At 43.6% G+C, this 72,089-nt stretch overlaps 2 protein-coding genes and 2 long non-coding RNA genes across 4 annotated transcripts; 1 reads left to right on the top strand and 3 right to left on the bottom strand.

Moving 5' to 3' along the window:
• Positions 1-3,344: 3,344 nt before the first annotated feature.
• Positions 3,345-6,206, bottom strand: LOC106604307 (D(1) dopamine receptor-like). The gene has a single exon (XM_014198818.3). The coding sequence runs from the start codon at positions 5,931-5,933 to the stop codon at positions 4,755-4,757; it is 1,179 nt and encodes a 392-aa protein (XP_014054293.1). The 5' UTR covers positions 5,934-6,206; the 3' UTR covers positions 3,345-4,754.
• Positions 6,207-40,402: 34,196 nt separating this feature from the next.
• LOC106604291 (uncharacterized) lies at positions 40,403-43,210 on the bottom strand. The gene is made up of 4 exons (XM_082975052.1): positions 42,489-43,210; positions 41,936-41,980; positions 41,682-41,819; positions 40,403-41,317 (listed from the first exon to the last, which is right to left on the bottom strand). The coding sequence occupies exons 1-4, from the start codon at positions 42,615-42,617 to the stop codon at positions 41,201-41,203; spliced, it is 429 nt and encodes a 142-aa protein (XP_082831178.1). The 5' UTR covers positions 42,618-43,210; the 3' UTR covers positions 40,403-41,200.
• Positions 43,211-52,526: 9,316 nt separating this feature from the next.
• LOC145879495 (uncharacterized) lies at positions 52,527-67,480 on the bottom strand. The gene is made up of 4 exons (XR_014392283.1): positions 66,617-67,480; positions 66,412-66,493; positions 63,646-63,722; positions 52,527-54,768 (listed from the first exon to the last, which is right to left on the bottom strand). It is a non-coding gene; the product is annotated as an uncharacterized LOC145879495 (long non-coding RNA).
• Positions 67,481-67,524: 44 nt separating this feature from the next.
• On the top strand, positions 67,525-68,951 carry LOC145879496 (uncharacterized). Its single transcript, XR_014392284.1, has 3 exons — positions 67,525-67,857; positions 68,395-68,546; positions 68,865-68,951. It is a non-coding gene; the product is annotated as an uncharacterized LOC145879496 (long non-coding RNA).
• Positions 68,952-72,089: the final 3,138 nt, after the last annotated feature.

Genomic DNA, 72,089 nt, shown 5'->3' with positions numbered 1-72,089 from the left:
AACAGAAGGTCCTCCACACCAGGACAGTGTAAAACAGAAGGTCCTCCACACCAGGGCAGTGTAAAACAGAAGGTCCTCCACACCAGGGCAGTGTAAAACAGAAGGTCCTCCACACCAGGGCAGTGTAAAACAGAAGGTCCTCCACACCAGGACAGTGTAAAACAGAAGGTCTTCCACACCAGGGCAGTGTAAAACAGAAGGTCTTCCACACCAGGGCAGTGTAAAACAGAAGGTCCTCCACACCAGGGCAGTGTAAAACAGAAGGTCCTCCACACCAGGGCAGTGTAAAACAGAAGGTCCTCCACACCAGGGCAGTGTAAAACAGAAGGTCCTCCACACCAGGACAGTGTAAAACAGAAGGTCATCCACACCAGGGCAGTGTAACACAGAAGGTCCCTCCACACCAGGGCAGTGTAAAACAGAAGGTCTTCCACACCAGGACAGTGTAAAACAGAAGGTCCTCCACACCAGGGCAGTGTAAAACAGAAGGTCCTCCACACCAGGGCAGTGTAAAACAGAAGGTCCTCCACACCAGGACAGTGTAAAACAGAAGGTCCTCCACACCAGGGCAGTGTAAAACAGAAGGTCCTCCACACCAGGGCAGTGTAAAACAGAAGGTCCTCCACACCAGGGCAGTGTAAAACATAAGGTCCTCCACACCAGGGCAGTGTAAAACAGAAGGTCATCCACACCAGGGCAGTGTAAAACAGAAGGTCCTCCACACCAGGACAGTGTAAAACAGAAGGTCCTCCACACCAGGACAGTGTAAAACAGAAGGTCCTCCACACCAGGGCAGTGTAAAACAGAAGGTCTTCCACACCAGGGCAGTGTACAAATCACAAACTGGCGAAGTAGTGGCAGAGGAGATCTCAGACATTCTGGAAGAGTTTGAGATAGAGCCGAGCAAGACTGTAGCTGTGACTGTTGATAATGCTTGCAATATGGATGTTGCCATCAAGAGGCTACACATCTTAAAAATAGGATGATTGCACACACATTGAATCTGGCAGCACAGAAAATCTACCATATAACTTCCATTGATAAATGGGCAGCCCAAATCAGAGCAGTGGTCATGTGGTTCAAGAGATCCTCGATGTCCAGCCCCAATCAGAGTTGGTCATGTGGTTCAAGAGATCCTCGATGTCCAGCCCCAATCAGAGTTGGTCATGTGGTTCAAGAGATCCTCGATGTCCAAAACAGTCTTGAAGGAAAAGCAGCAGCTCCTTGGTGAGAAGCCAGTTCAATCTATTAAAGTATTATTTAGAAATTCCCACATTTAACAATTTAATTCAATATTCAAGTGTGCAGTAATTAAATGATGTTTTTTGTTGTTTCAGGCCTTCCTCAACACTCACTCATCCTTGATTTCAAGACCAGATGGAACTTGCTCTGACCAAGGCCAACCTGGACCGCCTGAAGGATGAGGACTTCCATAAGGCTGAGGAGTTTGTCCAGCTCATGAGAATCCTCCATACATCCACACTGTGTGTGTTATGTGAAAAGAATGCCCCTGTGGACAGATCATATCCATCCTCCACAAACTGGAAGAGCACTTCACTGTGAAGCATGAAGATACAATGTTTGTGGAAACCATCAAAGAGAAGGTGTGGGAGAACCTCTCCGAGCGCTATCAGGATGAGGACATTCAAGTCTTCCTGCACGAGGCCGCAGCAATGGACCCCAAATATAAAGGGAGGCCGTTGAGTGACGCCATCTGGGACAGGCTGAGGAAGACAACTGTTGAGGCTGATGTGACAGGAGCAACATCAGGGCTGTCAGAGGAGCCAGAGCAGACAGACACAGAGCACCAGCAACAGGAGGAGGAGTCTGAAGGAGAAGGAGAGGAAATGGAGGAGACAGTCCCTCCATTGTACAAAACAAGGAATGCCTTGGTGGAGCTGTTCTCAGAGGAGGACAGGGATTGACGATCCAACAGGACACCTCGTCCCTCACCCTCAGCGAGCGTGTTGACCTAGAGGTCGAGCTCTACAAAGGCCTGCCTCCCATCCGCATGGCTGAAGATCCTGTGATGTGGTGGTGGGAGAAGAGAGCTACTCTGCCCCTCCTCACAAACATTGCAACAAACTACCTCTGTGCTCAAGCCTCCTCCACCCCTAGCGAGAGGGTATTTTCGACTGCAGGAACACAATAAGCCAGGAGAGGTCCCGACTTCTGCCAGAGAAGGAAAATATGTTTATCTTTCTCCAGAAGAACTGCTAAGAACTGTTAGTCCTGTTGCAGCCTACCTGCAGGCGCCACCCATGTTGTTCTATACCACTGTTTTTTCTTTTGCAGGAAAATATTGGAGTCTATAATAGTGATTTGTTCAAACATTGCTGTTTCTTTTGCTGTAAATAATTGTTTATTATATTTATTTTACATTTCAGAAAATAAAGCGATGTTAATTCTGTTCTTAATTTGTTTCTGGTTTTTTTTGTAAAATATAACAAAAAGAACCGATAAGAATTACCGTTAAAGTACCGGATCGATAAGCAGTATCGGTAAGAGTAGTAATACCGTTAAAATCTTAACGATACCCATCCCTAATGATTATATACCAGGACAAATTCACTAGCAACAGCAAGCTAGCTAGCTAAATTGCCATAAATGTTTAATGTTTTTCGACCTGTCCCCAAATTAATATACTTGGTTCGGAGTTCGTTTTGATATTTCAAATAGCATGTCCTGATCGCATCTGGTGTGGGTGGACAAAATCAACATGCGTGCGATGGCTCGAGCACACGAGCGGTCTGGTCAGCATGTTAGTGTCTAAACTTAATGTTTGAACCCTATCCAAAACCTTAACCCTTACCTTAACCATTCCAAATTAGTGTTTAAACTTAACCCTTAACTTCGAAAGTTGACATTTGTAGAAATGGAATGATACAGAGCAGCAGGAAAAATACTTCGAAATTTGACACGTTTGGAGAACGTGGCTGAACGTCTCATTCTGCAGTGAGACTATGAGAGCTTGTTGGGACACCTGGCATTGCTTTGGAAAAGCCACAGACACAATGCAAGATGAGTAGCTCATTAATAAGGTAAAACACTTTGGAGAGGGATTTAAAATGGCGGTCCAAATGAAATTGTTGTTTGTTATGAAATAGCCTTAAGCTTTCTGAATTTCATTACCATCATTAGAAAAATGATTCAGTTGACCGTCATTTGGTGTTCCCCCATCAATTAAAACAATGGCAGTATCGGTAGGAACTTTAACAAAAACACAATCAAAGTTACTGTTTGCAAGAGAAGACATTGTAAAGAATAATATATTTTCTTGAAGTACTGTATTACATTTCTTCACTTTTCTAATAAAGTGACCTCTTTTTTAACATTCTGTTAAATTCACAATAAAGCACACAATATCAATCTCTACTGGACAGTCTGAAATCGTTCGAGCTGCTTCAGTAGAGCAGTTTCTAAGTCACTTCTGGATTGATTCACATGTTTATGTTCATACATAAATATGATTTGGTTTGAGTCTTAAACCCCTATGACGTTTGAGATCTGTAGTGGTCACTATGTGTGTGCGCGTGTGCGTGAGCGTGTGTGTATGTGTGTGGGTGAGCGTACGTGTTCGTGTGTGTTGCCTGCCCAGTCTGTGGATTATCCATTTCAGAGTATAGTTAGCACCACTCTCTCTCTTCCTGTACTCTGTCACACACAGTCTTAATATCAAATCCTTCACCCTTTTTAATCTCTACTGGGGCCAAGGGCACTACAGTCTGCAGTCACTGGATCACTGGGTCAGAGTCTGGGGTCCTGACTCACTATAGTCTGCAGTTCCTGGATCACTGGATCACTGGGTCAGAGTCTGGTGTCCTGACTCACTATAGGCTGCAATCACTGGATCACTGAATCACTGGGTCAGAGTCTGGGGCCCTGACTCGCTATAGTCTGCAGTCACTGGATCACTGGGTCAGAGTCTGGGGCCCTGACTCGCTCTAGGCTGCAGTCACTGGATCACTGGGTCAGAGTCTGGGGCCCTGACTCGCTCTAGGCTGCAGTCACTGGATCACTGGGTCAGAGTCGGGTCCTGACTCACTATAGTCTGCAGTCCCTGGACTCACTGGATCACTGGGTCAGAGTCTAGGGCCCTGACTCACTATAGTCTGCAGTCACTGGATCACTGAGTCAGAGTCTGGGGTCCTGACTCGCTATAGTCTGCAGTCACTGGATCACTGAGTCAGAGTCTGGGGTCCTGACTCGCTATAGGCTGCAGTCACTGGATCACTGAGTCAGAGTCTGGGGTCCTGACTCGCTATAGGCTGCAGTCACTGGATCACTGGGTCAGAGTCTAGGGCCCTGACTCGCTATAGTCTGCAGTCACTGGATCACTGAGTCAGAGTCTGGGGTCCTGACTCGCTATAGGCTGCAGTCACTGGATCACTGGGTCAGAGTCTGGGGCTCTACTCCATAGAGACAATGTGTCACTAAACGTACTGCATTCACTGCACAGTCAGGGACACTGCAAAGGGTCACTCGACTCTTATTGCAGTGCCATTTCAGTTATGCCCAGTGACACTGCACAAGTTGGCGGCACCCTCAATGACAACAACAAACCTTTTACACCAAGGTTGTACTGCTTACACTGCTTGCTTATGGCGATACAATGCACCAGACAATGGCATGCTATTGTTCTCTGACGTTCATGACAGCTGGTACTGTAGGTCCTCTTCTGAGACCAGTGTCTCAGCAGATGTTGTCCATGTATGTTTTTTATTACTACCACTGGGAATTCTAAGGCTCTGAGCTCACTTCTTACTGAGACTGAATGCGCCCATGCCGTGATCTCCGGGACAGAATCTGTGGCAGCCCAGGAGGATAGAAAATGCCTTGCGGAAGTCTGGGTTGAAGGCATATATGATGGGGTTGATGGAAGAATTGGCCCACCCGAACCACACAAACACATCAAACGTAGTGGGACTGATACAGGTGAAGGAGGCCGCGCCACCGGGGGGTGACAGCTCACAGAACGGCACCATGCAGTTCAGGATGAAGAAGGGCAGCCAGCAGCACACGAACACGCCCACGATCAGAGTCAGCGTCTTCAGGACCTTTGTCTCCCGTTTGAACGTCATCTTGAACGAGCTCTCCGATTCGGAGATGCTGGATTCTCCGCCGCCTTCTCCCATGCTGTTGTGTCGGTTCTTGGCGCTCTCTGCGGCTCGTTCTAGGGTGGCGATGCATCTGATCTGACGGTGGGCGATGCGGTAGATCTGGGTGTAGGTGACCACCATGATGATCACTGGGATATAGAAGCTGATCAGAGAGGTAGAGATGGCGTAGGTCCGGTTCAGGCTGAAGTGACAGTTGTCAAAGTCCCGGGGGGCCTGATGTGTGTTGATATCCCCAACAGGGTTAGAGGAGTCTGGGGGGGCCTGGAGGCCGTAGGGGGTAGTTGTGGAGGTAGTGATGGATGTAGAGGAAAGGGTCTGGGCTTTGTGCCAGTTGAGCTGGACGGGGATGAAGGAGATGAGGACGGAGAGCGTCCAGGCCACGCTGATCATCACAAACGCCACTTTAGGAGTCATGTTCCTCTCATAGCGGAACGGGCTGGATATTGCCCAGTAACGGTCCACGCTGATCACACACAGGTTCAAGATGGATGCCGTGGAGCACATGATGTCGAACGCCACCCAAGTATCGCAGAACGAGCCAAACGGCCAGAACCCTGCGACCTCCGTCACGGCCTTCCACGGCATCACCAGTACAGCGACCAGGAGGTCGGAGACGGCCAACGAGATCACAAAGAAGTTGGTGACTTTGGAACGCAGGTGACGGCACTTGGTGACGGCGGCACACACAAGGATGTTGCCGAGCAACGTGGAGAGGATGAGCAGTGAGAGGAAACAGCCAGTCAGGACACGGGTTGAGGAGTCATCCAATAAGTCGCTGTCTGTGATGACCGTGGTGTCATTCGTCAGATCCATCGTCGGTGGGAGGGAGAGGTGGAGGGGAGGGACAAGTTGTGTGTGTGTGGGGGGGTGGAGGCGGGGCAGAGAGGGGTCAATCAGCTCATAGTGTAGAGAAGAACCTGGTCAGAAGGAAAGCCCTCTAGGGGTTTCTCCCTTTCATCCAAACAAACATCTCTGATAACAGTTTGTTTGTTTGTGTCTCGTGATAATAAAAAACAACAAGGTAAAAGACATTCTAGGCAGCCTCTCTCTGGGGTTGGCATTGTTCCAGACTTTGTATCAGTTCTGACATCCTTCGTCCTGGAGAGGTGGATGGTTGCACATATTCCCACAGGGATAGTAGAGGTTTTAGATCTCCTACTGCAGCCTCTGTACAGGGTGAGAGGAGTCCTTCTGTCTTCTGTATCTCATGTGACCTGTGGACAGACAGACAGGTAGATGGGTCACAGGCCGACCGAGGTGACTCTCCCTACCATCAGTACTGGTCTCAGGCCGACCGAGGTGACTCTCCCTACCATCAGCACTGGACACAGGCCGACCGAGGTGACTCTCCCTACCATCAGCACTGGTCACAGGCCGACCAAGGTGACTCTCCCTACCATCAGCACTGGACACAGGCCGACCGAGGTGACTCTCCCTACCATCAGCACTGGTCACAGGCCAACCGAGGTGACTCTCCCTACCATCAGCACTGGTCACAGGCCGACCGAGGTGACTCTCCCTACCATCAGCACTGGTCACAGGCCAACTGAGGTGACTCTCCCTACCATCAGCACTGGTCACAGGCCGACCAAGGTGACTCTCCCTACCATCAGCACTGGTCTCAGACAGACCAAGGTCTCTCTCCTTACCATCAGCACTGGTCACAGGCCGACCGAGGTGACTCTCCCTACCATCAGCACTGGTCTCAGACAGACCGAGGTGACTCTCCCTACCATCAGCACTGGTCTCAGACAGACCAAGGTCTCTCTCCTTACCATCAGCACTGGTCTCAGACAGACCAAGGTTTCTCTCCTTACCATCAGCACTGGTCTCAAGCTGACCGAGGTGACTCTCCCTACCATCAGCACTGGTCTCAAGCTGACCGAAGTGACTCTCCCTACCATCAGCACTGGTCTCAGACAGACCAAGGTCTCTCTCCTTACCATCAGCACTGGTCTCAAGCTGACCGAGGTGACTCTCCCTACCATCAGCACTGGTCTCAGACAGACCGAGGTGACTCTCCCTACCATCAGCACTGGTCTCAAGCTGACAGACAGACGGTGACTCTCCCTACAATCAGCACTGGTCTCAAGCTGACCGAGGTGACTCTCCCTACCATCAGCACTGGTCTCAAGCTGACAGACAGATGGTGACTCTCCCTACCATCAGCACTGGTCTCAAGCCGACCGAGGCGACTCTCCCTACCATCAGCACTGGTCACAGGCCGACCGAGGCGACTCTCCCTACCATCTGCACTGGTGTCAGGCCGACCGAGGCGACTCTCCCTACCATCTGCACTGGTGTCAGGCCGACCGAGGCGACTCTCCCTACCATCTGCACTGGTGTCAGGCCGACCGAGGCGACTTTCCCTACCATCTGCACTGGTGTCAGGCCGACCGAGGCGACTCTCCCTACCTTCTGCACTGTTGTCAGGCCGACCGAGGCGACTCTCCCTACCATCAGCACTGGTCACAGGCCGACCGAGGCGACTCTCCCTACCATCTGCACTGGTGTCAGGCCGACCGAGGCGACTCTCCCTACCATCTGCACTGGTCTCAAGCTGACCGAGGTGACTCTCCCTACCATCAGCACTGGTCTCAAGCTGACCGAAGTGACTCTCCCTACCATCAGCACTGGTCTCAGACAGACCAAGGTCTCTCTCCTTACCATCAGCACTGGTCTCAAGCTGACCGAGGTGACTCTCCCTACCATCAGCACTGGTCTCAGACAGACCGAGGTGACTCTCCCTACCATCAGCACTGGTCTCAAGCTGACAGACAGACGGTGACTCTCCCTACAATCAGCACTGGTCTCAAGCTGACCGAGGTGACTCTCCCTACCATCAGCACTGGTCTCAAGCTGACAGACAGATGGTGACTCTCCCTACCATCAGCACTGGTCTCAAGCCGACCGAGGCGACTCTCCCTACCATCAGCACTGGTCACAGGCCGACCGAGGCGACTCTCCCTACCATCTGCACTGGTGTCAGGCCGACCGAGGCGACTCTCCCTACCATCTGCACTGGTGTCAGGCCGACCGAGGCGACTCTCCCTACCATCTGCACTGGTGTCAGGCCGACCGAGGCGACTCTCCCTACCATCTGCACTGGTGTCAGGCCGACCGAGGCGACTCTCCCTACCTTCTGCACTGTTGTCAGGCCGACCGAGGCGACTCTCCCTACCATCTGCACTGGTGTCAGGCCAACCGAGGCGACTCTCCCTACCATCAGCACTGGTGTCAGGCCGACCGAGGCGACTCTCCCTACCATCTGCACTGGTGTCAGGCCGACCGAGGCGACTCTCCCTACCATCTGCACTGGAGAGGAAAAGAGGAGACAATGTAGCCTCATCAGCGTCAAATCATGAACAGTGTGAGCATACACATAGTGGTTCTCAAAATGGAACCAGATTGTCTATTTTTCCTTAATAGTTAGTCTGTTTAATAGTTACAGTATTTTAAATAATAATCATGTTGTGTTACTTGTGTTACTCTGCCTCTTTTAAATGCAGGGTTCCCTGATAGAGGTTAAATTGCTTCTCATGGTGTTTTTACATGCATTTCCAGGGTTCCTTGATAGAGGTTAAATTGCTTCTCATGGTGTTTTCACATGCATTTCCAGGGTTCCTTGATAGAGGTTAAATTGCTTCTCATGGTGTTTTCACATGCATTTCCAGGGTTCCCTGATAGAGGTTAAATTGCTTCTCATGGTGTTTTCACATGCATTTCCAGGGTTCCTTGATAGAGGTTAAATTGCTTCTCATGGTGTTTTCACATGCATTTCCAGGGTTCCTTGATAGAGGGAATTAGCATCTGTGGTGTTTTCACATGCTTTAACACCATAGAATGTACAGGCATGTGCTGTGGCATCAGATTTCTCTGACTAGACAATGAAGTCATATTCTCTTCTATTAAATTCTATTGTATTCTAGTCTATAGAATCATTTTCAATTTGATTCAATTCTATTCTAGTTTCCCAGTGTATGTTTTTACATACCTAGCTAGGATGCTTTGTGAAAATGAATGTGGGTTACAACTAGATCAATTATCTAACATCCAGCCAGCTCCAAATAAGCAGTTACTCACCAATTTACTCAGGACAAGGCAACCTCGAGATTTCCAAGAGCAGCATCACTTCTCCAAAAGTACATTCCTTTGGGAAAATGTATAATGAATCAATTTTAATGAGAACTTGTTTGTGTGGGATTGAGTTATGTTCACTCTCTGTAAAGCTGGGGGAAGTAACCTATGCTACAGCGCGATCCATGTCAAAGGAAGAAGAAAACAAAAAAGGGTAATTATAGACGACCTCCGACCTAGGTCTTGACTTCAGACCATCAGATAAATAACGACGGTTGAAGGGGCATAATGATCATTTGATTTGACAGTTGATTAGGCCTAACCTCCGTGACCCATTTGTGATGTTGTGCCCAAAAATCACTTCCGTTTGCGCAGCGCTGCCCTCAACGGAGTCCGGTCTATCCGCTCTCCCTCAGAGTCCCGTCTACTCTCTCTCCCCGTCTCCGCAACACTAAAGGCACCAAGAGGTTTCTCACCAGTGCTGTGACGTCACAATGACCATTACAAGATGACGCCACATGAGACGATTGTCATTTGGTTAATCCCCCCTGCATGCGCATTTAATTCTGTTATTGGAATCCGGTCCGGTCTGGAAAATGTGAGCAAATCCGGTAATCTCTACTCAATCTTCACCTGTTTTTATTTATATAAAAATGTGAATTAGGCACTCTTCCAGAAAATGTTACAAACCTCATTGATGAGTATCCTCCTACTTCTGTTTCTTCTTCAATAAGTGTTACTGAATAATTAAGATGTATTCAACCTTTTAGAAAATTAGTATTCAGTGTTATTTAGGGAGATAACTCAGATTATTTCCAGATGCACTAGGACAGATGCAGATCACTGAGGCAACCTAATGGAGAGAGAGCAAAATACTGAGGGATGGATGAAGGGATGTCTATAAATCCATCTATCTGTGAAGGATTTGACCTGTGGGTAGATGAGGACAGTCAGTCAATCAGAATAATTAGTGAATGATGACCTGTGAAAGATAATTTAATAATGTCTAGTCAGCACATTAGCCTACTGTCATGATTCCCACCGACGGTGGCGCCCCCTCCTGCTTGGGTGGCACTCGGCGGTCGTCGTCACCGGCCTATTAGCTGCCACTGATTCCCTTTTTGTTTTTCCCCTGTTTGTGATTGTGTGCACCTGTTCTGAGTGGGGGTGATTAGCGGGGCTATTTATATTAGCTGGTCCGCCTTTTCTTTGTGCGGGATTGCGTTTATCTGTTGTATGCTTGTGTACACCCTGGTTGTGTTTTTGCGCTAGTGCGTTGGTTTTGCGCCGACTGTGTTTTTCCCCCTGTGTTTGGGGCACTTTGTTTTGTGTGCGCTCTCATCACTGTTTGGGGTGGCTTGTGTTTTTGCCATTTGGCCTATTAAAAGCCACTACCCTGTATTCGCTGCTTCCTGCGTTTGATTCCTCACCCACGACGCCCGAGCATTACAGAATCCCGCACCTCGACTATGGAGTCAGCAGGAGCAGCGGCCAACCCCCTTCCCAGTGGTCTCCTCTCTCCACCTCAGGCTCCTCCGACACAGCCACCTCCGCCTCCCACTGCGTCTGGCTCTGGCGCGCTTCGTCTGGCGCTCCCGAGGGAGTATGATGGAGCGGCGGCTGGGTGCCAGGGATTTCTGCTCCAGCTCGAGCTGTACCTGGCCACCGTTAGACCTGCTCCCTCGGGAGAGGAGAGCGTGAGTGCCCTCGTTTCCTGCCTGACGGGCCGAGCTCTGGAGTGGGCAAATGCTGTCTGGAATGGTCCAGACTCGGCGAGGGACCACTACCCAGAGTTCACCCGCCGCTTTCGGGCCGTGTTCGACCACCCTCCGGAAGGAAGAGCGGCGGGTGAGCGGCTGTTCCACCTCAGGCAGGAGACGAGGAGCGCGCAGGACTTCGTGCTGGAGTTCAGGACCTTGGCTGCTGGGGCGGGGTGGAACGACAGGGCCCTTATAGACCATTACCGGTGCAGTCTCCGGGCGGACGTCCGCAGGGAGCTAGCCTGTCGAGACACCGCTCTGTCCCTGGATGAGCTTATCGATATGTCCATCCGTCTGGACAATCTGCTGGCTGCCCGCGGGCGTTCGGAAAGGGTCCTGTCCGTTCCACCCCCGTGCACCCCCGCCCCTACTCCGATGGAGGTGGGGGGGGCTGTGCCAAGGGGCACCGGAGGAGGTGGCTCCTCCTGCACCAGCTGTGGTCGGAGAGGACACATGGCCGACCGGTGCTGGAAGAGCCAGTCTGGGAGTCGAGAGGGCAGGCAGAACACTTCTCGGTCACCCCAGGTGAGTCAGCACCAGATTCACCCAGATCCCCCTGTTGGTCACGTGTTCTTACCTATTTAGTTTTCTGATTTTTTTCCCTCTTCCCAGCATAGGGCGCTAGTCGATTCAGGCGCAGCTGGGAACTTTATGGATCGCGGACTTGCCATTAAGCTGGGCAATCCGCGAGTGCCGATAGATTCTCCCTTCCCTGTGCACTCCCTAGATAGCCGACCATTAGGGTCAGGGCTAGTCAGGGAGTCTACGGTTCCACTGGACATGGTGACGCAGGGGAATCATAAGGAACGGATTTGTTTTTTCCTTATTGATTTGCCTGCGTTTCCGGTGGTGCTGGGGGTCCCCTGGCTGGCTGATCACAATCCCCAGATTTCGTGGAAACAGGGGGTTCTCCAGGGGTGGTCAGAGGAGTGTTCAGGGAAGTGTCTAGGAGTTTCCATAGGTGCCACGTCGGTGGAGAGTCCAGACCAGGTGTCCACCGTGCGCATTCCCCCTGAATACGCCGATTTGGCGATTGCTTTCTGTAAAAAGAGGGCGACCAAATTACCACCTCATCGACAGGGGGATTGTGCGATAGATCTCCAGGTTAACGCTGCGCTTCCCAAGAGTCACGTGTACCCCTTGTCACAGGAGGAGACGGTGGCTATGGAGACATATGTCACGGAATCTCTGGGACAGGGGTACATTCGGCCCTCCATCTCACCCGCCTCCTCGAGTTTCTTTTTTGTGAAGAAAAAGGAGGGAGGTCTGCGTCCGTGCATTGATTACAGAGGTCTAAATGCGATCACGGTGGGGTTTAGTTACCCGCTACCTCTCATCGCTATGGCGGTGGAATCATTTCACGGAGCAAAGTTCTTCACAGAACTGGATCTCAGGAGCGCGTATAACCTGGTGCGTATCAAGGAGGGAGACGAGTGGAAAACCGCATTTAGTACCACATCGGGCCATTATGAGTACCTCGTCATGCTGTATGGGTTGAAGAGTGCTCCAGCCGTCTTTCACTCCTTTGTAGACGAGATTCTCAGGGACCTGCACGGGCAGGGCGTGATTGTCTATATCGATGATATTCTGATATATTCCTCCACCCACTCCGCGCATGTGTCCCTGGTGCGCAAGGTGCTTGGTAGACTGCTGGAGCATGACCTATACATTAAGGCTGAGAAATGTGTGCTTTCCAAACGAGCCGTTTCCTTCCTGGGTTATCGCATTTCCACCATGGGGGTGGTGATGGAATGCGACCGCGTTAAGGCCGTACGTAATTGGCCGACTCCAACCACGGTGAAGGAAGTGCAGCGGTTCTTAGGCTTTGCCCATTACTACCGGAGGTTTATCCGGGGTCTTGGCCAGGTAGCGGCTCCCATTACCTCATTGCTGAAGGGGGGGCCGGTGCGTTTGCAGTGGTCGACGGAGGCGGACGGAGCCTTCAAGAAGTTGAAGGCGCTGTTCACCGAAGCACCCGTGTTGGCGCATCCGGACCCGTCTCTAGCATTCATAGTAGAGGTGGACGCATCCGAGGCTGGGGTGGGTGCCGTGCTATCACAGCGCTCGGGTGCGCCATTGAAACTCCACCCCTGTGCTTTCTTTTCGAAGAAGCTCAGTTCGGCGGAGCGTAACTATGATGTGGGGGACAGGGAGTTGCTAGCGGTGGTAAAAGCCTTGAGGGTGTGGCGACACTGGCTTGAGGGGGCTAAGCACCCCTTTCTCATCTGGACCGACCATCGAAATCTGGAGTACATCTGGGCAGCTAGGAGACTGAATCCGCGTCAGGCAAGGTGGGCCATGTTCTTCGCCCGGTTTAGGTTTACGATCTCCTATAGACCAGGCTCCCTGGACACGAGGGCCGACGCGCTGTCCCGTCTTTATGACACGGAGGACTGGCCCATCGATCCAACTCCCATCATTCCAGCGTCTAGGCTGGTGGCACCTGTGGTATGGGAGGTGGACGCGGACATCGAGCGGGCATTAGTATTGGAACCTGTGCCTGCACGGTGTCCCGTGGGTCGCAAGTACGTGCCGCTCGGTGTTCGTGATCTTTTGATTCGGTGGGCGCACACGCTACCCACTTCGGGCCATCCAGGTGTGGCGAGGACAGTGCGGAGTCTCCGGGGGAAGTACTGGTGGCCCACCTTAGCTAAGGATGTGAGGTTCTATGTCTCTTCCTGTTCGGTGTGTGCCCAGAGTAAGGCTCCTAGGCATCTCCCTAGAGGGAAGTTACAGCCCCTCCCCGTTCCACAACGGCCATGGTCGCACCTGTCAGTAGACTTCCTGACAGATCTCCCCCCGGCTCAGGGGAGCACTACGATCCTGGTGGTTGTGGATCGGTTTTCAAAGTCCTGCCGTCTCCTCCCGTTGCCCGGTCTCCCTACGGCCCTGCAGACTGCCCTATTTACCCACGTCTTCCGGCACTACGGGGTGCCGGAGGACATTGTCTCTGATCGAGGTTCCCAGTTCACATCCAGGGTCTGGAAAGCGTTTATGGAGCGGCTGGGGGTCTCGGTCAGTTTGACCTCCGGTTATCACCCCGAGAGTAATGGGCAGGCGGAGAGGGTAAACCAGGAGGTGGGCAGGTTTCTGAGGTCGTATTGCCAGGACCGGCCAGGGGAGTGGGCGAGGTACATTCCTTGGGCGGAGTTAGCCCAGAACTCACTTCGTCACTCCTCTACTAACTTATCACCCTTTCAGTGTGTTTTGGGTTACCAGCCGGTCCTGGCACCATGGCACCAGAGCCAGACCGAGGCTCCTGCGGTGGAGGACTGGATACAGTGCTCCAAAGAGACCTGGAGAGCCGTCCAGGAATCCCTGAAGGAGGCCAGTGGACGGCAGAAGAGGAGTGCTGACCGCAACCGCAGTGAGGCACCCGTGTTCGTACCGGGGGACAGGGTCTGGCTCTCGTTCCGGAACCTGCCCCTCAGCGTGCCCTACCGGAAGCTGGGGCCGCAGTGTGTGGGGCCCTTTAAAGTCCTGAGGAGGATAAACGAGGTGTGTTATCGGTTACAACTCCCTTCCTATTACCGTATTAACCCCTCGTTTCATGTGTCTCTCCTCAGGCCGGTGGTAGCTGGTCCCCTGCAGGAGGGTGAGGTGCCGGAGGTCCCTCCGCCCCCTCTGGACATCGGGGTTCCCCGGCGTACAGCATACGGGCCATTCTGGACTCGAGACGCTGGGTGAGGGGCCTGCAGTACCTCGTTGACTGGGAGGGGTACGGTCCGGAGGAGAGGTGCTGGGTGCCGGCGGAGGACGTCTTGGACCCATCCATGTTGAGGGATTTCCATCGCCTCCGTCCGGATCGCCCTGCGCCTCGCCCTCCGGGTCGTCCTCGAGGCCGGTGTCGACGCGCGGCTCCTGAGGGGGGTATTGTCACGATTCCCACCGACGATGGCACCCCCTCCTGCTCGGGTGGCGCTCGGCGGTCGTCGTCACCGGCCTATTAGCTGCCACTGATTCCCTTTTTGTTTTTCCCCTGTTTGTGATTGTGTGCACCTGTTCTGAGTGGGGGTGATTTGCGGGGCTATTTATATTAGCTGGTCCGCCTTTTCTTTGTGCGGGATTGCGTTTATCTGTTGTATGCTTGTGTACACCCTGGTTGTGTTTTTGCGCTAGTGCGTTGGTTTTGCGCCGACTGTGTTTTTCCCCCTGTGTTTGGGGCACTTTGTTTTATGTGCGCTCTCATCACTGTTTGGGGTGGCTTGTGTTTTTGCCATTTGGCCCATTAAAAGCCACTACCCTGTATTCGCTGCTTCCTGCGTTTGATTCCTCACCCACGACGCCCGAGCATTACACCTACACATCAAGCTCGCGAGTACGTCCCGCACTATGGAGGGAATAGGGTGCCATTTGGGATACATGCCCAGTTTCTCTCGATCAGAATAAAGTGCTTTTCTTGTGCAACCCAAAGGCACCTCGGTTTTAGCCCCTGCTACTGCGGTTCATCAACTAATCAATTGCCTGCTTCTCAAAAAATTCAATAATTTGACAATATCTGTCATAGGCCCAGTTGTGTCTGTCTGTCAACTAGAACAGGCAGCTAAAACAGGCTGCTAAAACAGGCACATACTGCTCTTTGATGAAAAGTCTGTGGTAGATTTTCACAATTCTTTGTACAACACTCAAAACAGATCATTAAAAAGGCAAAGTACATTTTCAATTGGCTAAGAACAACACACAAAATCATACAGTCACTTTTTCACCAAACTTAATCAGTGTTTAATCTAGAAATACGTTTCACATTGAAATACATGTTCATATAAAGTAATTGCCTTTCACAATGCAACGCTCACATTACTTTTTATATTATCTTCTTCTTTGTAATTTTTTTAAAAATTGCTCTTATTAATTGATGATCATGTAAATGTTTGGTTAACCTATAGATTTGACATGTAAACTGGTTTGTCTACTACATTTGAGTACTGCATAAAGAAAATGTATGTCTGTAAAGGAGAAACAAAAATTATGATATAAACTTGAATGTACTACTGTGATGACTGTTATGATTTTACATTACAGTAAGTAAAAAAAAAAAATCTGATATTGCCAAGATATGTAGGTATTTTATTAGGATCCCCATTAGCTGTTGGGAAGCAGCAGCGACTCTTCCTGGGGTCCACATGAAACATGACATAATACAGAACATTAATAGACAAGGACAGAACTACATCAATTATTTTATTTTTACAAAAGGCACACGTAGCCTACAAATCAAAACATACACAAAAACTATCTAGGTCAAATAGTGGAGAGGCGTTGTGCTGTGAGGTGTTGCTTTATCTATTTTTTTTTAAATCAGGTTTGCTGTTCACTTGAGCAATAAGAGATGGAACGGAGTTCCATGCAATAATGGCTCTATATAATACTGTACGCTTTCTTGAATTTGTTCTGCACCTGGAGACTGTGAAAAGACCCCTGGTGTCATGTCTGGTGGGGTAAGTGTGTGTTTGTCAGAGCTGTGTGTATGTTGACTATGTTTCTTATGAAAATAAGAAGTGATGCAGTCAGTCTCTCTTCAACTCTTAACCAAGACAGACTTGCATGCATAGCATTTACATCAACCCTCTGATTACAATGAAGAGCAAGACGTGCTGCTCTGTTCTGGTCCAGCTGCAGCTTAAGGATCCGCCCCCTTTTTTCAATATTTGCCTAAAATCAAACTGCCTGTAGCTCAGGACCTGAAGCAAGGAGCTTGATGAAAACCAGTCAATATTCAAGTCCTCAAGTAGACATCTCTGTTTACATCACATACACTATCAAGCATTTCACACATGCTATTCAGATAATGCCTGTTGGCACTTGGTGGCCTATAGCAACACCCCAAAAGAAAAGGCTTTAGATGTGCCAAGTGAGCCTGCAATCACAACACTTCAATAACACTTGACATAAGATCTTCTCTAAGCATTACAGGGATATGGCTCTGAATATATACAGCAACACCTCCCCAATAAGCATTCCTGTCTCTTCTAAAGATGTTATATCCTTGTATTGCTGTTATATCCTTGTATTGGTCTCAGTAATGGTTAATATATGACTGTTATCTAATGTTATTTTTATTTTTTTACCTTTATTTAACTAGGCAAGTCAGTTAAGAACAAATTCTTATTTTCAATGACGGCCTAGGAACAGTGGGTTAACTGCCTTGTTCAGGGGCAGAACGACAGATGTTTGCAAGTTATTGATTTCATTAAACTTATTTCTAAGGCTACATATATTAATATGGGCTATTTTCAGCCCTTTCCTGGGTAGCTTATCAGAGATAGACATAATATGGAAAAGACATAATGTGGAAGAGCAAACAAAGCAAGAGAAAAAAATATACATTCAGCAGTCCATTAATCAATTGGGTGTGTGTGTGTGTGTGTGTGTGTGTGTGTGTGTGTGTGTGTGTGTGTGTGTGTGTGTGTGTGTGTGTGTGTGTGTGTGTGTGTGTGTGTGTGTGTGTGTGTGTGTGTGTGTGTGTGTGTGTGTGTATGTGTGTGTGTGTGTGTGCTGCAGGCTTCTGCGAGGGAGGGTGGACAATGAGCCTGTCATAGTGGATGTAAGCAATGTCCCCACGAGCTCTGGTAGCTTTCATGGCTGGGATAAGTTCTTTCCGCTTCTGGCGCACAGCTTCAGGATAGTCCTTGTTGAGGAAGATATACGTTCCTCTCAAGTTCCTGGCTCTTTCCAGAACAGCTACCTTGCTCTTGAACCTCAGGAACTTGACCGCTATCGGCCTGGACCTGTCACCTGGACCAGTGGTGGATTTTCCAGTCCTGTTGGCGCACTCCATCTCAATCTTCCGGTTGTCCATCTTCTATTTCTCAGAGCTCATTTCCCTCACTTTGTCCTCAGACTCCGTCCAGGTCTCATGTGGATATACTGCAATTCCGTCCACGACCATGTTATTCCGCCTTGATTGTCCCATGATTTATCTGCCATTGTTATCATGGATTCACACACAGAACTGATGTCTTCTATCAATGACTTACAGATTGCTGTCATCTTGCCTTTCTCCTCTTTCAAGTCATCAAGCTGACCCTGGGAGAACTGCAAGCTGTTCTTCAGGTCCTGGACCTCTCTGGTCAGGTCGTCCATTCTTTTATTAGTTGACTCCACCAGTATTTGGACAAAACAGTTGAAGTTATTTTCTTGTTGTCGTAACAACTGCTTGTAGAAGTCTTTTTGTTCGGTTAAAAGATCCTTCAACTGTGATGGAGAGACACCACTGTCCTCAACGGTACTCCCGCCGGCTTTGGTCTTTGTCATGGTAGCTAGCAACGTAGGTTAGGCTGTTACTCCTCGCAGTTCCAGACAGGGCAGGTCACGGGGAAGATTGAAAACAACAAAGAGCAGGGATATAGACAGCCACAAACGCGGGACAATCCACGGTCCCAGCCACATGTTACAAATCAAATCAAACATTATTGGTTATGTACACAGATTAGCAGATGTTACAGCAGGTGCAGCTCCTACAGTGCAGTAATACAATATCAATACAATACCAATACGCAAATACTCCAAAAAGTCCAAAACATGAAAGAAATAGAGTAAATGTGCCCACAATTAAGTTGCTGGAGTCTTTTTGATAGAAATAAGGCATGGTGAATAAAATGGAGGATATATATGCATATTCTAAATACCATTTGAAAGGAAACACTTTGAAGTTTGTGGAAATGTGAAATGAATGTAGGAGAATATAACACATTAGATCTGGTAAAAGATAATACAAAGAAAAAAACATGCATTTTGTTTGTACCATCATCTTTGAAATGCAAGAGAAAGGCCATAATGTATTATTCCAGACCAGGTGCAATTTAGATGTTGGCCAAAGCAGTGTATGTGCTAAGTTTTAGACTGATCCAATAAACAATTGCATTTGCACTGTTCAAAATGTTGTATCAAGACTCCCCAAATGTGCACTCTCCTCAAACAATAGCATGGTATTATTTCACTGTAATAGCTACTGTAAATTGGACAGTGCAGTTAGATTAACAGGAATTTAAGCATTCTGACAATATCAGATATGTCTATGTCCTGGGAAATGTTCTTGTAACTTACAACGTCATGCTAATCACATTAGCGCACATTAGTTCAACCGTCCCGAGGGTGGGACACCGATTTGTAGAGATCCTTATTATTAACTAGGTCTTTCCTTGCAACACTTGACCACACGACTGGACAATAATCAAGATAAGACAAAACTAGAGCCTGCAGGACTTGCTTTTTGGAGTGTGATGTCAAAAGAGCAGAGCATCTTCTGATTATGGACAGACCTGTCCCCATATTTACATCCATTGAAACTATATGTTTTGACCATGACAGTTCTCATTCTAAGGTAACGGAAAGTAATTTAGTCTCCTCAACTTGTTCAACACCCATACCATTCATTACCAGATTCAGCTGAGGTCTAGAACTTAGGGAATGATTTGTACCAAATACAATGCTCTTAGTTTTAGAGATGTTCAGGACCAGTTTATACTGGCCACCCATTCCAAAACAGACTGCAACTTTTTGTTAAGGGTTTCAGTGACGTCATTAGCTGTGGTTGCTGATGTGTATATGGTTGAATCATCAGCATGCATGGACAGAAATGCTTTGTTTAATGCCAGTGGCAGGTCATTCTTAAAAATAGAAAAGAGTAGAGTGGCTAGAGACGTGCCCTGTGGTACGCCACATTTTACATGTTTGACATTAGAGAAGCTTCTATTAAAGAAAACCCAATGAGTTCTATTAGACAGATAGCTCTGAATCCACAATATGGCAGAGGTTGAAAAGCCATAACACATACATTTTTTCAACAACAGGTTATGGTCAATAATTTCAAAGGCTGCACTGAAATCTAACAGTACAGCTCCCACAATCTTCTTATTATCAATTTCTTTCAACCAATCATCAGTCATTTGTGTCAGTGCAGTATATGTTGAGTGCCCTTCTATATAAGCATGCTGAAAGTCTGTTGTTCATTTGTTTACAGAGAAATAGCATTGAATTTGGTTAAACACCATTTTTTCCAACAGTTTGCTTAGAGCTGGCAGCAAGCTGATAGGTCTGCTGTTAGAACCAGTAAAGGCTGCTTTATCACTCTTGGGTAGCGAATTACTTTCCTCCAGGCTTGAGGACAAAAACTTTCCTCTAGGCTCAGATTAAAGATATGACAGATAGGAGTGGCTATAGAGTCAGATACCATACTCAGTAGATTTCCACCAATAACAATAATTTTTCCACCTCTCCCACGCTAACTTTAGAAAATTCTAACTTGCAACACTTTTCTTTCATTATTTGTGAATGAATACGATGGCTCAGTGTTCGTTGTTGGCATTTCTTGCCTAAGTTTGCCCACTTTGCCAATGAAGTAATCATTAAAATAATTGGCAACATCAAATGGTTTTGTGATGAAAAAGCCATCTGATTCGATGAAAGATAGAGTTGGATTAGTCTTCTGCCCCTAATTTGATTTAAAGTACTCCAAAATTGTTTTCCATCATTCTTTATGTCATTGATCTTGGCTTCATAGTAGATTTTGTTCTTCTTTTTGTTGAGTTTAGTCACATCGTTTCTCAATTTGCAGTAAGTCAGCCAGTCAGATGTGCAGCCAGACTTATTAGCCACTCCTTTTGCCCCATCTCTTTCAACCATACAGTTTTTACATTCCTCATCAATCCATGAAGCCTTAACAATTCTAACAGTCAGTTTAACAGGTGCATGTTTATCAATAATTGGAAGAAGCAAATTCATAAATTCATCAAGTGCAGTGTCTGAATGCTCCTTATTAATCACATCAGACCAACAAATATTTTTAACATCATCCACATAAGAGTCCCAGCAAAATCTTTTGTATGATCTCTTATACACTATTTTAGGCCCAGCTGTTGGAACTTTGGTTTTCCTGGATATAGCCACTATACTGTGATCACTGCATCTAATGGGTATGGATACAGCTATAGAACAAAGTTCTACAGTATTAGTAAAAATGTGATCGATACGTATGGATGATCTTGTTCCTGTAGTGTTTGTAAACACCCTGGTAGGTTGATTAATAACCTGAACCAGATTACAGGCACTGGTTACAGTAAGAAGCTTCCTCTTGAGTGGACAGCTTGATGAAAACCAGTCAATATTCAAGTCCTCAAGAAAGTAGACATCTCTGTTTACATCACATACACTATCAAGCATTTCACACATGCTATTCAGATAATGCCTGTTGGCACTTGGTGGCCTATAGCAACACCCCAAAAGAAAAGGCTTTAGATGTGCCAAGTGAGCCTGCAATCACAACACTTCAATAACACTTGACATAAGATCTTCTCTAAGCATTACAGGGATATGGCTCTGAATATATACAGCAACACCTCCCCAATAAGCATTCCTGTCTCTTCTAAAGATGTTATATCCTTGTATTGCTGTTATATCCTTGTATTGGTCTCAGTAATGGTTAATATATGACTGTTATCTAATGTTATTTTATTTTTTTACCTTTATTTAACTAGGCAAGTCAGTTAAGAACAAATTCTTATTTTTAATGACGGCCTAGGAACAGTGGGTTAACTGCCTTGTTCAGGGGCAGAACGACAGATATTTGGTAGTTATTGATTTCATTAACCTTATTTCTAAGGCTACATATATTAATATGGGCTATTTTCAGCCCTTTCCTGGGTAGCTTATCAGAGATAGACATAATATGGAAAAGACATAATGTGGAAGAGCAAACAAAGCAAGAGAAAAAAATATACATTCAGCAGTCCATTAATCAATTGGTGTGTGTGTGTGTGTGTGTGTGTGTGTGTGTGTGTGTGTGTGTGTGTGTGTGTGTGTGTGTGTGTGTGTGTGTGTGTGTGTGTGTGTGTGTGTGTGTGTGTGTGTGTGTGTGTGTATGTGTGTGTGTGTGTGTGTGTGCTGCAGGCTTCTGCGAGGGAGGGTGGACAATGAGCCTGTCATAGTGGATGTAAGCAATGTCCCCACGAGCTCTGGTAGCTTTCATGGCTGGGATAAGTTCTTTCCGCTTCTGGCGCACAGCTTCAGGATAGTCCTCGTTGAGGAAGATATACATTCCTCTCAAGTTCTTGGCTCGTTCCAGAACAGCTACCTTGTTCTTGAACCTCAGGAATTTGACCGCTATCGGCCTGGACCTGTCACCTGGACCAGTGGTGGATTTTCCAGTCCTGTTGGCGCGCTCCATCTCAATCTTCCGGTTGTCCATCTTCTATTTCTCAGAGCTCATTTCCCTCACTTTGTCCTCAGACTCCGTCCAGGTCTCATGTGGATATACTGCAATTCCGTCCACGACCATGTTATTCCGCCTTGATTGTCCCATGATTTATCTGTCATTGTTATCATGGATTCACACACAGAACTGATGTCTTCTATCAATGACTTACAGATTGCTGTCATCTCGCCTTTCAAGTCATCAAGCTGACCCTGGGAGAACTGCAAGCTGTTCTTCAGGTCCTGGACCTCTCTGGTCAGGTCGTCCATTCTTTTATTAGTTGACTCCACCAGTATTTGGACAAAACAGTTGAAGCTATTTTCTTGTTGTCCTAACAACTGCTTGTAGAACTCTTTTTGTTCGGTTAAAAGATCCTTCATCTGTGATGGAGAGACACCACTGTCCTCAACGGTACTCCCGCCGGCTTTGGTCTTTGTCATGGTAGCTAGCAACGTAGGTTAGGCTGTTACTCCTCGCAGTTCCAGACAGGGCAGGTCACGGGGAAGATTGAAAACAACAAAGAGCAGGGATATAGACAGCCACAAACGCGGGACAATCCACGGTCCCAGCCACATGTTACAAATCAAATCAAACATTATTGGTTATGTACACAGATTAGCAGATGTTACAGCAGGTGCAGCTCCTACAGTGCAGTAATACAATATCAATACAATACCAATACGCAAATACTCCAGAAAGTCCAAAACATGAAAGAAATAGAGTAAATGTGCCCACAATGAAGTTGCTGGAGTCTTTTTGATAGAAATAAGGCAAGGTGAATAAAATGGAGGAACACACCTGATATGAATGTATAGGCCTCAATCCACACCAAAGCAAAGCTCTATAATGGAAGGTCACAATGTTAGAGATGATGACTGAGTAATAACCCAAAGTTACTTAGGAGTAAACCAACTTTATTCTCTGCATGTCTGAAATATTGTGAAAAAAATCATAACTGTTATACAGTCCTCATTGACTACATCTTATATATATCAGACCTCAGGATACAACCCAGATGCAGACAGTTCGAAATAACAAAAGTTTATTTACAAAACAGGGGTCAGGCAAACGACAGGTCAAGGGCAGGCAGAGGACAGTAATCCAGATCAGAGTCCGTAAGGTACAGAACGGCAGGCTGTCACGTCCTGACCAGTATTTAGGTATTATTTGTATTATATTTGGTCATGGCGTGGCAGAGGTATGTTTGTTTTGTATGGTGGGTTTTTTTTGTTTGTGGTTTAGAGGGGTGTGTTATTTATGTGTTCCTGGGTTTTGGGTGTATGTTTCTGAATTAGTATGTTCTAGGTTAGTTTTTCTATGTGTAGGTTTGGGTGCTGGACTCTCAATTGGAGGCAGGTGTTTCTAGTTGCCTCTGATTGGGAGTCCTATAAGTAGGTGTGTGTTTGGTTTGTCATTTGTGGGTAGTTACATTTTGCACTGCTAAGTATTGTTGCTTTAGCCTGTGAAACTGTCCTTTCTCTTTCTTGGTTTTTTAAGTATGCTTCATTATATCTAATTAAAAGATGAGCATCCACATTCCTGCTGCGTATTGGTCCTCCCTTCAACACGGCAATACTTGTGACACAGGCAGGCTCAGTGCCAGGGCAGGCAGAATGTTCAAAAACCAGGAGAACTAGAAAAACAGGAACTAACGAGAAACAGGAGTATGGAAAAAACGCTGGTTCGCTTGACGAGACAAGGCAAACTGGCAACAGTCTGCTGCTCCTGAGTAGTGCAGCGGTCTAAGGCACTGCATCTCAGTGCAAGAGGCATCCCTACAGTCCCTGGTTTGAATCCAGGCTGTATCACATCCAGCTGTGATTGGGAGTCCCATAGGATGGTGCACAATTGACCCAGCATTGTCCAGGTTTGGCCGGGGTAGGCCGTCATTTTAAATAAGAATTTGTTATTAACTGACTTGACTAGTTAAATAAAGGTTTAAAAAAAACAACAGACAAACAGAAAACACAGGTATAAATGCACAGGAGATAATGGGGAAAATGGGTGACACATGGAGGGGGGTGGAGACAAGCACAAGACAGGTGAAACAGATCAGGGTGTGACAATACATATATTGTACACAGTGTGACACTGATGTGGGGATTTAGAATTTTGTGCAGTAGTATTTACTGATTGCTGGAAACAGTGAACACAATAGCACACGTTTCTTATTTTGCTGCTATTGTAGCAAGTTAGTGAGGAATGTATCAGCCATGCATATCATTGTCTTATTGCACATTATCACTCACTCACAACCAACAGAAAACATCAGCATGTCAACCATTTACACGGACATGTTAGTCATTTAGCAGACACTCTTATCCAGAGTGATTTACAGGAGCAATTAGGGGTTAAGCATAGAGATCCCTTCTGGGATGGGGTGAAAATGGTAACCATAGTAGTCAGGGAGACATATTGTCATATAAATATAGTTTAGACTGGTTTTATACCAATTTTCTGTATAAATAGCCTATAAAATATATACAGACCATAAATGTCAACATTTTGTTTTCTTAGAAAGCTGTGAGTGCTATCACACGATACAATATCAGTACCTGTTACATTACAACTTGTCTAAGTCCTGTCATCAACTGATTTCAGCCAGTGTATGGCTGTGGATTGACTGCATTGTTTGCATATTAGCAGTTAATTTGAAAAAATGCATGGTTTCATTCCTCTTAAACTGCCTGGCTAGCTATGTAACAAACATACAGTGCAAATACATTCTTCAAATTCATTATTTTCAAATCAAAATCAAATAAAAATATATTTGTCACATGCACCGAATACAACAGGTGTAGACCTTACAGTGATGCAGTTTTAAGAAAATACCTTAAAAAAAGTAAGAGATAAGAAAAACAAATAATTAAGGAGCAGCAGTAAATAACAATAGTGGGACTATATACAGGGGGTACCGGTTCAGAGTCAATGTCGAGGTAATTGAGATAATTATGTAAATGCAGGTAGAGTTATTAAAGTGGCTATGCATAGATAATAACAGAGAGTAGCAGCGGTGTGGGGGGGGGTTCTGGGATAATGGTGTTGATGTGAGCCATGACCAACATTTCATGGCTACAGACGTGAGTGCTACGAGTCGCTAGTCATTTAGGCAGGTTTCCTTAATGTTCTTGGGCACAGGGACTATGGTGGTCTGCTTGAAACATGTAGATGTTACAGGCTGGGTCAGGGAGCAGTTGAAAGTGTCATTGAAGACAATTGCCAGTTGGTCAGCGCATGCTTGGAGTAAAGTCGTGGCCAAAAGGTTTGAGAATGACACAAATATTAATTTCCACAAAGTTTGCTGCTTCAGCGTCTTTACATATTTTTGTCAGATGTTACTATGGAATACTGAAGTATAATTACAAGCATTTCATAAGTGTCAAAGGCTTTTATTGACAATTACATGAAGTTGATGCAAAGAGTCAATATTTGCAGTGTTGACCTTTCTTTTTCAAGACCTCTGCAATCCGCCCTGCCATGCTGTCAATTAACTTCTGGGCCACATCCTGACTGATGGCAGCCCATTCTTGCATAATCAATGCTTGGAGTTTGTCAGAATTTGTGTGTTTTGTTTTTCCAACCGCCTCTTGAGGATTGACCACAAGCTCTCAATGGGATTAAGGTCTGGGGAGTTTCCTGGCCATGGACCCAAAATATCTATGTTTTGTTCCCAGAACCACTTAGTTATCACTTTTGCCTTATGGGAAGGTGCTCCATCATGCTGGAAAAGGCCTTGTTCGTCACCAAACTGTTCCTGGATGGTTGGGAGAAGTTGCTCTTGGAGGATGTGTTGGTACCATTCTTTATTCATGGCTGTGTTCGGCAAAATTGTGAGTGAGCCCACTCCCTTGGCTGAGAAGCAACCCCACACATGAATGGTCTCAGGATGCTTTACTGTTGGCATGACACAGGACTGATGGTAGCACACACCTTGTCTTCTCCGGACAAGCTTTTTTCCGGATGCCCCAAACAATCGGAAAGGGGATTCATCAGAGAAAATGACTTTACCCCAGTCCTCAGCAGTCCAATCCCTGTAACTTTTACAGAATATCAGTCTGTCCCTGATGTTTTTCCTGGAGAGAAGTGGCTTCTTTGCTGCCCTTCTTGACACCAGGCCATCCTCCAAAAGTCTTTGCCTCACTGTGTGTGCAGATGCACTCACACCTGCCTGCTGCCATTCCTGAGCAAGCTCTGTACTGGTGGTGCCCCGATCCCGCAACTGAATCAACTTTAGGAGACGGTCCTGGCGCTTGCTGGACTTTCTTGGGAGCTCTGAAGCCTTCTTCACAACAATTGAACTGCTCTCCTTGAAGTTCTTGATGATCCGATAAATGTTTGATTTAGGTGCAATCTTACTGGCAGCAATATCCTTGCCTGTGAAGCCCGTTTTGTGCAAAGCAATGATGACAGCACATGTTTCCTTGCAGGTAACCATGGTTGACAGAGGAAGAACAATGATTCCAAGCACCACCCTCCTTTTGAAGCTTCCAGTCTGTTATTCAAACTCAATCAGCATGACAGAGTGATCTCCAGCCTTGTCCTCGTCAACACTCACACCTGTGTTAACGAGAGAATCACTGACATGATGTCAGCTGGTCCTTTTGTGGCAGGGCTGAAATGCAGTGGAAATTGTTTTTTGGGATTCAGTTCATTTGCATGGCAAAGAGGGACTTTGCAATTAATTGCAATTCATCTGATCACTCTTCATAACATTCTGGAGTATATGCAAATCGCCATCCTACAACCTGAGGCAGCAGACTTTGTGAAAATTAATATTTGTGTCATTCTCAAAACTTTTGGCCACGACTGTATACGTCCTGGTAATCCGTCTGGCCCAGCGGCCTTGTGAATGTTGACCTGTTAAAAGGTCTTACTCACATTGGCTGCGAAGAGCGTGATCACACAGTCATCCGGACCAGCTGATGCTTGCATGCATGTTTCAGTGTTACTTGCCTCGAAGCGAGCATAGAAGTTATTTAGCTTGTCTGGTAGGCTTGTGTCACTGGGCAGCTCTTTGTTGTGCTTCCCTTTGTAGTCTATAATAGTTTGCAAGCCCTGCCACATCTGACGAGCGTCGGAGCCGGTGTAGTACAATTCAATCTTAGTCCTGTATTGACGCTTTGCCTGTTTGATGGTTCGTCGGAGGGCATAGCGGGATTTCTTATAAGCTTCCGGGTTAGAGTCCCGCTCCTTGAAAGCGGCAGCTCTACCCTTTAGCTTGGTGCGAATGCTGGCAGTAATCCATGGCTTCTGGTTGGGGTATATACGGTACAGTCACTGTGGGGACGACGTCCTCAATGCACTTATTGACAAAGCCAGTGACTGAAGTGGTGTACTCCTCAATGCCATCGGAAGATTCCCGGAACATATTCCAGTCTGTGCTAGCAAAACAATCCTGTAGTTTAGAATCTGCTTCATCTGACCACTTTTTTTATAGACCGAGTCACTAGTGCTTCCTGTTTTAATTTTTTCTTGTAAGCAGGAATCAGGAGGATAGAGTTATGGTCAGATTTGCCAAATGGAGGGCAAGGGAGAGCTTTGTACTCTTCTCTGTGTGTGGAGTAAAGGTGGTCTATCATTTTTTCCCCCTCTGGTTGCACATTTAACATGCTGATAGAAATTCGGTAAAACTGATTTAAGTTTCCCTACATTAACCTGTTGGGTCTAGGGGGCAGCATTTGCACGTCTGGATAAAAAAAATGTACCCGATTTAATCTGGTTACTAATCCTACCCAGTAACTAGAATATGCATATACTTATTATATATGGATAGAAAACACTCTAAAGTTTCCAAAACTGTTTGAATGGTGTCTGTGAGTATAACAGAACTCATTTGGCAGGCAAAACCCTGAGACATTTTCTGACAGGAAGTGGATACCTGATGTGTTGTATTGACTTTAAACCTATCCCATTGAAAAACACAGGGGTTTAGGAATATTTTGGCACTTCCTATTGCTTCCACTAGATGTCACCAGCCTTTACAAAGTGTTTTGAGTCTTCTGGAGGGAGATCTGACCGAACAAGAGCCATGGAACGTTGATGTCCCATTAGACACCTGGCGCGCTAGTTCATGTTGGGTACCCTCGTTCCAATACGTTATAAAAGAGTATGCATTCGTCCACCTTGAAAATTATTCATGTTCTGGTTAAAAAAGGCCCTAATGATTTATGCTATACAACGTTTGACATGTTTGAACGAACGGAAATATATTTTTTCCCCTCGTTCATGACGAGAAGTCCGGCTGGCTTACATCATGTGCTAACGAGACGGAGATTTTTGGACATAAATGATGAGCTTTTTTGAACAAAACTACATTCGTTATGGACCTGTGATACCTGGAAGTGACATCTGATGAAGAGAATCAAAGGTAATGGATTATTTACATAGTATTTTCGATTTTAGATCTCCCCAACATGACGTCTAGTCTGTATCGCAACGCGTATTTTTCTGGGCGCAGTGCTCAGATTATTGCAAAGTGTGATTTCCCAGTAAGGTTATTTTTAAATCTGGCAAGTTGATTGCGTTCAAGAGATGTAAATCTATAATTCTTTAAATGACAATATAATATTTTACCAATGTTTTCTAATTTTAATTATTTAATTTCTGACGCTGACTTGACTGCCGGTTATTGGAGGGAAACGATTTCCTCAACATCAATGCCATAGTAAAACGCTGTTTTTGTATATAAATATGAACTTGATAGAACTAAAAATGCATGCATTGTCTAACATAATGTCCTAGGAGTGTCATCTGATGGAGATTGTAAAAGGTTAGTGCATCATTTTAGCTGGTTTTATGGTTTTGGTGACCCTGTCTTTGAATTGACAAAACATTACACACAACTCTTGTAAATGTACTGTCCTAACATACTCTAAATTTATGCTTTCGCCGTAAAACCTTTTTGAAATCGTAAAACGTGGTTAGATTAAGGAGATGTTTATCTTTCAAATGGTGTAACATAGTTGTATTTTTGAAAAATTTGAATTTTGACATTTATTTGGATTCAAATTTGCCGCTCTTGAAATGCACCTGCTGTTGATGGAGTGCACCACGGGTGGCACGCTAGCGTCCCACCTAGCCCCAAGAGGTTAAAGTCACTGGCCACTAGGAGCGCCGCCTCTGGGTGAGCGTTTTCCTGTTTGCTTATGGAGGAATACAGCTCATTGAGTGCGGTTTTAGTGCAAACTTTGCTCTGTGGTGGTATGTAGACAGCTATGAAAAATACAGATGAAAACTCTCTAGGTAGATAGTGTTGTCTACAGCTTATCATGAGATAATCTACCTCAGGCGAGCAAAACTTTGAGACTTCCTTAGATATCGTGCACCAGCTGTTGTTTACATACATGCATAGGCCCCCACCCCATGTCTTATCAGAGGCTGCTGTTCTGTCTTGCCGATAGAGTGGGTAACCCGACAGCTGTATGTTCTTAATGTCGTCGTTCAGCCACGACTCGGTGAAACATAAGATATTACAGTTTTTAATGTCCCTTTGGTAGGATATACGTGCTTTCAGTTCGTTTCATTTATTTTCCAGCGATTGAACGTTAGCTAGCAGAATGGAAGGCAAGGGCAGATTAGTCACTCGTCGCCTGATCCTCGGAAGGCATCCGGATCTTTTGCCTCAAAATCTCTGTTTCCTTCTCCAGCGAATCATGGGGCCTGGTCGGGAGTCTGCAGTATGTCACTCGCGTCCGACTCATTGAAGAAGATCTCCTCGTCCAATTTGAGGTGAGTAATCCCATTTCCGATGTCCAGAAGCTCTTTTCGGTCATAAGAGACGGTAGCAGCAACATTATTACGAACAATGCGAAAAAACAAACAAAATAGCATGATTGGTTGAGAGCCGATAAGACGGCAGCCCTACCCTCCGGCGCCATCGTCAGCTCAGGCTGACTTAATAATTAAGCAATTCATTTTACTCAATATCTTATCACAGCACTGGCAAACCATGGTTGACAAACTCCCTGACCACAATGGCTGACCTTAATCCCATAATAACAAGATTCGTGTACATTCTAGTATTATAATTCCTAATTCTATGAGGTTACATGCCTTTCTCAAGGGCACATTGACAGATTTTTCACATAGTTGGCTCAGGGATTCAACCCAGCAACCTTTCGCTGAAAATGAAGTGAAAATGAAGGACTGACTCCCTTTGTTGTCTTGAAAGAACGAGGCTCTATGGAAATGAATCTCTTAGAGGACGTCTTAGCTGTCTTTGATTCATATTCCATGTGAAATTGTTCACGATTTCTTATTGAACACCAAGGCTCAGGCTGACTTAATGATTAAGCGATTGTCTTTCATCAGCATTGATCCTTCATTTCTAAGCTTTACTAGCAATCAATATCAATACTATTACACTATTACTACCTTACCTCAAAATATGAGTGAATAAATACACTACATGATCAAAAGCTGCATCAGAGTCCAATGGCAGAGCGCATTACACCACTCCAACTGATGCTTACCATTGGGCATGGTGATCTTAGGCTTGTGTGAAGCTGCTCGGCCATGGAAACCCATTTCATGAAGCTCCAGACGAACAGTTATTGTCGACGTTGCTTCCAGAGGCAGTGTTGCAACCGACGACAGATGATTTTTACTCATTACATGCTTCAGCACTCGGTGGTCCCGTTCTGAGAGCTTGTGTAGCCTACCACTTTGCTGCTGAGCCGATGTTGCGCCTAGATGTTTCCACTTAACAATAACAGCACTTACAGTTGACCGGGGCAGCTCTAGCAGGGCAGAAGTTTGACGAAATTACTTGTTGGAAAGGTGGCATCCTATGACGGTGCCACGTTGAAAGTCTCTGAGCTCTTGAGTATAGGCCAATCTAAGGTCAATGTTTGTCTATGGAGATTGCATGGCTGTGTGCTCGATTTTATACACCTGTCAGCAAAGGGTGTGGCTGAAATAGACAAATCAACTAACTTGGGTGTCCACATACTATTGTAGAAATAATGTACATTGACATCCAAATGTTCCACTCCAGTAATTGCTGTGGCAGGTGGGGAGGAATTAAAACGTTCTATGGTTCCATTTTCAATGACACACCACTTCTATCTAGAGGATAGTAGACCTGGCTGAGTGCTGCTATATATACTTTATTTTAAGAATGTGAAATGTCAGAATAATAGTAGAGAGAATGATTTATTTCAGCTTTTATTTCTTTCATCACATTCCCAGTGGGTCAGAAGTTTACATACACTCAATTAGTATTTGGTAGCATTGCCTTTAAATTGTTTAACTTGGGTCAAACGTTTCGGGTAGCCTTCCACAAGCTTCCCACAATAAGTTGGGTGAATTTTGGCCCATTCCTCCTGACAGAGCTGGTGTAACTGAGTCAGGTTTGTAGGCCTCCTTGCTCGCACACGCCTTTTCAGTTCTGCCGACAAATTTTGTATAGGATTGAGGTCAGGGCTTTGTGATGGCCACTCCAATACCTTGACTTTGTTGTCCTTAACCTGTTGAGGACAGACGTTCCGCTAGCGGAACCCCTAGCCAACAGCCAATGGCATCGCACGGCGCAAAATACAAAACCAACTAAAATACCACAATTCAATTTTCTCAAACAATCAACTATTTTACACCATTTTAAAGATAAGACTCTCGTTAATCTAAACACATTGTCCGATTTCAAAAAGGCTTTACAGCGAAAGCAAAACATTAGATTATGTTAGGAGAGTACATAGACACAAATAATCAGACAGCCATTTTCCAAGAAAGCATATATGTCACATAAACCCAAACCACAGCTAAATGCAGCACTAACCTTTGATGATCTTCATCAGATGACACTCCTAGGACATTATGTTATACAATACATGCATGTTTTGTTCAATCAAGTTCATATTTATATCAAAAATGTGCTTTTTACATTAGCATGTGATGTTCAGAACTAGCATACCCACCGAACACTTCCGGTGAATTTACTAAATTACTCATGATAAATGTTCACAAAATACATAACAATTATTTTAAGAATTATAGACACAGAACTCCTTTATGCAATCGCTATGTCCGATTTTAAAATAGCTTTTCGGCGAAAGCACATTTTGCAATATTCTGAGTACATAGCTCGGCCATCACAGGCTAGCTAATTTGACACCCACCAAGTTTGGGGCTCACTAAACTCAGAATTACTATTAGAAAAATTGGATTACCTTTGCTGTTCTTCGTTAGAATGCACTCCAAGGACTTCTACTTCAACAACAAATGTTGTTTTGGTTCCAAATAATCCATAGTTATATCCAAATACCTCCGAGGCTGGTGACGCGCGTGACGCGCGAACGCATTTCGTGACAAATAATTTCAAAATATTCCATTACCGAACTTAGAAGCATGTCAAATGCTGTTTAAAATACATTTTTATGCTATTTTTCTCGTAAAATAGTGATAATATTCCAACCGGGCAACGTTGTATTCATTCAAAGGCTGAAAGAAAAAAATGGAGAAGTCTCGTGACCGCGCATCTCCAGTCTCACTGTCCCCAGGCTGACCACTCACAAACAGAGCTGCTGTACTTTGCCCAGAGACAGCAGACTCCCCATTCCACTTTCTGGCGGCTTTAGAGAGCCAATGGAAGCCTTAGAAAGTGTCACGTTACAGCACAGATGCTGTAATTTCAATAGAGATGCAACAGAAGGACAACAAATTGTCAGACAGGGCACTTCCTGTATGGAATCTTCTCAGGTTTTGGCCTGCCATATGAGTTCTGTTATACTCACAGACACCATTCAAACAGTTTTAGGAACTTTGGAGTGTTTTCTATCCAAATCTACTAATTATATGCATATTCTAGTTTCTGAGCAGGAGTAGTAACCAGATTAAATCGGGTACATTTTTTATCCGGCCATGAAAATACTGCCCCCATCCCAAAGAAGTTAAGCCATTTTCCCACTTTTTCAGTTCTGCCCGCAAATGTTCTATAGGATTGAGGTCAGGGGTTAGTGATGGCCACTCCAATACCTTGACTTTGTTGTCCTTAGAACATTTTGCCACAACTTTGGAAGTATGCTTGGGGTCATTGTCCATTTGGAAGACCCATTTGCGACCAAGCTTTAACTTCCTAAGTGATGTCTTGAGATGCTGCCTCAATATATCCACATAACTTTCTTCCTCATGATGCCATCTATTTTGTGAAGTGCACCAGTCCCTCCTGCAGCAAAGCACCCCCACAACATGATGCTGCCACCCCTGTGCTTCACGGTTGGGATGGTGTTCTTCAGCTTGCAAGCATCCCCCTTTTTTCCTCCAAACAGAACGATGGTCATTATGACCAAACAGTTCTATTTTTGTTTCATCAGACCAGAGGACATTTCTCCAAAAGTACAATCTTTGTCCCCATGTGCAGTTGCAAACCGTAGTCTGGCTTTTTTATGGCGGTTTTGGAGCAGTGGCTTCTTCCTTGCTGAGCGGCCTTTCAGGTTATGTCGATATAGGACTCGTTTTACTGTGGATATAGATACTTTTGTACCCGTTTCCTCCACCATCTTCACAGGGTCCTTTGCTTTTGTTCTGGGATTGATTTGCACCAAAATACGTTCCTCTCTAGGAGACAGAACGCGTCTCCTTCCTGAGCGGTATGACGGCTGCGTGGTCCCATGGTGTTTATACTTGCATACTATTGTTTGTACAGATGAACGTGGTACCTTCAGGCGTTTGGAAATTGCTCCCAAGGATGAACCAGACTTGTGTAGGTCTATAATTTTCATTCTGAGGTCTTGGCTTATTTCTTTTGATTTTCCCATGATGTCAAGCAAAGAGGCACTGAGTTTGAAGGTAGGCCTTGAAATACATCCACAGGTACACCTCCAATTGACTCAAATTATTTCAATTAATCATTCAGAAGCTTCTAAAGCCATGACATCATTTTCCGGAATTTTCTAAACTGTTTAATTGCACAGTCAACTTAGTGTATGTAAACTTCTGACCCACTGGAATTGTGAAAAAGTGAATTATACGTGAAATAATCTGTCTCTAAACAATTGTTGGAAAAATGACTTGTGTCATGCAGAAAGTAGATGTCCTAACCGACTTTCCAAAACCATAGTTTGTTAACAAGAAATTTGTGGAGTGGTTGAAAAACGAGTTTTAATGACTCCAACCTAAGTGTATGTAAACTTCCGACTTCAACAGTATATAGAGGATAGTAGAATTGGCTGAGTGCTTCTATATAGAGGATAGCAGATCTGGCTGAGTGCTGAAAGCTTCTATAGAGAGGATAGTAGACCTGGCTGAGTGCTGAATGCTGCAATATAGAGGATAGTAGACCTGGCTGAGTGCTGAATGCTTCTATAGAGAGGATAGTAGACCTGGCTGAGTGCTTCTATAGAGGATAGCAGACCTGGCTGAGTGCTGCTATAGTGAGGATAGTAGACCTGGCTGAGTGCTGAATGCTGCTATAGAGAGGATAGTAGACCTGGCTGAATGCTGATATAGAGAGGATAGTAGATCTGGCTGAGTGCTTCTATAGAGAGGATAGTAGACCTGGCCGAGTGCTTATATAGAGAGGATAGTAGACCTGGCGGAGTGCTTCAATAGAGAGGATAGTAGACCTGGCTGAGTGCTTCTATAGAGAGGATAGTAGACCTGGCTGAGTGCATCTATAGAGAGGATAGTAGACCAGGCTGAGTGCTTCTATAGAGATGATAGTAGACCTGGCTGAGTGCTGCTATAGAGAGGATAGTAGACCTGGCTGAGTGCTTCTATAGAGAGGATAGTAGACCTGGCTGAGTGCTTCTATAGAGAGGATAGTAGACCTGGCTGAGTACTGAGTACTTTAACCTGTTGGGGATAGGGGGCAGTATTTGCACGGCCAGATAAAAAACGTACCCGATTTATTCTGGTTACTACTCCTGCCCAGTAACTAGAATATGCATCAGGCCAAAACCTGAGAAGATTCCAAACAGGAAGCGCTCTCTCTGACTATTTCTTGGCCTTCTTGATCATCTCTATCCAAAACAGGGGATCTCTGGCATAACGTGACATTTTCTAACGCTCCCATAGGCTCTCAGAAGGCGCCAGAACGTTGAATGGTGACTTTGCAGGCCATAGCTGAAAAACAGTAGCGCATTTGGATAGTGGTCGATCTGAGAAGAATGAGACTGGGGCGCGTGCACGAGCCGACACCATGTTTTAATTTTTTCGTCTTTGAACGAAAACAGGGTTTCCCGGTCGGAATATTATCGCTTCTTTACGAGAAAAATCGCATAAAAATTGATTTTAAACAGCGTTTGACATGCTTCGAAGTTCGGTAATGGAATATTTTGAATTTTTTTGTCACGAAATGCGCCGGGCGCGTCACCCTTCTTTACCCTTCGGATAGTGTCTTGAACGCACGAACAAAACGCCGCTATTTGGATATAACTATGGATTATTTGGAACCAAACCAACATTTGTTATTGAAGTAGAAGTCCTGGGAGTGCATTCTGACGAAGAACAGCAAAGGTAATCCAATTTTTCTAATAGTAAATCTGAGTTTGGTGAGTACCACACTTGGTGGGTGTCAAAATAGCTAGCCCGTGATGGCCGGGCTATCTACTCAGAATATTGCAAAATGTGCTTTCACCGAAAAGCTATTTTAAAATCGGACACCGCAATTGCATAAAGGAGTTCTGTATCTATAATTCTTAAAATAATTGTTATGTTTTTTGTGAACGTTTATCGTGAGTAATTTAGTAAATTCCCCCGGAAGTGTTCGGTGGGAATGCTAGTCACATGCTAGTCACATGCTAATGTAAAAAGCTGGTTTTTGATATAAATATGAACTTGATTGAACAAAACATGCATGTATTGTATAACATAATGTCCTAGGAGTGTCATCTGATGAAGATCATTTAGCTGTGCATTTAGCTGTGGTTTGGGTTTATGTGACATTATATGTTAGCTTGAAAAATGTGCGTCTGATTATTTCTGGCTGGGTACTCTGCTGACGTAATCTAATGTTTTGCTTTCGTTGTAAAGCCTTTTTGAAATCGGACAGTGTGGTTAGATTAACGAGAGTCTTGTCTTTAAAATGGTGTAAAATAGTCATATGTTTGAGAAATTGAAGTAATAGCATTTCTAAGGTATTTGAATATCGCGCCACGGGATTCCACTGGCTGTTGAGTAGGTGGGACGCAAGCGTCCCACTGGCCCAGAGAGGTTAAAGAGCATCAAAACAGCGGTCTGACTCAGTGGCGAAAGGTCATTGTGAGGTTATAGATGAGGTGGTGGAGATTTTTAGTTGTTGATGTGATTGGCCTGACTGAAACATGGCTTAAGCCTGATGAATTTACTGTGTTAAATGAGGCCTCACCTCCTGGTTACAATAGTGACCATATCACCCGCGCATCCTGCAAAGGCGGAGGTGTTGCTAACATGTACGATAGCAAATTTCAATTGACAAAAAACCCAGATGTTTTCGTCTTTTGAGCTTCTAGTCATGAAATCTATGCAGCCTACTCAATCACTTTTTATAGCTACTGTTTACAGGCCTCCTGGGCCATATACAGCGTTCCTCACTGAGTTCCTATCAGACCTTGTAGTCATAGCAGATAATATTCCAATTTTTGGTGACTTTAATATTCACATGGAAAAGTCCACAGACCTACTCCAAAAGGCTTTCGGAGCCATCATCGACTCAGTGGGTTTTGTCCAACATGTCTCTGGACCTACTCACTGCCACAGTCATACTCTGGACCTAGTTTTGTCCCATGGAATAAATGTTGTGGATCTTAATGTTTTTCCTCATAATCCTGGACTATCGGACCACCATTTTATTATGTTTGCAATCGCAACAAATAATCTGCTCAGACCCCAACCAAGGATCATCAAAAGTCATGCTATAAATTCTCAGACAACCCAAAGATTCCTTGATGCCCTTCCAGACTCCCTCTGCCTACCCAAAGATGTCAGAAGACAAAAATCAGTTAACCACCTAACTGAGGAACTCAATTTAACCTTGCGCAATACCCTAGATGCAGTCGCACCCCTAAAAACATTTGTCATAAGAAACTACCTCCCTGGTATACAGAAAATACTCAAGCTCTGAAGCAAGCTTCCAGAAAATTGGAACGTAAATGGCGCCGCACCAAACTGGAAGTCATCCGACTAGCTTGGAAAAACAGTACCGTGCAGTATCGAAGAGCCCTCACTGGTGCTCGATCATTCTATTTTTTCAACTTATTTGAGGAAAATAAGAACAAGCCAAAATGTATTTTTGATACTGTCGCAAAGCTAACTAAAAAGCAGCATTCCCCAAGAGAGGATGGCTTTCACTTCAGCAGTAATAAATTCATGAACTTCTTTGAGGAAAAGATCATGATCATTAGAAAGCAAATTACGGACTCCTCTTTAAATCTGAGTATTCCTCCAAAGCTCAGTTGTCCTGAGTCTGCACAACTCTGCTAGGACCTAGGATCAAGGGAGACACTCAAGTGTTTTAGTACTATATCTCTTGACACAATGATGAAAATAATTATGGCCTCTAAACCTTCAAGCTGCATACTGGACCCTATTCCAACTAAACTACTGAAAGAGCTGCTTCCTATGCTTGGCCCTCCTATGTTGAACATAATAAACGGCTCTCTATCCACCGGATGTGTACTAAACTCACTAAAAGGGGCAGTAATAAAGCCTCTCTTGAAAAAGCCTTGACCCAGAAAATATAAAAAACTATCGGTCTATATCGAATCTCCCATTCCTCTCAAAATGTGTAGAAAAAGCTTTGGGCAGCAACTCACTGCCTTCCTGAAGACAAACAATGTATACAGAATGCTTCAGTCTGGTTTTAGACCCCATCATAGCACTGAAACTTCACTTGTGAAGGTGGTAAATTACCTTTTAATGGTGTCAGACCGAGGCTCTGCATCTGTCCTCATGCTCCTAGACCTTAGTGCTGCTTTTGATACCATCGATCACCACATTCTTTTGGAGATGCTTGTTCTAGGTCCCAAGAAACAAAGAGATCTTCTGTTGAATCTGACAATTAATCTCGATGGTTGTACAGTCGTCTCAAATAAAACTGTGAAGGACCTCGGCGTTACTCTGGACCCTGATCTCTCTTTTGACGAACATATCAAGACTGTTTCAAGGACAGCTTTTTTCCATTTACGTAACATTGCAAAAATCTGACATTTTCTGTCCAAAAAGTATGCAGAAAAATTAATCAATGCTTTTGTCACTTCTAGGTTAGACTACTGCAATGCTCTACTTTCCGGCTACCCGGATAAAGCACTAAATAAACTTCCGTTAGTGCTAAATACGGCTGCTAGAATCCTGACTAGTTTGATCATATTACTCCAGTGCTAGCCTCCCTACACTGGCTTCCTGTTAAGGCAAGGGCTGATTTCAAAGTTTTACTGCTAACCTACAAAGCATTACATGGGCTTGCTCCTACCTATCTTTCCGATTTGGTCCTGCCGTACATACCTACACGTACGCTAGGGTAACAGGACGCAGGCCTCCTAATTGTCCCTAGAATCTCTAAGCAAACAGCTGGAGGCAGGGCTTTCTCCTATAGAGCTCCATTTTTATGGAATGGTCTGCCTACCCATGTGAGAGACGTAGACTCGGTCTCAACCTTTAAGTCTTTATTGAAGACTCATCTCTTCAGTAGGTCCTATGATTGAGTGAAGTCTGGCCCAGGAGTGTGAAGACGAACGGAACGGCACTGGATCAACGAACCGCCCTTGCTGTCTCTGCCTGGCCGGTTCCCCTCTCTCCACTGGGATTCTCTGCCTCTAACCCTATTACAGGGGCTGAGTTACTGGCCTACTGGTGCTCTTCCATGCCGTCGCTAGGAGGGGTTTGGTCTTCCTGTCTGGGTTGGCGCCCCCCCTTGGGTTGTGCCGTGGCGGAGATCTTTGTGGGCTATACTCAGCCTTTGGTGGTTGAAGATATCCCTCAAGTGGTGTAGGGGCTGTGCTTTGGCAAAGTGGGTGGGGTTATATCCTGCCTGTTTGGCCCTGTCCGGGGTATCATCGGATGGGGCCACAGTGTCTCCTGACCCCTTCTGTCTCTGCCTCCAGTATTTATGTTGCAGTAGTTTATGTGTTGGGGGGCTAGGGTTAGTCTGTTATATCTGGAGTATTTCTCCTGTCTTGTCCAGTGTCCTGCGGGAATTTAAGTATGCTCTCTCTAATTCTCTCTTTCTTTCTCTCTTTCGGAGGACCTGAGCCCTAGGACCATGCCTCAGGACTACCTGGCATAATGACTCCTTGCTGTCCCCAGTCCACCTGGCCGTGCTGACCTGTTGCACCCTCGACAACCACTGTGATTACTATTATCTGACCATGCTGGTCGTCTATGAACATTTGAACATCTTGGCCATGTTCTGTTATAATCTCCACCCGGCACAGCCAGAAGAGGACTGGCCACCCCTGCCTGGTTCCTCTCTAGGTTTCTTCCTAGGTTCTGGCCTTTCTAGGGAGTTTTTCCTAGCCGCCGTGCTGCATTGCTTGCTGTTTGAGGTTTTAGGCTGGGTTTCTGTACAGCACTTTAAGACATCAGCTGATGTAAGAAGGGCTATATAAATACATTTAAACACTGGAGTGATACAGTACAGAAATAAGTAAATCAGAGTGAGACACACAACAGAAGTTTAAAGACTGTCAAACCAACTCAGCTGCAGCTACAGACTGATCTGACAGAGGAATGTTGTAAAAGCAGACATGATAAACCTGCTCTGAACTCATACCACATACGCATTCCAAATGGTACCATATTCTCTATGGGCCCTTGTCAAAAGTAGTCCACTAAATAGGAAAAATGTTCTATTTGAGACGCAACCCACGTTGGTCTTCCTGTACTCCTCTGCAGACTTAAAATATTCAAGATCTTTGGTGGACTTATTCAAAGCATGACAACACGGTTGACAAACAAGTTATGTTTGGGATATCTTATCGCATATGTGTGCGTGCGTTTGTGCGAACTGTGAATCCTCGTCCTCTTCAGATAGTGAGACTAAACATAGGAGATAAGATCTCTCCAACCTCTGGATGTGGGTAGATGTCTATAAGGCCAGGCGCCACAGGCTGAAATGACATGCTACCTGTTCCTGTAGACTGGCAAACTGCACGCAGAAAAATACAAATTGTATGTATGTATCTGATATCTCTCCAGATAGGGACTTGACAAATGAACCCTGGACACCTGGGTCGTGTTTGTAGGAACAAACTCCTGTCCTCCGTACAGATATCTTTAGTTTGCTATTACTCATGAGGCAAAGTTTTGAAAAATATATATTTATTTTCTATAAGAAAAAAACAGTTGTTCGCACATCACTGATGTAAGTTCTTTACAGTATAAAATGTAGGATTCATTTACATTCAACCAGTATAGAATAAATACATAATCAATACGTATAAAATTTGTACATTCATGTGAAACATTCTGTATTTCAATATAAAATGATCTTATTTGAGAACAATTATGCTTTTCATGATGGAAGTACATAGTACCGTATATCAAGCAAACGTTTTTAGTCTGACTACAAACATCCATGGGAAGAACATTGACTGTTATCTTTAAGACATAATTCAAAAGTAATAATTTAACAAATAAATGTTTGTTTAAATACATTTAAAAAATAACTCAAATTTGAATATATTTCAATAAAAACAGAGTGATCCAATCAATAAGTATAGTACATCAAAAAATACATGAACAACCTAAACCTGAGAATGGTCTATAAATAAATCATTACTTCTGTCACAGAAGAGAGATGCAGCATATTTATGTGCCATATTACACAAAGAGAGATGCAGCATATTTATGGGCCATATTACCCGAAGAGAGATGCAGCATATTTATGGGCCATATTACCCAAAGAGAGATGCAGCATATTTATGGGCCATATTACACAAAGAGAGATGCAGCATATTTATGGGCCATATTACTCGAAGAGAGATGCAGCATATTTATGGGCCATATTACACAAAGAGAGATGCAGCATATTTATGGGCCATATTACCCGAAGAGAGATGCAGCATATTTATGGGCCATATTACCCGAAGAGATCATTCTATAAAATATAGAGATAATCGAATTATCTCTACGGTAGTATCTCACTTACATTCCTTTTCGTTCAGGTTCTGGAGGAAATGTCTGTAAGCTATTAGAACAATAGTCTTCGGTGGACGGGTTAGCAGCAGCTTATCCTTCATGGGGCAGATACTGGCCTCCTTTAAAATATAAATAATTGAGCCATTAGTACGCAGCATTCGGTGCCCTGAACTAACTTCTACCTGCACAAGTAGAGTGAGCAGAACTGTGCCGGAGCTGGACCTGAACTGAATGCTACCGTCTGCCAAACAGTGACAGAGTCCCAAATGGCACCTTATTCCAATTGGCCCTGGTCAAAAGTAGTGCACTATATAGGGAATAGAGTGCCATTTAGGATGCATCCAGAGAGTGTGTATTATACAGAGGCAAATGGCACCCTATTCCCTATATAGTGCACTACTTTTGACCAGGGCCCATAGGGACTGACCTGTCCAAAACACTTCACTAAACTGTGTATAAAACAGCCAGTGTTCAGAAACTCACCTCAGGGGTAGAGATCTGAGGCAGAGCCTGGATGTTCTTTTGTAGTCTGTTCAGAAGTGGTTTGTGTTCCTCGGTCCGGGCCTTCACCTTGTTGACCACATGCTTCAGCTCAGTGGCAAACATCCCCTGGCACTCACACTGCAAGTAACACGAGGAGACTTGATCAGACAACAGGTGTAAGTTATGCATTCACCACTAACGTGTGTGCGTGTGCATGTGTGTGTGTGCAGATTGATGAAGGATAGATGACTTACTGCTTTCTCCTGCATTTTTAATGTTGGTACTCGGTATCGCTTTGGCTGTATGATGGAAGAAAAACAGTATAAGATAGACATAGACTACAATCAGAATGGCAGTATATTACAATTCCACCAATTATCTCATGGTCTCTGTGTATTTATTGACTTTGGATAAAATCTCTCGTTGAACCAATGCCCTGCGGTTTGTGACTAGCCACGATGATGCACATAGTATGGAACTCACTACCCAACTCTTTACATGGACAACTACTGTCAGTGAGCTTAACTTTGAGCTCAACTCCAAATGTCTGTCCCAAATGGGACCCTTTTACCCAATTGGTTCATTCATCCCCCTCCTCTCCCCTGTAACTATTCCCCAGGTCGTTGCTGTAAATGAGAATGTGTTCTCAGTCAACTTACCTGGTAAAATAACGGTAAAATAAAACAAATAAAAAATAAAATATAGTCCACTTCTTTTGTCAAAAGTATATAGACACTAGGGTACTATTTGTGGCACAACTAACTACCAGTGATAAGAACATTACTAAGCTTATTACAGCATACTTACGTAAGTGAAGTTCTCCGGAGTGAGGTTGCTCAAGTCTTTCAGGATCTCTGTGCGTAAGTTGTTGCTCAGACAGCGATGCAGCATGTTGAGAAACACAATGACAACAACAGCTAACTTCATTATTTTCATACTGTGATCTCTGTCAATTACTCTCTTTCTCTCTGTTTTTCTCGGTCTGTCGGTCCCTTTAGAATGTGTGAAGTGAGAATGGCAGAGATCAGCAACATTAATGCTTTTTATGGCAATCAAACAGGAAGTTGTTGTGAGAGGACGTACAGAAACCGTGATGTCACTGAAACAGCCCAGACACCAGGCTCTGGTTCGGAGAGATCAAGGAAAACACAGTGTCATCATCACCATCACCACCACCACAGGTCAGGGATGATATTCGTTCATATATTTATTTATTTTACCTTTATTTAACTAGGCAAGTCAGTTAACCTCTCTAGGGTCGGCGGGACGAAATCGTCCCACCTACGTAACAGCCAGTGGAATCCTGTGGCGCGTTATTCAAATACCTTAGAAATGCTATTACTTCAATTTCTCAAACATATGACTATTTTACACCATTTTAAAGACAAGACTCTCGTTAATCTAACCACACTGTCCGATTTCAAAAAGGCTTTACAACGAAAGCAAAACATTAGATTATGTCAGCAGAGTACCCAGCCAGAAATAATCAGACACCCATTTTTCAAGCTAGCATATAATGTCACAAAAACCCAGAAGACAGCTAAATGCAGCACTAACCTTTGATGATCTTCATCAGATAACACACCTAGGACATTATGTTATACAATACATGCATGTTTTGTTCAATCAAGTTCATATTTATATCAAAAACTAGCTTTTTACATTAGCATGTGACGTTCAGAACTAGCATACCCCCCGCAAACTTCCGGTGAATTTACAAAAAATGTACTAAATTACTCACGATAAACGTTCACAAAAAGCATAACAATTATTTTAAGAATTATAGATACAGAACTCCTCTCTGCACTCGATATGTCCGATTTTAAAATAGCTTTTCGGTGAAAGCACATTTTGCAATATTCTAAGTAGATAGCACGGTATCACAGGGCTAGCTATTTAGACACCCAGCAAGTTTAGCACTCACCAAAGTCAAATTTACTATAAGAAAAATGTTATTACCTTTGGTGTTCTTCGTCAGAATGCACTCCCAGGACTTCTACTTCAATAACAAATGTTGGTTTGGTCCCAAATAATCCATAGTTATATCCAAACAGCGGCGTTTTGTTCGTGCGTTCAAGACACTATCCGAAAGGGTTGTGACGAGCACAACGCATTTCGTGACAAAAGATTTCTAAATATTCCATTACCGTACTTCGAAGCATGTCAACCGCTGTTTAAAATCAATTTTTATGCCATTTTTCTCGTAAAAAAGCAATAATATTCCGACCGGGAATCTGCGTTTAGGTAAAAAGACGAAAGAAAATAAAGCATGGGGTCGACTCGTGTACGCGCCTAAGCCCATTGTCCTCTGATCGGCCACTTGCCAAAGGCGATAATGTGTTTCAGCCAGAGGCTGCCTCGATATCATTCAGCTTTTTCCCGGGCTCTGAGAGCCTATGGGAGCCGTAGGAAGTGTCACGTTACAGCAAAGATCCTCAGTCTTCAATAAACAGAGACAAGAAGAACAAGATCTTGTCAGAGAGGGCACTTCCTGTAAGGAATCTTCTCAGTTCTGTTATACTCACAGACACCATTCAAACAGTTTTAGAAACTTTAGGGTGTTTTCTATCCAAAGCCAATAATTATATGCATATTGTAATTACTGGGCAGGAGTAGTAACCAGATTAAATCGGGTACGTTTTTTATCCGGCCGTGTCAATACTGCCCCCTACCCCCAACAGGTTAAGAAATTCTTATTTTCAATGATGGCCTAGTGACTTGTTCAGGGGCAGAATGACAGATTTGTACCTTGTCAGCTCGGGGATTCGATCTTGCAACCTTTCGGTTACTAGTCCAACGCTCTAACCTCTAGGCTACCTGCCGCCCCGTATATATGAATCTGATAAAGATGTTTGATGATTATGATGGATAGTTTCATGTTGTTGTGTCCAGGACCATGTATGTTAACAACATTTTGTCTTGTTAAAATAAAACCTATTAAAGATGTTAAAACCGCTCTTGGGTAGGGGGTAGTATTTTGACGTCCGGATGAAAAGCGTGCCCAAACTAAACTGCATGCTACTCAGGCCCAGAAGCTAGGATATGCATATAATTGGTAGATGTGGATAGAGAACACTCTAAAGTTTCCAGAACTGTTAAAATAATGTCTGTGAGTATAACAGAACTGATATGGAAGGCGCAAACCTGAGTAAAATCCATCCAGGAAGTGGGATATTTTTGATGTGGGTACTTTTCTCTTGCCTGCCTATACAGTATGTCAATGGTTAGGACCTAGATTGCAGTTCCTATGGCTTCCACTAGATGTCAACAGTCTTTAGACAGGGTTTCAGGCTTTTATTTTGAAAAATTAGGAAAAAAGACCCCCTGATTTGAGTGGACAGTGAGATGTACCAGAGCTTATTTGCGCATGCGACCGGGAGTGCGCCCTCCATTATTTTTCCTTTCTATTGAATACGCTATTGTCCGGTTGAAATATTACCGATTATTTTGACAAAAGACAACCTGAGGATTAATTATAAACATCGTTTGACATGTTTCGACGAACTTTACCGGTACTATTTGGATATATTCGTCTGAATGTTGTGACCGCCATTGAGACAGTGGATTACTGAACAAAATGCGCCAACAAAACAAGTTTTTGGGACATAAAGAGGAACTTTATCGAACAAAACAAACATTTATTGTGTAACAGGGACTCTTGTGACAACAACCAGATGAAGCTCATCAAAGGTAAGTGATTAATTACATCGCTATTTCTGACTTTCATGACTCCTCTACTTGGCTTGAAAATGTGTGTATGATTTTGTAAGCGGGGCGCTGTCCTCAGATTATCGCATGGTATGCTTTCACCGTAAAGCCTTTTTGAAATCCGACACAGCGACTGGATTAACAAGAAGTTCATCTTTAAGCCGATGTATAACACTTGTATATTTTAGGAATGTTTATTATGAGTATTTCTGTATTTTGTATTTGGCGCTCTGCAATTTCACCGGATGTTGGCCAGGTGGGACGCTACCGTCCCACCTACCCCAGAGAGGTTTTAAGAACTGCTGCGCTCTCGTTCCAGACCAGCAGATGTCTTTTTAGAGTGCCGGTGCACATGGTGATCCCGATCTTGCACTGGCAAAGCTATGGACTGTGCTTTCATCAAATATAGGCTCTAATAGGTTGTTTAAAAAATATATATATTTCACCTTTATTTAACCAATTAGAGAGAGAGGATAGTAGACCTGGATGAGTGCTTCTATAGAGAGGATAGTAGACCTGGCTGAGTACTGAGTACTTTAAAGAGCATCAAAACAGCGGTCTGACTCAGTGGTGAAAGGTCATTGTGAGGTTATAGATGAGGTGGTGGAGATTTTTTATTTTTTTATTTCACCTTTATTTAACCAGGTTGGCCTTTTGAGAACAAGTTATCATTTACAACTGCGACCTGGCCAAGATAAAGCAAAGCAGTGCGACACAAACAACAACACAGAGTTACACATAAACAAAAGTACAGTCAATAACACAATAGAAAAAGTCTATATACAGTGTGTGCAAATGGCGTGAGGAGGTAAGGCAATAAATAGGCCATAGTAGCGAAGTAATTACAATTTAGCAAATGAACACTGGAGTGATAGATGTGCAGATGATGATGTGGAAGTAGAAATACTTTTGTGCAAAAGAGCAAAAAGTAAATATAGGTTGTACAATGTTTTGTGGAGGAGTTTTCAAGATGTGGACCTCTAGCCTCTTGTGCGAGATGACCCAGAGATGCACCTTGAGTTGTAGGCTACAAAAGGAAGTAGTGGTCCTCAATGAGATTTTTTTTTTTTTAATGTATTGAACCTTTATTTAACTAGGCAAGTCAGTTAAGAACAAATTATGTTTTACAATGACAGCCTAGGAACAGTGGGTTAACTGCCTTGTTCAGGGGCAGGACAGATTTGTACCTTGTCAGCTCGGGGATTTGATCCAGCAACCTTTCGGTTACTGGCCCAACGCTCTAAACACTAGGTTACCTGCCTCCCCAAGATAAGATGATACTATATTTATCTGGTTGCACAGACAGACTTTTGCTGTGCCTCTCAAGCCTGCTTGAAGCACTCTGACCATGCTTGAAACCATATTGCACATCTGTCAAATAGACAAATCTACCATGAAATGACTCTAGGCATCATCCAACCACCATCAGCACTTCACAGATCAGGCAAGTTGCACACTGGGACTGTGTCTGAAATAGCACCCTATGGTCCCTGGTCAAAAGTAGTGCACAATATAGGGAATAGGGTGCCGTTTCGGACGCACCCAAGCTGTCAGTCTTGCAGGTGTAAAATTCACCTTCCAGTGAAGAACTGCGGGGTTTCTCAGTCTTCTCTAGTGTGCGAGGAGAAGCGTACTAATACCCTATGTGAAGTAGAGTTTCTGAGGTCTCTCTCCATGACACCTTATCAGAGACTACCATCTCAGCCACACTTCTGATGCTATGTGGACATGGTGACAGCTCTCGTGGGTTAGATTTACTTTCTTCGTTGAATTCTCTGTTGGGCCTAGATTTGAAAAACTAACCACAACCTTAAACTAATTCCAATTGCATAATTTGAATGATAAAGGAATCTGAGCAGCTGCCGCCTATATAATCTTTGATTATTGCATGGTTCATGAACCTGGTCAGGACACATGGCAGTGTTCCAAATGGTACCCTATTCCTTTTACGGGGCACTACTTCTACCAGGGCCCGTATAGGGAATAGGGTGCCATTTGGGAAGCAACTATGAGATGGTTATCTCTGCTGTTTAAATCCGATTTCCTGTCAGAACCTAAGAGATGTTTTCATTTGCACTAGACCCACTCACACATCTCCTCTATGAGTCTGACTGTATCTCATATGAAGAGTACACACTCAAATTGATACTACATCTACATTTCCTGTACTTTAATCATATGCATGTACTGTATGTGTCCATTAGTATGCTCTAATAAATGACATGTTTTATTCATTATTTTTTCCATTACAAATTCTGATGATTAAATTCTCCCCTCTCCCAGCCTTCCGTCCCTAGCTGATACCAGCCAGTCGTTCTGTGTTCATGTGTTTCTGTTGTGATGTGTTTACGTGTTTGTGCCAATTTCATTTGCCCTCAGAGTTGCTATATAATTGCTTATTACTCATGCATGCCCAGGCCCATAACCAAGTCTAGAATGATTACATTAATTCACTAATATGTCCGTGTAGCGGTAGTGGGTTCAAATATTATTCTAAAGAACTAAAATAGTTTGAGCGTTTTCCCCGGCCTGCCTGGAATGCCAGATGGGCGGGGTTTAGGGAAGTGTTGCATTATTGGGGCTACTCTATCAGTCCATTGAGCCAGGCAAGATCAATCAAGCACAGATAAAATATATTAAATGATACTAATACTATTTAAACCCAGGTCTGCCTTCTATGGAGGCATGAAGTAGGCCTACAGTAACTATATAGCCTGGCTCTAACCCAGAGATATGGGGCTACGTCCCAAATGGGCCTTGGTCAAATGTAGTGCACTATATAGGGAATAGGGTGCAATTTGTGACGCATCACTGTGCCACCTTGTTCATTCTCACAGCACAGCAGAAGTAGCACAGCCGCTCTTCTCGTCGGTATTGCCAATCCACAGAGATCATCATCAGTGATGTAGGAGATAACACAGCAGGGTCGAAAGGCCCATAGAGCTGTCAGTCACTGTGGTTAGGCTAGCTGTGGTGACTATCTTTTCTCTGGGTGAAATAATGAGATCCTCTGACTGCAGATAAGAGACCAGGGTGGAGAGGCCCAGACAGGTCTGAGTCACTGTGGTTACCAGCGAAGGTCTACATAGATTTACATGGTCATCTTGAGAGGAAAGTAACGGTCCTATGGGTAAACCACAGCGCTGGAAAGATATTGAAGGTCATACAGATAATATGGGTATGACATCGGGGGTAAGAGGGCTTCCCCATCCTTGGTAGTGGTTTATTTTATAGATTTTTTTATTGAATTGAAGCCGGTCAACATTTACATGACATTTTAGTCATTCATCAGATGCTGTCATCAGGTCAAGGGAACATCAACAGATCCTTCACCCTGTTGACTCGGGGACCCGAAGCAGCGATCTCTCAGGCCACTGGCCCAACGCTCAACCATCCAAGACCCCCCCCCCCCCCCCCCCCCCCCCCACAGTTCACCCCCAAAAAAACTCCCCAACCCCAAAGCACCCCTATCTCCACCCCCTCTGAGCCACCGTCCAACCCAACCAAACAACTACCCAGCCCATGTTCCAACGACCAATAAAAATAAAGAAAAAAAGAGGGGCAAAAAATAAGAAAAGGAAAACTACAATGTAGAACAAAAGACAAGGACAACAATTAAAGCAGCAAGGTCAACTGTGCGTGGAATTAGTACATCAAATACATCTTCCCAACTATTTTGCAATCTGTATGGCACTTTCATATTTACACGTGTGTGTGTTTTTTAGCGTCATTTTACCCCTCACTCAGCAACTTCACTCCCTCTCATCTCCAGTTCCACATCCCAACCCTCAGCTTCCCTCAGCCAATCCCATCTATCTCTGCTGGCCATCCTCTTCGGATTTCTATGAACCTGATATCTTTAAACTGTGCTGTGATGTTTAACATACAATATGAATCTAATCGAAGAGAATCCACCAATTGCGAGGTGAAGACAAATAAGGTCTCTCCAAGTCTCCCAACAATGGGTAAATGATTTATTCATGTTATGCTTTTTCAGCCATTCTTGAACCTGAGACGAGAAGCAGGCTCCCTGAGCGCAATACCAAAACAAATGGTGTTTTGATTCTGTATCATCGCAGCAAAATCTGCAGAGCTGCAATGGTTGTGTGCCTCAAATATTAAACATTTTTGTTGGTGGCAATAATTCTGTACAATAATTTTTTATGAAAGGGCGAAGTGTTGAATGTTGCTTCGTTTTATATATCATATCATACACCCTATGCCATGGAATTGGTACATCAAAAATATCTTCCCAGCTATTTTGCAATCTGTATGGCACTTTCATACTTATCCTATTTTTATTCCTCCGGCATTTTTGATCGTTTATATTGGGCAGAAAGAGCAGTTTTCTACCTCCTCCCACTGTCACTTGCCTCCAAAAATATTCTAGTGTAGTGCTGTAATCAATTGGTTGTAATCTTGGATTGAGCAGACATTCCCACACATTTCCGATAACTCCATGAAAGACATAACTCTACCGTTCCAATGTACAATATTTAAAAACAAAATACCTTTTCTTTTCCATAAATACAGGTCTTATATCAACTAGTAAATTTGAGTTCAACCATCATATTTGTTGTAATATTTGCTCTATCTTTTCCGGGGGATGAAATTGAAATTGTAACCAGCTCTGTATTGCCTGTTTGAAAAAGAGAGATACTTTGAACAAGGTTTCATTTTTAATTGAGAAGCGACTATTTTTAATCAAGGGATGAGCTTTTCTTAATTTGTATTTAACCTTTATTTAACTAGGCAAATCAGTTAAAAACCTATTGTTATTTACAATGAGGGCCTACCAGGGAACAGTGGGTTAACTGCCTTGTTCAGGGGCAGCACAACAGATTTTTACCTTGTAAGCTCGGGGATTTAATCCAACAACCTTTCAGTTACTGGCCCAACACTCTAACCACACTCTGAATAGACAGGTATTTACCTCTCCATGGCTGCAGGATCTTGTCTATTTTTACACATTTTCTATTGAAATTCATGGAGGAGAGCTCATTTATATATTTTGTGATATGAATACCAAGTATATCTACATCACCATCAGCTGATGTTATAGGTAAACTGCAGGGTAATGTAAAAGTTGTCTTTTAAAGATCCAATACATAATATGGTACACTTATCATAATTGAGTTTTAGTCCAGACAGGCCAGAAAAGTTATCTAGATCTTCAATGAGACATTGCAGGGATCTAGCTTGTGGACTTAATATAAAACTTGAGTCATCGGCATACATGGGCACCTTTGTTTTTAAGCCTTGGATTTGTAATCGCCTAAAGTTCTTATTTGTTCTGATTGTAATAGCTTGGCCATAACGAATAGATATGGTAACAACAGACACTCTCGTTTAATTCTTCTTGACAGTTCAAAACTCTCTGAGAAGTAGCCATTATTTACCATTTTACACCTGGGGTTGCTACAGTGAGGGAAAAAAGTATTTGATCCCCTGCTGATTTTGTATGTTTGCCCACTGATAAATAAAGGATCAGTCTATAATTTTAATGGTAGGTTTATCTGAACAGTGAGAGACAGAATAACAACAGAAATATCCAGAAAAACGCATGTCAAAAATGTTATAAATTGATTTGCATTTTAATGAGGGAAATAAGTATTTGACCCCCTCTCAATCAGAAAAATGTCTGGCTCCCAGGTGTCTTTTATACAGGTAACGAGCTAAGATTAGGAGCACACTCTTAACCTGTTATGGATAGGGGGCAATATTTTCACGGCCGGATAAAAAAACGTACCCAATTTAATCTGTTTATTACTCCTGCCCAGAAACTAGAATATGCATATAATTGTTTGATTTGGATAGAAAACACCCTAAAGTTTCTAAAACTGTTTGAATGGTGTCTGTGAATATAACAGAACTCATATGGCAGGCCAAAACCTGAGAAGATTCCAAACAGGAAGTGCCCTCTCTGACCATTTCTTGGCCTTCTACACTCTCTTTATTGAAAACTGAGGATCTCTGCTGTAACGTGACACTTCCTACGGCTCCCATAGGCTCTCAGAAGGCGGCAGAACGTTGAATGATGACTCTGCAGTCCCTAGCTGAAAAACAGTAGCGCATTTGGTAAGTGGTCAATCTGAGAACAATGAGACGGGTGGGCGCGTGCACGTGAGGAGTCCATTTTACATTTTCAGTCTTTGAGCGAAAACGACGTCTCCCGGTCGGAATATTATCGCTATTTTATGAGAAAAAAATCGCATAAAAATTGATTTTAAACAGCGTTTGACATGCTTCGAAGTACGGTAATGGAATATTTTGAATTTTTTTGTCACGATACGCGCCGGCGCGTCACCCTTCGGATAGTGTCTTGAACGCACGAACAAAACGCCGCTATTTGGATATAACTATGGATTATTTGGAACCAAACCAACATTTGTTGCTGAAGTAGAAGTCCTGGGAGTGCATTCTGACGAAGAACAGCAAAGGTAACCCAATTTTTCTTATAGTAAATCTGAGTTTGGTGAGTACCAAACTTGGTGGGTGTCAAAATAGCTAGCCTGTGATGGCCGGGCTATCTACTCAGAATATTGCAAAATGTGCTTTCACCGAAAAGCTATTTTAAAATCGGACACCGCGATTGCATAAAGGAGTTCTGTATCTATAATTCTTAAAATAATTGTTATGTTTTTTGTGAACGTTTATCGTGAGTAATTTAGTAAAATCACCGGAAATGTTCGGTGGGAATGCTAGTTCTGAACGTCACATGCTAATGTAAAAAGCTGGTTTTTGATATAAATATGAACTTTTGAACAAAACATGCATGTATTGTATAACATAATGTCCTAGGAGTGTCATCTGATGAAGATCATCAAAGGTTAGTGCTGCATTTAGCTGTGGTTTTGGATTTTGTGACATTATATGCTAGCTTGAAAAATGGGTGTCTGATTATTTCTGGCTGGGTATTCTCCTGACATAATCTAATGTTTTGCTTTCGTTGTAAAGCCTTTTTGAAATCGGACAATGTGGTTAGATAAAGGAGAGTCTTTAAAATGGTGTAAAATAGTCATATGTTTGAAAAATGGAAGTTTTGGGATTTTTGAGGAGTTTGTAATTCGCGCCACGCTCTACCATTGGATATTGACGAGGCGTTCCGCTAGCGGAACATCTAGATGTAAGAGGTTTTTAACCTCTTACATCTAGATGTTCCGCTAGCGGTGTGAACATTATTCCTATTACGTCTGATGACTTGGTAATAAAAGTCGTTGGAATCGGAAAGGTGCCATAAGTTCCAGTCAACAGTCAGTTACCTATGTCTCCACACCATCAGTGTGTGGGCAGAGAGATGAGTGGGGAGGTACAGAATATGGAGGATGCAGGGGGGGGATTCTGATGTCAGATAGTGTGATGATTGGAAGCCATCCCTAGTTTTCTCATGACTCAGACAGGAGAGTTGTGAGTATGTCTCATCCTGTCCATCTCGTCTCTACTATAGAACTTTTCCACCAAACTTCTTTGCTTGCATGCTACTGTGTGTACCTACGCGCGTGTGTGTGTGTGTGTGTGTGTGTGTGTGTGTGTGTGTGTGTGTGTGTGTGTGTGTGTGTGTGTAAGAAACGTGAAAGATGTCAGATTGTGTGATGATATGAGTCCTGCAACGGATTTCCGCTTACAACCCATGCATTTCTTGAACCCATCACGTAATTATGTCTATCACACAGACCTCACCATGAGATATATCCACTGATAGAGAAGATAGAGCCATGAGACGTGGATGGATAATACCACATCCCAGTGTGTGAAATTCCCAACCAATAGAAGGTGTTCACTTTGTTCACTTCTTAGATCAATCCATCGTTAGATATCTAAAGATATATCATTATTCCAAATACGTGGGAGATCAAAATGTTACCTGGAAACGCCGTCCCCTCCCCCATATACCCACCTGCTTTCCCCCTTGCCATGATGAGCAAGCAGAGACAGAGGATACCTCCCAAATGACACCCTATTCCATAACAGTGCATTAGTTTAGACCATAAAGCTATGGCTCCTGGTCAGAAGTAGTGTACTATATAGGGAATAGGGTGCCATTAGAGATGTTTCAGACTTTACTGGTGACCTCTCACCTATATGTGCGTAGAAGGAATGAGTGATGCTAAATGTTTAGCAACTCCAGTGGTGTGGTCACAGCTGAGCTAAATAAAACCTATGAGGTGTGAAGGACATTTTAGGGGATTATCAAACCAAAATGGTCACAGACTGAGTTTTAACCAAAATGTAGTGCAATTCATTGATTGCGTACACTTCCTATGATGCATAACCTCCAATAGCTGAACAGCTCATTTCCTCTCTGGCCAGTAGAGGGCAGGACAGAACGTTGTTCCCTCCACCTCTGTATCAAATGTTGATCATTATTATTATGTGCAATATGTTTGTGTCTGTTTGTCCTCACTGAGATGTGCAAAGGGAAGGGATCACTGCTGTTGCCTCGCTTTCCAACCAAGGTGCATGAATTGAGGAGCAAACTGAAGTGGAGATTCAGCAACACTTGGAAGTCAATGGAATTAAATAAAAAAGCTTCTTTATTACTAAAAGTAGAACCAGCACGTTTTGGCTTAAAAAAAACATGATAAAGGCCAAATGCCGAAATGTGCTGGTTCTACTTTTAGCAATAAATACGCTTTTTATGTAATTCCATTGTCCTCCACGTGTTGCTGAAAGTCCTCTCCTCATCATGGGGATGTGTGAATGGATCTCGATGAGAATATGATGCAAAGGAAAACAGTTTACGACAGGAAATCATAAGGCAGCAGAGATAACCATCTCATACTCTAACATCCATGCATCCCAAATGGAACCCTATTCCCTATATAGTGCACTACTTTTGAGCACTACTTTTAACCAGGGCCAATAGGTAGAGCACTATATAGGGAATAGGGTGCCATTTGGGATATGCAGCCATACTCTGAAACAACTCCTGCATCCCTGAGACCCATGCCATGGAACAGGAATAGATTAGGGGTGTCTTGCTTATCTTACTAACTAACCAACTAACTGACCAACTAACTAACCAACCAACTAACCAGTGTCAGAAGACCCCCTGTATATAGCCTCATTATTGTTCATTTTTCTTTTTTTACTTTATTTAGTCAATCTTTTTTAACTCTTTTCTTAAAACTGCATTGTTGGTTAAGGGCTTGTAAGTAAGCGTTTGACAGTGAGGTCTACTACACCTGTTGTATTCAGTGCGTGTGACAAATAACATTAGATTTGAAAACAGTAGACAAGATATAGCACCTTGAAGTGTGAACATCTGTGGGTAAGATAGGGGAACACCCTCCTTCAAAATACCTTGAAGTGAAGTAAGCAGAAATCTGAAGGGGTTTTGGTTGGTTCCCTCGTGGAAGCAGTGGAACTGTGGACGGTGCTTGAAAAGTAAAGAAAGAACAAGAGTTAAATCGATGCACTTGGTTGGTTGGTTAGTAGTTTAGCTGGTGAGTTAACTATATCTTCTCTACTCTTCTGACACCACCTGGTATAGAGGTCCTGGATGGCAGGAAGTCCAGAGAGGGACCAGAGAGGTGATGCTGTCTGAGTAGGTCTGGGGAACAGGGCTGTACTCTCCTCTGATGATCTTATAGAGCAGAACGGCGGTCTGACAGAACAGATCTCACACAACAAGCATCCCAGTGCCCAGACATCAGACTTAGAACTGTATGGAATAGAGATACTAAGGGCAGGCATTTATTTCAAGTACAGAGGAAAGTCGGGGAGGGGAGGACGGCAGGAAGGGACAGAAGAGAGGAGGCTATTTTACAAGATTAAGGGTGGGACACATCCGGTTGAATAAGACCTTAAATGTGATAGGAAAGCATCCAACAGGAAAGTGTGATTGTTGCCAGGAAAGAGAGACAGTGGAGCATGTATTGCTACAGTGTGGGCAGTATCAGAGATCTGGTATGAGGGAGAAGGGGAAACAAGACATTTGTTTAAAGAGTGTGTATATATATATATATATATATTTTTTTATAAATATGACAGTTTTTTCCAATTGTTTACACACTGAAACTGGCTCATGAGGCACAATGACCCAACCCTGTAACTCTGCAATACTACTGGCACATGTTTTGCTTTACACACAGATAGCAATTCTATAACAAACATTTAGCAAAACACAACACACAATTCTCTACCTTCGGCACAACCTTCACAACTAAAATGCATTGTGTGCAAATGAAAAGCAACACTGTTCAACAAGCTAAGCTCAATTACCAATTGATCCCTTTCTCTCTTCATATGTGCAAACACTAACTGCTTAAATGTACCCTTTGCAATCAGACCTTTTGTATGGATAAAAAGGCCACAGGTGAGTACTCCTGTGTTTGGAGAACAATGGAAGCAAACTTAGTAGAGGAAGACCAAAAACAAGGAGAGTAATCTCTGATGAAATTCAGCCGACTATGGTGGACCATGTGGTCAACCCTGGTTTGACCTTGAGAGGGGCTGGTCAACCATGGTTCTTCATCTATTCCGTACAATTCATCTAACATACATTACAGTAGTACAAATAGGCCTATTTTTCTTCCTTTGCACATGCAAAATATATTTACTGTATGTTTGCATTTTTACTGTATGTGTGCTTACAGTATGCTGTTTGAGTCCTGCAACAAGACCATGGTGCTTGCCTACGGAGCTGTGAGTGGAACGGCACCTCCGTACCTTCAGGCTCTGATCAGTCCCTACACCCAAAGAAGGGCAAAGAAGGGCACTGCGTTCATCCACCTCTGGCCTGCTAGCCTCCCTACCTCTGCGGAAGCACAGTTCCCGCTCAGCCCAGTCAAAACTGTTCGCTGCTCTGGCACCCCAATGGTGGAACAAGCTCCCTCACGACGCCAGGACAGCGGAGTCAATCACCACCTTCCGGAGACACCTGAAACCCCACCTCATTAAGGAATACCTGGGTTAGGATAAAGTAATCCTTCTAACCCCCCCCCCCCCCCCCCCCCAAAAAAAGATATAGATGTACTATTGTAAAGTGGTTGTTCCACTGGATATCATAAGGTGAATGCACCAATTTGTAAGTCGCTCTGGATAAGAGCGTCTGCTAAATGACGTAAATGTAAAATGTAAATTTAAAACTTCTTTTTGCATTTGCGTTCCTTTCTTGTTTGAATACACACAAACAATATACAGTATAACAAAATATAAGTCTTTACACTGAAATTGGTTCTGATAGCAATGTTTTGAATATGTCACAGTGTGATCTCAGTTGTCACTAAGTTACACTCATTTGATGTGTGTGTGTCTCATTTGCTTAATTTGAGCAGGGAGTACATGATTTTGATTGCTGTGTTTCATTTTGCAAGATGTCTGTGGGGTTTGGGGAAATTGGCTAACTGTTTTGTGTTTAGAGTTTTGAGTACCTGAGATGTAGTTTCAGCAAATGTGTGTTAACAATTGGGAAAAACTGTAAAACTTGCAGTGAAGCCACTCAACATCTACAGTGATGGAAAAAGTATTTGATCCCCTGCTGATTTTGTACGTTTGCCCACTGACAAAGAAATTATCAGTCTATAATTTTAATGGTAGGTTTATTTGAACAGTGAGAGACAGAATAACAACAAAAAAATCCAGAAAAACACATGTCAAAAATGTTATACAATTATTTGCATTTTAATGAGGGAAATAAGTATTTGACCTCTCTGCAAAACATGACTTAATACTTGGTGGCAAAACCCTTGTTGGCAATCACAGAGGTCAGACGTTTGTTGTAGTTGGTCACCAGGTTTGCACACATCTCAGGAGGGATTTTGCAGATCCTCTTTGCAGATCTTCTCCAAGTCATTATGGTTTCGAGGCTGACGTTTGGCAACTCGAACCTTCAGCTATCTCCACAGATTTTCTATGGGATTAAGGTCTGGAGACTGGTGAGGCCACTCCAGGACCTTAATGTGCTTCTTCTTGAGCCACTCCTTTGTTGCCTTGGCCGTGTGTTTTGGGTCATTGTCATGCCGGAATACCCATCCACAACCCATTTTCAATGCCCTGGCTGAGGGAAGGAGGTTCTCACCCAAGATTTGACAGTACATGGCCCCGTCCATCGTCCCTTTGATGCGGTGAAGTTGTCCTGTCCCCTTAGCAGAAAAACACCCCCAAAGCATAATGTTTCCACCTCCATGTTTGACAGTGGGGATGGTGTTCTTGAGGTCATAAGCAGCATTCCTCCTCCTCCAAACACGGCAAGTTGAGTTGATGCCAAAGAGCTCCATATTGGTCTCATCTGACCACAACACTTGTCACCCAGTTGTCCTCTGAATCATTCAGATGTTCATTGGCAAACTTCAGACGGGCATGTATATGTGCTTTCTTGAGCAGGGGGACCTTGCGGGCGCTGCAGGATTTCAGTCCTTCACGGCGTAGTGTGTTACCAATTGTTTTCTTGGTGACTATGGTCCCAGCTGCCTTGAGATCATTGACAAGATCCTCCCGTGTAGTTCTGAGCTGATTCCTCACCGTTCTCATGATCATTGCAACTCCACAAAATTAGATCTTGCATGGAGCCCCAGGCCGAGGGAGATTGACAGTTTTTTTTCTCCATTTGCAAATAATCGCACCAACTGTTGTCACCTTCTCACCAAGTTGCTTGGCTATGGTCTTGTAGCCCATTCCAGCCTTGTGTAGGTCTACAATCTTGTCCCTGACATCCTTGGAGAGCTCTTTGGTCTTGGCCATGGTGGAGAGTTTGGAATCTGATTGATTGATTGCTTCTGTGGACAGGTGTCTTTTATACAGGTAACAAGCTGAGATTAGGAGCACTCCCTTTAAGAGTGTGCTCCTAATCTCAGCTCGTTACCTGCATAAAAGACACCTGAAATCTTTCTGATTGAGAGGGGGTCAAATACTTATTTCCCTCATTAAAATGCAAATCAATTTATAATATTTTTGACATGCGATTTTCTGGATTTTTTTGTTGTTATTCTGTCTCTCACTGTTCAAATAAACCTACCATTAAAATTATAGACTGATCATTTCTTTGTCAGTGGGCAAACGTACAAAATCAGCAGGGGATCAAATACTTTTTTCCCCTCACTGTACATCACAGTCATCTAACAGACTCCCATCCAGAGAAACCCACTGAAGTAACCAGGGTCAAAGCCCTGCTCAAGAGCACGTCGACAGATCTCCCACAAGGTCAAAAACAAGGACTCGAACCAGCGACCTATCAGCCACTGGCCAAAACTCCCAACCGCCAGCCCTCCAAGATCCCCCCCACAGTTCCCTGAGAGCTGCCCTCAACCATCCAAGATCCCCCCCACAGTTCCCTGAGAGCTGCCCTCAACCATCCAAGATCCCCCCCACAGTTCCCTGAGAGCTGCCCTCAACCATCCAAGATCCCCCCCACAGTTCCCTGAGAGCTGCCCTCAACCATCCAAGATCCCCCCCCACAGTTCCCTGAGAGCTGCCCTCAACCATCCAAGATCCCCCCCACAGTTCCCTGAGAGCTGCCCTCAACCATCCAAGATCCCCCAAGCCCCCGTCCCCCAAGCCCCTGTCCCCCAATGCACCAATAACCAACAAAATAAACAAAAGACAAAGGAAAAAACAGAAAACAATGCAAAAAACAAAAGGCATCAAGGACAACAAAAATAATAAAATAAAGGCCCACTGAATACGTTTTAGTGCATGTATGGCAACATGTTCCTTTGACGTATGTCTGTGTATGTGCACATGTGTGCGTTTGAATGAGTGTGTGTATTTGCATGTGTACAAACACCTGCGTGGCATCAGCCCTCAGGCAAACATGCATCAGATGTAACAACTTTGCCCCTCAGTGTCATTCAAACTTGCTTTTAGTTTTATTTTATTTTGACTTTATTTCTGTACTTTTATCTTTGACCGTCATTCTATCCCCGCCCAGCAACTCACCTCCCACTTGTCTCCAATTCCACATCCCAACCCTCAGCTTCCCTCAGCCCACCCCACCTCTCTCTGCTGGACACCCTCTTTGGATTTCTATGCACCATACAGTGCACTCCAGAAGTATTCAGACCCCTTGACATTTTCCACATTTTGTTACGTTACAGCCTTATTCTAAAATTGATTCAATTGTTTGTTTTTTCCCCTCATTAATCTATACACTATACTCCATAATGACAAAGCAAAAACAGGTTTTTAGACATTTTTGCAAATGTATTAAAAAATAAAAAACTGAAATATCACATTTACATAACTATTCAGACCCTTTACTCAGTACTTTGTTGAAGCACCTTTGGCAGCGATTACAGCCTCAAGTCTTCTTGAGCATGACGCTTCAAACTTGCACACCTGTATTTAGGGAGTTTCTCCCATTCTTCTCTGCAGATCCTCTCAAGCTCTGTCACGTTGGATGAGGAGCATCGCTGCACAGCTATTTTCAGGGCTCTCCAGAAATGTTCGATCGGGTTCAAGTCCGGGCTCTGGCTGGGGCACTCAAGGACATTCAGAGACTTGTCCCGAAGCCACTCCTGTGTTGTCTTGGCTGTGTGCTTAGGATTGTTGTCCTGCTGGAAGGTGAACCTTCACCCCAGTCTGAGGTCCTGAGCGCTCTGGAGCAGGTTTTCATCAAGGATCTCTGTACTTTGCTCCGTTCATCTTTCCCTCGATCCTGACCAGTCTCCGAGTCCCTGCCGTTGAAAAACATCCCCACAGCATGATGGTGCACCATGCTTCACCGTAGGGATGGTGCCAGATTTCCTCCAGACGTTATGCTTTGCATTCAGGACAAAGAGTTAAATCTTGGTTTCGTCAGACCAGAGAATCTTGTTTCTCATGGTCTGAGAGTCTTTAGATGCCTTTTGGCAAACTCCAAGTGGGCTGTCAAGTGTCTTTTACTGAGGAGTGGCTTCCGTCTGGCCACTCTACCATAAAGGCCTGATTGATGGAATGCTGCACAGATGGTTGTTCTTCATGAAGGTTATCCCATCTCCACAGAGGAACTCTGGAGCTCTGTAAGAGTGACCATCGGGCCCTCCTCCCCGGATTGTTCAGTTTGGCCACGCGGCCAGCTCTAGGAAGAGTCTTGGTGGTTCCAAACTTCTTCCATTTAAGAATAACGGAGGCCACTGTGTTCTTGGGGACCTTCAATGCTGCAGACATTTTTTGGTAACCTTCCCCAGATCTGTGCCTCGACACAATCCTGTCTCGACAATATAGGGACAATTCCATCGTCCTCATGGCTGTGAAACGTTATATAAACAGGTGTGTGCCTTTCCAAATCCTGTCCAATCAATGAATTTACCACAGGTACTCCAATCAAGGATGATCAATGGAATCAGGATGCACCTGAGGTCAATTTTGAGTCTCATAGCAAAGGGTCTACTTCATCATCAGCCCATTTTATAGGTAAACTGCAGGTTAATGTAAAAGTTGTGTCTTTTAAAGATCCAATACATAATATGGTACACTTATCATAATTGGGTTTTAGTCCAGACAGGCCAGAAAAGTTATCTAGATCTTCAATGAGACATTGCAGGGATCTAGCTTGTGGACTTAATATAAAACTTGAGTCATCGGCATACATGGGCACCTTTGTTTTAAAGCCTTGGATTTGTAATCGCCTAAAGTTGTTATTTGTTCTGATTGTAATAGCTTGGCCATAACGAATAGATATGGTAACAACAGACACTCTCGTTTAATTCTTCTTGACAGTTCAAAACTCTCTGAGAAGTAGCCATTATTTACCATTTTACACCTGGGGTTGCTATACATTACTTTAGCCTATTGACTAAGAGACTCACAGAAATGTTTAACAAATCCAGGCTTTTATATATAAATTCCAGTCGTACTTTATCAAATGCCTTTTCTAAATCCGCTATGGTAGTGTTGTGGTTTGTACAGGGTTCACCCCTAGAGAGAACTCCCACCCTCCCTCAAACCAAAAGGCCATTCTCTAGCTAGGCCACATGGTAAGAGGTCATAAAAAGAAAATCGATTCATTACAATACAATGTATCTGAATGGAGTATGCCCCAATAAGTTGGTATGTTCACCACATGATTTCTGTGACAATGGCTGACGTCATTGAATGTTTTTGTTATTGAATGTTAAACATCAAATTGAAGTATCTGATTTGGTTCTTCTGGGTGCTGAGATGTTGAGTTTAAAGTCAGATGTCTAAACGTATCATTATTCCTATTACGTCTGATGACTTGGTAATAAAAGTCGTTGGAATCGGAAAGGTGCCATAAGTTCCAGTCAACAGTCAGTTACCTATGTCTCCACACCATCAGTGTGTGGGCAGAGAGATGAGTGGGGAGGTACAGAATATGGAGGATGCAGGGGGGGGGGATTCTGATGTCAGATAGTGTGATGATTGGAAGCCATCCCTAGTTTTCTCATGACTCAGACAGGAGAGTTGTGAGTATGTCTCATCCTGTCCATCTCGTCTCTACTATAGAACTTTTCCACCAAACTTCTTTGCTTGCATGCTACTGTGTGTACCTACGCCCGCGTGTGTGTGTGTGTGTGTGTGTGTGTGTGTGTGTGTGTGTGTGTGTGTGTGTGTGTGTGTGTGTGTGTGTGTAAGAAACGTGAAAGATGTCAGATTGTGTGATGATATGAGTCCTGCAACAGATTTCCGCTTACAACACATGCATTTCTTGAACCCATCACGTAATTATGTCTATCACACAGACCTCACCATGAGATATATCCACTGATAGAGAAGATAGAGCCATGAGACGTGGATGGATAATACCACATCCCAGTGTGTGAAATTCCCAACCAATAGAAGGTGTTCACTTTGTTCACTTCTTAGATCAATCCATCGTTAGATATCTAAAGATATATCATTATTCCAAATACGTGGGAGATCAAAATGTTACCTGGAAACGCCGTCCCCTCCCCCATATACCCACCTGCTTTCCCCCTTGCCATGATGAGCAAGCAGAGACAGAGGATACCTCCCAAATGACACCCTATTCCATAACAGTGCATTAGTTTAGACCATAGAGCTATGGCTCCTGGTCAGAAGTAGTGTACTATATAGGGAATAGGGTGCCATTAGAGATGTTTCAGACTTTACTGGTGACCTCTCACCTATATGTGCGTAGAAGGAATGAGTGATGCTAAATGTTTAGCAACTCCAGTGGTGTGGTCACAGCTGAGCTAAATAAAACCTATGAGGTGTGAAGGACATTTTAGGGGATTATCAAACCAAAATGGTCACAGACTGAGTTTTAACCAAAATGTAGTGCAATTCATTGGTTGCGTACACTTCCTATGATGCATAACCTCCAATAGCTGAACAGCTCATTTCCTCTCTGGCCAGTAGAGGGCAGGACAGAACGTTGTTCCCTCCACCTCTGTATCAAATGTTGATCATTATTATTATGTGCAATATGTTTGTGTCTGTTTGTCCTCACTGAGATGTGCAAAGGGAAGGGATCACTGCTGTTGCCTCGCTTTCCAACCAAGGTGCATGAATTGAGGAGCAAACTGAAGTGGAGATTCAGCAACACTTGGAAGTCAATGGAATTAAATAAAAAAGCTTCTTTATTACTAAAAGTAGAACCAGCACGTTATAGCTTAAAAAAAACATGATAAAGGCCAAATGCCGAAATGTGCTGGTTCTACTTTTAGCAATAAATACGCTTTTTATGTAATTACATTGTCCTCCACGTGTTGCTGAAAGTCCTCTCCTCATCATGGGGATGTGTGAATGGATCTCGATGAGAATATGATGCAAAGGAAAACAGTTTACGACAGGAAATCATAAGGCAGCAGAAATAACCATCTCATACTCTAACATCCATGCATCCCAAATGGAACCCTATTCCCTATATAGTGCACTACTTTTGAGCACTACTTTTAACCAGGGCCAATAGGTAGAGCACTATATAGGGAATAGGGTGCCATTTGGGATATGCAGCCATACTCTGAAACAACTCCTGCATCCCTGAGACCCATGCCATGGAACAGGAATAGATTAGGGGTGTCTTGCTTATCTTACTAACTAACCAACTAACTGACCAACTAACTAACCAACCAACTAACCAGTGTCAGAAGACCCCCTGTATATAGCCTCATTATTGTTTGTTATTTTTCTTTTTTTACTTTATTTAGTCAATCTTTTTTTAACTCTTTTCTTAAAACTGCATTGTTGGTTAAGGGCTTGTAAGTAAGCGTTTGACAGTGAGGTCTACTACACCTGTTGTATTCAGTGCGTGTGACAAATAACATTAGATTTGAAAACAGTAGACAAGATATAGCACCTTGAAGTGTGAACATCTGTGGGTAAGATAGGGGAACACCCTCCTTCAAAATACCTTGAAGTGAAGTAAGCAGAAATCTGAATGGGGTTTTGGTTGGTTCCCTCGTGGAAGCAGTGGAACTGTGGACGGTGCTTGAAAAGTAAAGAAAGAACAAGAGTTAAATCGATGCACTTGGTTGGTTGGTTAGTAGTTTAGCAGGTGAGTTAACTATATCTTCTCTACTCTTCTGACACCACCTGGTATAGAGGTCCTGGATGGCAGGAAGTCCAGAGAGGGACCAGAGAGGTGATGCTGTCTGAGTAGGTCTGGGGAACAGGGCTGTACTCTCCTCTGATGATCTTATAGAGCAGAACGGCGGTCTGACAGAACAGATCTCACACAACAAGCATCCCAGTGCCCAGACATCAGACTTAGAACTGTATGGGCCGTCCTGACACAGCTCTGGACTCAGGTAGCTGGGGGTACCAACACAGGTACGAGCCATATCCACTGTGTTGGTCATTATCTTGGATATCCAAAAGTCCCCCACCTTTACCACGCCTCTCTTAGCTAGAAGCACATTGGAGGTCTTAATGTTCTGGTGGACGATTCTAGCTGGGCGGACGTAGTTGACTGCCATGGTAACCTGTACAACCATTCCATTATCATCCACTCTAGGAAATAGTCCATGATACAAATCATTAAAATCCAGACAGAAAATATTTACGCAAGAAGCAACCTATTATCACACAGTCAAACTCTCATTTCATTTCTTTCTAACCTTGACCATTATCCAGTGGCCCTCCATTGCAGTAGTCCATGACTACGTAGATGCAGTGGTGTAAAGTACTTAAGTGAAAATACTTCAAAGTACTACTTAAGTCGTTTTTTGGGGTATCTGTACTTTACTTTTTATATTTTTGTCAACTTTATTTTCTTTAGGAATGTAGTGAAGTAAAAATTATGTATATTTTACTCAATACATTTTCCCAGACACCCAGTACTCCTTACATTTTGAATGCTTAGCAGGACAGGAACATTTTCCAATTTTTTATTTATTTTTTATTTATTTCACCAGGTAGGCAAGTTGAGAATAAGTTCTCATTTACAATTGCGACCTGGCCAAGATAAAGCAAGCAGTTGGACACATACAACAACAGAGTTACACATGGAGTAAAACAAACATACAGTCAATAATATAGCAGAAAAATAAGTCTATATACAAAGTGAGCAAATGAGGTGAGATAAGGGAGGTAAAGGCAAAAAAGGCCATGGTGGCAAAGTAAATACAATATAGCAAGTAAAACACTGGAATGGTAGATTTGCAGTGGAAGAAAGTGCAAAGTAGAAATAGAAATAATGGGGTGCAAAGGAGCAAAATAAATGAATCAATAAATAAATACAGTAGGGGAAGAGGTAGTTGTTTGGGCTAAATTATAGATGGGCTATGTATGTACAGGTGCAGTAATCTGTGAGCTGCTCTGACAGCTGGTGCTTAAAGATAGTGAGGGAGATAAGTGTTTCCAGTTTTAGAGATTTTTGTATTTCGTTCCAGTCATTGGCAGCAGAGAACTGGAAGGAGAGGCGGCCGAAGGAGGAATTGGCTTTGGGGGTGAGCAGAGAGATATACCTGCTGGAGCGCGTGCTACAGTTGGGTGCTGCTATGGTGACCAGCGAGCTGAGATAAGGGGGAACTTTACCTAGCAGGGTCTTGTAGATGACCTGGAGCCAGTGAGTTTGGCGACGAGTATGAAGCGAGGGCCAGCCAACGAGAGAGTACAGGTCGCAGTGGTGGGTGGTATATGGGGCTTTGGTGACAAAACGGATGGCACTGTGATAGACTGCATCCAATTTATTCAGTAGGGTATTGGAGGCTATTTTGTAAATGACATCGCCGAGGTCGAGGATCAGTAGGATGGTCAGTTTTACGAGGGTATGTTTGGCAGCATGAGTGAAAGATGCTTTGTTGCGAAATAGGAAGCCAATTCTAGATTTAACTTTGGATTGGAGATGTTTGATGTGAGTCTGAAAGGAGAGTTTACAGTCTAACCAGACACCTAGGTATTTGTAGTTGTCCACATATTCTAAGTCAGAACCGTCCAGAGTAGTGATGCTGGACGGGCGGGCAGGTAGCGATTGGTTGAAGAGCATGCATTTAGTTTTACTTCTATTTAAGAGCAGTTGGAGGCCACGGAAGGAGAGTTGTATGGCATTTAAGCTCGTCTGGAGGGTAGTTAACACAGTGTCCAAAGAAGGGCCAGAAGTATACAGAATGGTGTCGTCTGCGTAGAGGTGGATCAGAGACTCACCAGCAGCAAGAGCGACATCATTGATGTATACAGAGAAAAGAGTCGGCCCAAGAATTGAACCCTGTGGCACCCCCATAGAGACTGCCAGAGGCCCGGACAACAGGACCTCCTATTTGACACACTGAAGTCTATCAGAGAAGAATTCACACACTTTCAAACGAAAATCCCTGGTCATCTACTGCCTCTGATCTAGTGGATTCACTAAACACAAATGCTTTGTTTGTAAATTATGTCTGTGTTGTAGTGTGCCCCTAGCTTTCTCTAACTAAAAAAATAAATGATGCCGTCTGGTTTGCTTAATATAATCTGGTTTGCTTAATAAGGAATTTGAAATGATTTATACTTTTACTTTTGATACTTAATTATATTTAAAACCAAATACTTTTAGAATTTCACTCAAGTATTATTTTACTGGGTGACTTTCACTTGAGTCATTTTCTATTAAGGTATGTTTACTTTTACTTAAGTATGGCAATTGGGTACTTTTTCCACCACTGTGTAGATCTATGTGTAACCAGCTCTGTACCGGTACCTTTCTGCGTTGTGTTCTGGTAAGGTGTAGGTGGAAGACAAGGCTCTGGACACAATTATGCCGGTTGTCTCTCTTTGAATGACTGCATGGAATAGATACAAATACAAGGCAAAAGTTAATGCTGCCGTCTAGACTCCCATACAAGTATATGTGCCTGATAAAAGACAGCGCAGAATGCCCATGAGAAAATCATCAAAAAACTCACGATGTCTGCACCTGAAAGATACCCTCTCCCGCAACAAGGCAAACGGTAGCTGGGCTAGCCTTGCAATGTTGCACTCGAACATTATCCCCATTCACATGAATATATATTCCTATAAACAGTAATGCAACACTAATCAGAGACGATATAACCTTTGCTTGTCTTTTCTTGTGCATTTGTGAACATGGCAATTCAAAACACCGGAGCATACATAACACATATCTCCCCTCAGCACGCTCTGAGCAAACTGACGAGTAAAACATGGCTCCCGTTGATGACGTCACAGCATTAACACCATTTAGAAAATAAATACAATAAAATAGTTCACTCTTGATAATAATATAATACATCTAAAAAAGAACCTTCAATTAAAATACATATGAGACATTTTCGGTGAAATACATAAAGTATATTTTACACCTGCACAGTGCCGGTCACTGTGTGAGGGTGCTTCAGCCTCCTGAGGATTTCAGCTTCTTGTAGTATGGCCTCTTTAGTGTTTGTTTTGCCAGAGTCGTCTGCTTGTATTCTTTTCACTGCATGCAATCTCTTAGACTCAGCGTACTTAATCAGGAATATTTCTGTTGCTCCACCTCTGCCCAGACACAGAATCTTCTCGTACACTTCCATTATCGTTAGTAATATGTTAATTAGTTATCAGTCATCTCAATGAGAGAGAAAAATGTTGCATTCCATGTCTTTGATGTGAAGTACAAGTACATGCAGCAGAGAAACTATCACACAAAAACAAACGTCACCTTGTGTTTATGTAACAGGGTTGGTTATGTTTCCACTTGCCTCTAAAGAAATGTGTACTTAATGTTCAAGCATTCGTATTGGTTGGTTCAGCTGATGACAATAAGGTGTGTTGTGATTGGCCCCGCTTGCAGATAGGGGGAGATCGCGAACGTCAGGTCTTCCCAGTATGAAAATGTGATGCAAGGGTTAGGTCACGTTCTGAATACTGTTTTATATTTTATATTTTACAATGTGTACAAGTTAGATGTACGTTACTGATTTATACATGTGTGGGTATATGGTACCTGTTAGGGATTGAGGGGCTTTCTGGAATGTGCTTTGGCATATGATTGCTGTAGATAAGTGTTAGCTAGCATACACCGTTGTAATGGTCACATAAGCCCACTGCTAACACAGTTGTCTTCATGCTACAGATTTTGCCATCGACAGCCATCAGTATCATTAAGCCCTGCACAACTACCGTGCTGTTTCTCATTTAACAACAGGTATTTACACATGTTATATTTTCTATTGTATTTTTGTATTTTGTGACCCAGTATGAAAATGTGATGCAAGGGATTTTGCCATCGACAGCCATCAGTATCGTTAAGCCCTGCACAACTACCGTGCTGTTTCTCATTTAACAACAGGAATAAATGATGCTCAACTGGGACCACTGGCTGATGTGATTTATTAGGAGAAAACACAACGCAAGGAGAATACGATATACATCTGTTACATTTAGTCTGATTCCCATAGTAACAGTCTGGCTCAGCCCACTGGGTAAATAATAGCGCTTTTATATTGACGCTTTAGGAACACCTGCTTCAAAAGCTTTTCCAGTGAAGTTGAAATGTTAAATTTACCCCATTCAGGAAGCATCATAAATTGCTTTTTAAAATCATTATGCATTGGAAAACTATTTAATATCAAATTGTGCCTATAGGAATTTACGCTTCGAACACACCGACTGCGTTTTGCATCACTGCTGCGTAACATTTCGCGCAGCTAGGCAACTATACTGATGCAGGTATCTTTTGCAGATGGTCGCATGCGGTTGGACACATGGAGGAGAGAATCATTTTCGCAGTATCCTCAAAACCGTGTCTTTTTGACACAACTGCTGACAGCTACAGGGACATAAACACAAAAGATGCTGCTTGTAGACAAGTGTCCACTATTGTAGGATTGCCAGGTCAGTTTAGTAGTGAGCTTGTGCTAGATGTGGTTAGTTAGCTAGCTAGCTAACCTAGCCAATGAGGTGTGTATGTGAAAGAAATAGTCATATAAATTATGCTAGTTACTACCCCTGATAACTTTACCAAATAATCATGTTTGAAAGAGTGTGAATGTCAGATAAATAGTCATAGAAATGGTAGATATTTCTGTACCCCTGATAATTTGGTCAGATAACTACAGTAGGTGACATGTAGGTGACATGTCCATGATGGCTATCTAATAACTATAGTTATGCTAGGTAATGGTTTGGCTTATCATGTTCATGTCTATGTAGAAAAAGACTGTAGGAGGAAGTGGAGAGGACTCAGGGACAGGTATCAGAGAGAGAAGGGCAGAGAAAGAGAAGAAGAGGTCTGGGTCAGCAGCTTCAGGCCAGCAGCCTTGGCGCTTCTGCCACATTCTTTTCTGGATCCATTTATTGTGGCTAGGGCAACGAATGGCAATTTTACAGCCAGACCCTCTACTACGTCATCCACAAGTGTTGTCGCCACCGGTGCATCAAGACCCTCAACGTCATCTACAAGTGAGACCATCGCCTCCACCGGTGCAGCGAGACCCTCTACAAAGTCTACATGATCCACAAGTATGACCACCACCGGTGCAGCCATGGAAGATGATGAAATGGAGGAATGACCTCTGGATCTAGGACCACATGAGATTATTATGAACCTCACAGAAGTGACCACTGAGGACCTCGTTGAACAGGATGTGGCCGTGGAGACAAACAAAGAGAGAAACGAAGAGGAACAACGTCAAACCAGGCGTCATCGGAGGTACCAGCCCCCAGATCCACTCAACTCATTTCAGCAGAGGCTCCTCCATGCCGTCGAGAGGGATGCAGCCCAACCTGATGCTCACAGGAAGGAGGATGAAGAGACCCTCTTTGCCATGAGCCTGGTGTCAACACTGAAGAGGCTGCCTCAGCAAAGAAAAGCAGCAGTCAAGGTTAAAATGTATCAGCTGCTTTTCCAAGCCGAGTTCAATGGTATGTTTTTTCCCCTCCACATCACAGGTAGTGTCATAAGTGTTGCAACAGTGAAGTAAAGTTGGTCATTTTTACTAGAGGTCGACCGATTAATCAGAATGGCCGATTTAATTAGGGCCGATTTCAAGTTTTCATAACAATCAGTAATTGGTATTTTTGGCCACCGATTTGACGTTTTTTTTTTTTGTTTGTTTGTTTTTACACCTTTATATAACTAGGCAAGTCAGATTAAGAACACATTCTTATTTTCAATGACGGCCTAGGAACAGGGGTTAACTGCCTTGTTCAGGGGGGATTCGTTTTTGCATCCTTCTGGTTACTAGTCCAACGCTCTAACCACCTGCCTTACATTGTACTCCACCCGGAGCCTGCATGGCAGGCTGACTACCTGTTACGCGAGGGCAGCAAGAAGCCAAGGTAAGTTGCTAGCTAGCATTAAACTTATCTTATAAAAAACTATCAATCTTAACATAATCACTAGTTAACTACACATGGTTGATGATATTACTAGTTTATCTAACGTGTCCTGCGTTGCATATAATCGATGCGGTGCCTGTTAATTTCTCATCGAATCACAGCCTACTTCGACAAACGGGTGATGATTTAACAAGCACATTTGTGAAAAAAGCACTGTCGTTGCACCAATGTACCTAACCATAAACATCAATGCCTTTCTTTAAAATCAATACACAAGTATATATTTTTAAACCTGCATATTTAGTTACTATTGCCTGCTAACATGAAATTGTGTCACTGCTCTTGCGTTCATTGCCTGGCTCGTTGCGAACTAATTTGCCAGAATTTTACGTAATTATGACATACCATTGAAGGTTGTGCAATGTAACAGGAATATTTAGACTTAGGGATGCCACCCGTTAGATAAAATACGGAACGGTTCCGTATTTCACTGAAAGAAAAAAAACGTTTTGTTTTCGAGATGATAGTTTCTGGATTCAACCATATTAATGACCTAAGGCTCGTATTTCTGTGTGTTTATTATATTATAATTAATTCTATGATTTGATAGAGCAGTCTGACTGAGCGGTGGTAGGCACCAGCAGGCTCGTAAGCATTCATTCAAACAGCACTTTTGTGCGTTTTGCCAGCAGCTCTTCGCAATGCATTGCGCTGTTTATGACTTCAAGCCTGTCAACTCCCAAGATTAGGCTGGTGTAACCGATGTGAAATGGCTAGCTAGTTAGCGGGTGCGCTCTAGTAGCGTTTCAAACGTCACTCGCTCTGAGACTTGGAGTAGTTGTTCCCCTTGCTCTGCATGGGTAACACTGCTTCGAGGGTGGCTGTTGTCGATGTGTTCCTGGTTCAAGCCCAGGTAGGAGTGAGGAGAGGGACGGAAGCTATACTGTTACACTGGCAATACTAAAGTGCCCATAAGAACATCCAATAGTTAAAGGTATATGAAATACAAATCGTATAGAGAGAAATAGTCCTATAATTCCTATAATAACTACAACCTAAAACTTCTTACCTGGGAATATTGAAGACTCATGTTAAAAGGAACCACCAGCTTTCATATGTTCTCATGTTCTGAGCAAGGCACTTAAACGTTAGCTTTCTTACATGGCACATATTGCACTTTTACTTTCTTCTCCAACACTTTGTTTTTGCATTATTTAAACCAAATTGAACATGTTTCATTATTTATTTGAGGCTAAATTGATTTTATTGATGTATTATATTAAGTTAAAATAAGTGTTCATTCAGTATTGTTGTAATTGTCATTATTACAAATAAATAAAAAGAATCGGCCGATTAATCGGTATCGGGTTTTTGGCCCTCCAATAATCGGTATCGGTGTTGAAAAATCATAATCGGTCAACCTCTAATTTTTACAGTATACTCATGTAGGCTAATTGGTATTTCAGATCAAAGTATTAATATGAGGCAAATGTATAGCTGTTGTTTCTGGGTTAGAAAATATCCTAAAACAGTTTGCTGTCTAAATATTTGCCTGTCATATTCATCTTTTGATCTGAAATACAAATTCCATGAGTAAACAGCAAGTATTACCAACTTTACCACACTGTTCCTATATTTATGCCACTAACTACACTATACCAGCAGTATTTAGTTAACATAAATCTCACCTTTTATGGGGTTATATTATGTTAAGCTTGTATGTGTTGTTTTTCTCTTCCCTTCCAGAGATGGAGTCAATTTAGCCGAGCAGCTCACAGGAAGGACAGGAAGAGTTGTCTGGTTGTTGTTTTGACCTCCCTCGTTGTACCTTTCCTTTCACACATGGCAGTTCCCTTTAAATTCAGTCAATTCATAAAGTAATTTGTTTATAAAGTCTTAGGATAGCATTCATTATTAGTGTTACATAGATTTCTGAATTGACAGAATTGAAACTCATACACCGGAGAATTCACAGATGCTCTTGTTGGTCTCTTACAAGACTAAAGGTGAATATATTTATTTCATTTAAAACCACTTGAAAACCAGGGTGTTGAAACTTTTTGTGAAGTTATGTTCCATTGACTGGTCCATGACATC

The sequence above is a fragment of the Salmo salar genome, chromosome 05 (assembly GCF_965601325.2).
Source record: "Salmo salar chromosome 05, fSalSal1, whole genome shotgun sequence".
NCBI lineage: Eukaryota > Metazoa > Chordata > Actinopteri > Salmoniformes > Salmonidae > Salmo > Salmo salar.
The sequence above is the reverse complement of the archived record's forward strand: the minus strand, read 5'-3'. Positions and strand labels throughout refer to the sequence as shown.

Excerpts from the sequence above, each read along its gene's own strand:
- LOC106604307 (XM_014198818.3), bottom strand. The coding sequence starts at position 5,933 with ATGGATCTGACGAATGACACCACGGTCATCACAGACAGCGACTTATTG.
- LOC106604291 (XM_082975052.1), bottom strand. The coding sequence starts at position 42,617 with ATGAAAATAATGAAGTTAGCTGTTGTTGTCATTGTGTTTCTCAACATG. Across the intron at positions 41,820-41,935 it reads TAAAAATGCAGGAGAAAGCA|TGTGAGTGCCAGGGGATGTT; the intron begins GTAAGTCATCTA and ends TGTTACTTGCAG. Across the intron at positions 41,318-41,681 it reads CTCAGATCTCTACCCCTGAG|GAGGCCAGTATCTGCCCCAT; the intron begins GTGAGTTTCTGA and ends TATATTTTAAAG.